The sequence below is a fragment of the Pogonomyrmex barbatus genome, unplaced genomic scaffold (assembly GCF_055798465.1).
Source record: "Pogonomyrmex barbatus isolate J1 unplaced genomic scaffold, ASM5579846v1 scaffold6, whole genome shotgun sequence".
Classification (NCBI taxonomy): Eukaryota; Metazoa; Arthropoda; class Insecta; order Hymenoptera; family Formicidae; genus Pogonomyrmex; species Pogonomyrmex barbatus.
In genome coordinates this window covers 15,583-87,671 of record NW_028297160.1, presented here as the reverse complement: position 1 = coordinate 87,671, position 72,089 = coordinate 15,583, and the positions used below count along the sequence as shown (strand labels likewise).

Here is a 72,089-nt window from a genome sequence, read left to right as displayed (position 1 = left end):
ACGGGATAGGCCCGCGCCATAAATAATGCTAAAGTTTTACGTTACCCTTACTACACAAGCCCGTACCCATCCGAAGGGCGGACACCCGTGCCCCGGGCTAGACGGTGCTGCAATTTACCCTATGCAGCTCCGGGTATGGGAGAATACTGGCCACATAACTCCCCACACACACGCCTTCAGGTCCCCTTCAACCCCGGCATAGGCTCCAGCCACTGGGAGGGGAGCGGCCATCACGACATGGGGGTTCACGGGATCTTTGCCTGCAGTCTCCCTAAGGAGGCTACAGGACTTACGATTACCATTATTACTACTCCAGAGATCACAATGCCAGCCTCCATCTCCCAACCCGGTTGGGGGGCTACTACTCCCCCCTTGGTTAGTCTACCAGGAATATCCAAGGACCCTCCACCGTGTCCCACACGGGCCAAAACCCATTCTCTCTCTCCCATGCACACCACTCGGGTATTCCGGGTTCGCGAAGCCCGTACTGTCTCCCTCAAAGAGGAGACAGCCTCTGGAGGGTTCCTACATAATACTAGAATTATAATTTAAATATTTATTTATATGTTTTTCTATAATGTTTTATCGCGCATAACCCAATCTACATAGTATCAATTTTTCATTATATTATTTTCATTAAATTATTTCTTTGACATCATGACGACAAACAACAGTTTTGACGTCATATTGACATCATTTTGACTGAGTTATTTTCACTGAATAGAGACACTATATTCCGCTTCCCCACGAGGGGGGGCTCTACTATCAAAAAATCTAACCTAACCCAACTCTTATCACAGTGATAAGAATTGGGTTAGATTTTTCGATAATGGAGCTCCCCGTAGGGAAATAGGAAGAGAGGATGTGCGTCACGGCGGGCCCGACCACGAACCAGTCGTGAAAACTCATAATTATTTTGCGAAAAAATACCATCTCAGTCAGAAATTGAACCCGAATTTCCTGTTTATCGGGCAGACATCTTATCCCTTCGATTACCGAGGCATGTGATGATATTTATCGCAAATAATAATGTGTTTAGAATAACACGTCAACAATACAATGATAAACATATATACGTATATTACAATATACATATATACATGTATTCTCTCGAATCTCCACTACCGGTACTCCAGAAAGATGATGGTCCTATTCTCTCGAAACATACTGTCTCCACACATGGAGACATCCGTTTGACCACGTCCCGATTGACCACTAGCCACTTACAGGGGCCGGCGCCTAGAATTTTTCCACTGTTCAAGCGCTGTGAGTAGCTAGTGGTCAATCGGGACGTGATCAAATGGTGTCACCCGTTTTTAGCTGTTTATAATTTATAATTATTTCAAAGTTACTATAGCAAACTTAAATACAGATTTAAAGCATAATATTAAAGATATTAAGAAAATTATATAATTTTAATTTTAAATAAATTATGAACAAATACATAAATATATTAATAATATTATTAATTTTATACATTTTTAGAAATTTTATATCAATTGAATTATTAACAATAATTTATCTCTAATTTGGTTTTAGTTAAAGTAAATTAAACTAATTCCTAAATATTTGTAAGTTAAAAATTTAAATGAAAATTAAATAATAATTTTTTTACATTAAGTATATTAATAATAAGTATTAAATAATTTAATTGTTTTATAAATGTATATACTAAGTTTCAATAAAATCGGCGTATTACAGCTCATATAGTTCTAAATTGTATGTTAGTTTGATTTTAGATAAAATCTTGTCCATATTTATAAAATATTTTAATTTTTATGTAATATCAAATAACTTTCTATTTGATTAATAAAATCCTTTTTATATCTTTATATTTATATAAACTTTAATGTCACTTGTGTAGGTTTATAAATCATCAATAAAAATAAAAATTTTTTAAATGAAAAATTTTAAATTAATATACAAAATTGCATTATTTACAATTCTTCATGTCTATAGATTATTAAAATAAGATTTGAAAATATTTTTGAAATTTCAAGGTCACACCTGTGCCAAAATGTTCAACCTAAATAAATATCGAATATGAAGTCCATACGATTAAAAATAAAAATTTTCAAAATGACGACAGAAAAGTTTTAAAATTAAAGTACAAAATTTTTTAGAATTCTATAAGTCTATAGATTATAAGAATAAAATGAAAAATGACCTTGAAAATAATGTTGGAATTTCAAAGTCACACCTATGCCAAAATCTTAATTTTAAATAAACATATATAAATGTTGAATTTGAAGTTCATACGATTAAAGATAAAAATTTTTTAAATAACAGTAGATAAATTTTAAAGGAAGAGTTGCGGAAGAGGTACAAAGATGTGCGGAAGAATTGTGAAAAAGTTGCAAAATGGTTGCGGAAAGATTGCGGAAGAAATGCAAAGATGTGCGGAAAGATTGTGGAAAAGTTGCAGAATAGTTGCGGAACAGTTGCGAAAGAATTGCGGAATAATTGCGAAATGGTTGCGGAAAGGTTGCGGAAGAGTTGCGAAACAGGTGCTGTGATATGTGGAAAGATTGTGGAAAAGTTGCGGAATAGTTGCAGAAATGTTGCGAAAGTATTGCGGAAGAGGTGCAAAGATATGCGGAAAGATTATGAAATAGTTGCGGAATGGTTGCAAAAGAGTTACGTAAGAAGTGTAAAGATATGCGGAAAGATTGTGAAATAATTTCGGAATGGTTGCGGAAGATTGTGAAAAAGGTGCAAAGATGTGCGGAAAGATTTTGAAATAATTGCGAATGATTATGGAAATGTTGCGGAAGTAGTGCAGAAGAAGTGCAAAGATATGCAAAAAGATTGTGGAAGAGTTGCGGAATGATTGCAAAAAGATTGCAGAAAAAATGCAAAGATGTGCGGAAAGATTGTGGAACAGTTACGGAATAATTGTGAAAATGTTGCGGAAAGGTTGCGAAAAAGTTGCGGAAGAAGTGCAAAAATACGCCGAAAGAATTGCAAAATGGTTGTAGAAAAGTTGCGGAAGAGTTGCGAAAGAGTTGCGGAAAAGGTGCGGAAATGCAAAAAGATTGTAAAAAAGTTGAATGGTTGCGAAATAGTTGCGGAAATGTTGCAGAAGTTTTGCAGAAGAAAGGTGTAAAGATATGCGGAAAGATTGTGAAAGAGTTGCAAAGATGTGCGGAAATATTGTAAAACAATTGAGGAATAGTTACAGAAATGTTGCGGAAGAGGTACATAGATATGTGGAAAGATTATAGGAGAATTGCGGAATGGTTGCGGAAGAGTTACGGAAGAATTGCGGAAGAGTTGCGGAAGAGATGCGGAAGAAGTGCAAAGATATGCAGAAAGATTGTGAAAGAGTTGCGGAATGATTGAGGAATAATTATGGAAATGTTGCGGAAATGTTGCGAAAAAGATGCAAAGATGTGCGGAAAGATTGTAAAACAATTACGAAATAGTTACGGAAATGTTGCGGAAGAGGTACAAAGATATGCGGAAAGATTGTGGGAGAGTTGCGGAATGCTTGCGGAAGAGTTGCGAAGGAGATGCAAAGTTATGCGAAAAGATTATAAGAATTGCAGAATGGTTTCAGAATGATTGCTGAAAGATTGCGAAAGAGGTGCAAAAATACGTGGAAAGGTTGCGGAAAAGTTATGAAAAGATTATGAGAGATTTGTGAAATGGTTACGGAGATGTGCGGAAAGATTGATTGAAAAAGAGTTACAGAATGCGGAATGATCGCGGAAATATGCGGAATAGTTATAGAATAGTTGCAAAAATATACGAAAAGGATACGGAAGAGTTGCGGAATAGTTGTGGAAAGGTTACGGAATAACTGCAAAAATATGCAGGAAAATTATGAAAGAGTTGCAAAATGGTTGCAGAGATATACGGAAATGGTGAGAAAGTTGCAGAATAGTTGCAGAGAGATAGTTGCAGAGTTGCGGAAAGATTGTGAAAATAAATTACGGGAAGGTTGCGAAATAATTGCGGAAATGATTGTGGAATGATTGCGGAAGTATGCGGAAGTATACGGAAAAGTTGCGAAATGGATGCGGAGATATCCAGAGAGGTTGCGAGAAGAGAAAATATATGCAAAGAGACTACGAAATGACTGTAAAATTATATAACATTCATATCTCGCGCTGAGAACTTCATTGCCGCCGCCGCGTAATGGCGAAAATTGCAACCGTAATCCCATATGGAGGGCGACGATAATAATGACGATAATAATGAAGACAATGACGACGTTTTTTAATAGTAAATTTCTAAGTATCGGACTTTGAATCGTAATATCTCCGCTCATACGACACGGAGAGGAAAACTAAAAACACTTTTATTATATAATTCGAACCTAAGCTATCAATTGTGCCTATTCAGAAATTGATCGGTTCAGTCGTTATTGAGATCCGACAATCTTGATGGTCAGCAACTCGTCGGCTCGCGTAAAGAGACACGGCCGGTCTCGCGCTCGTGAAGCGCTGGCGCTCATACTTGGCGACGAGCTACGACCGTATCTCTCGATTCAGTATATTCTGAAAATGGGCTTAAGAATATACGAGAAATGATATATCATCAAGATGTCATATGAATGTTCTCTAGTATATTAGGCAATAGTACATATGACCACAGTATTTTTAATACGAGTATAGAATATTCGAATGATCATGTGCTATTAGGATATGTACTATAGATTTTTAGTATTCGCATTGAATATTGAAACACAGCCTGTAATAATCTATAATAAATTAAACAAGAATGTCGCATTCACTAAGAAACACCAGTTAATCTAATGTTACGTCCGAGGGACTTCACGAATTCTTCTCTTTCGGAAAAAGAAAACGACACCTCGAATGATCTAGAAAGACTCTAAATAAATATTCCAAATTCCTCTCGAGACATGTCTATCTAAAAATAATTTTTTTCTTTTTGCGATAGACAACTTTGTCGGCACCGAAAAATTTATGATATACCAATAAAATTCAAAAATATTAACAAAACCAAATTCTTAATGGATAAGAAACGCGTCGGATCGTTCGAGGGTGACACTCCCCAAATTGATGGGGAACCGCCAATCAAGAAGAAGCGATTAGCCGGCCGTTGACGGGCACACCAATGAATGATTGAGGGTATGGAATGGTGGATAGAATTTTCACTAACAAATTCCATCATTCGCTAGGAAATCCGGAATCGAAAAAAATAACTACAATTCACAAACCACTCCCCTCCTTTCTCTACACTCGCAATTTTTCTAAAATATCATTCGACAAGCCAACGAAAAAATCCATCACGTCCTCAAATATTCCCACCCTTCCGGAACTCCTTATAAACCGCGACTTGGAGCGGATCGCTCTCTTCTCTCTTCTCATCGCTCCACGCCTTCACGGACGGGACCATCCGAGATTGTCGCAAAATTTTTTTTTCTTTTAGTTAGAATCTGTGCGCGATACTTTCATTTTCGTGTGATTCGATCCAGGATCCAGCCTAGGCACCATACCTCTCGTCCATCACCAGCGCTCGCCACAACAAAAGTAAGTCCATTTTTATCACTCTTTCCCCCGGTAGACTGGCTTTTTGGTTCGCGATCTTGACATAATTGTTTCCTTAAAACACTTCAACATTCCAAATTGGCAAGCCGCCGATTAACTCGATGAAGCTGCCTTCCCCGATTTCTTCATATTCCGACTTGGCAAGTCGCCGATTGACTCGGTGAAGTTGCCTCCCCCGTTTCCACAACATTCCAACCTGGCAAGCCGCCGATTGATTCGGTGAAGCTGCCTTATCATGATTCCTCAATTCTTTTATCACTCTTACCTCACACTCTCTCATCTAACTCTTATATTTACATAGTGAACCAAACGAAAACCATCTCGAACAAGCAAACGAAACGGGCATTGCGACACCGTCGGGAGAAGCTAAACAAACGGATTCGTCGCGAAACCGGACACGCCGAGGAACTCGCGGAGCGGTTAATAGAACCGAAATAGAACCGAGACTCTCTAACATCTCTTTACAACAATACGCCACCGCCCTCCGCTCCGCGGCAGATTTCGAGAAACAATCCAGAGAACTTCGACGTGGAGAAGTTCTACGATCGTCCGCCAATGTCCCCGCTCTCCCACCCATCCATCGCCGGGAGCTTTTTACATTAAAAGAAAATTCAAGCCAGACAACCAGTTTTGGGTCAAATTTCAAATCATCAAATCCACGATATAATCCCAATGTTCCCGTGACCCCCTTCCCTACCTTGTCCCTGACAAAAGCTTTCCGTAGCGCTCATCCTAATCCTCCGCCACACCTGCGTCCCGATCCTGTTGCTATGCTCGCAATAACCAACTTTTTGCTCCAATTAGAACAATTGGGAATATAGATATCGGATTTTTCTATTATTTGAAGTTCTATGTGTGAAAATTTTGTAAGCAGAACTTTCATATTCAAATGTACACTGTATTTGCGCCATTTCGTAGGATCGTAGAATTAATATATTGTATTTCCTTTTTTTTATTAAATCATAGTTAACTCGAATTCCTCGTCTCTATTTATTTATTAAAAAAAATTTGACCCTGAACCGTTCACGGCTCCCTGAAGATCGCACGAGATCCATCCTTGGTTAAAGAGATTCGGTTCTCTGATCTAAAACGGATTACCGATAGCGGTGGCGCAGGTAAGGGTTATAACGTCGCCGACGCTGACTCGGTTCCTGTCCTCTTAGGGCGCATTCGACTCGCGGATCGACCCCACGACGTCGATCTGTGAGAGCAACAACAGTTCCGTGCATCCACCCGAGTTCTCCTCCTCCTGATCGAAGGTATTACCTTCCCTTTAGAACCTCGGACGTAACACTAATTTAACTTTAATTACTTACAATAGATTGCGGAATCATAAATATGCAATAAGCAGATATGAATAAATACTACAATATATACATACTAATCTTTTATCCATGTTTCCTGTTTTTGTATATATGTATATTGTGATATATATATATATTAGGTGTACAAAAAAGTTCTGAACTTTTTTTTGTAAAATTCAATCTTTATTCAAAAACAAACAAAAAAATATTAGTCAGCGAAATATTCCCCGTTTGCATCAACGACCTTTTGCCATCTTTCGGGTAGCTTGTGAATTCTTTGACGATAGAAGCTCATCGGCTTCGAAGCGATAGTCATCAATGCATTTTCGTATCTCTTCAAATCTCACGAAATGTGTATCAGCCAAATGATGCTGCAGCGACCGGAATAGGTAGTAATCGGAAGGCGTCACGTCTGGACTATACGCCGCATGCGGGAGAAGTTCCCAGCCTAACGCAAAGATATGGTCCTGAGTCGCTTTTGCAACATGTGGTCGAGCATTGTCATGAAGCAAGATCACTTTACGACGTCCTTGGCCAGTAAATGGCCTCTTTTCTTCTAATGCATCGCTCAAATTAATCAATTGTTGGTAGCGATCTGCCGTGATTGTTTCACCCGGTTGTAACAACTCGTAATACAACACACCTTTCCAATTTCACCAGATACAGAACAAAACCTTTTTGGTGTGGATATTGGGCTTTGGTGTCGATGTCGAAGGTTGACCAAGGTCAACCCATGATTTTCTACGTTTAAGGTTATCATAAAGAATCCACTTTTCATCGCCTGTAATGATTTTGCAGAAAACCTTTTATCCGGAACTTTGAAAGCAAAGTGAGTGCAGTGTCACGCCGATGATTTTTGTTGTCTTCGGACAATTCATGCGGAACCCATCTGCCTTCCTTCTGAACATCGTATGTAAACATACGGAAATGGTTTGCTGCGTAACGCCAAGCTGTTCTGCAAGCTCCTTTTCAGTTTGCGCAGAGTTTATATTTAGCAGTGCTTGCAATTCGTCCGTTTCAATCTTTTGAGGGCGTCCAGCACGCGGTTCATCTTCAAGATTTAAATCTCCTTGGCGAAATTTGTGATACCATCTTTTACGTGTAGTATGACTTACAGCGTTCTCTCCATATGCAACACAAATTGCAGTGGCTTCAGCAGTATTTTTCTTCAGATGAAACGCGAAGTGGATGAAAAATCGAATATACTCTTTTGTTATTGCCATCATGAACACTATTGATTTTTGAGGTTATGTGCATCAAACGCCAAACCGTATGGCATTTTAGAAGGCCAAATGTCAACGTTTTAAAACCGCAAAAGGGCGGGAAGATATATAAAATCTAAATTGTTATTTCGGTTGTATGAAATCTAAAGCTCAGAACTTTTTTGTACACCTAATATAATATCATAATTGAAAACAATTACCAGTGGTTAAAACATTTAACAAAAAGAATAAACTCTCTATATAAAACACAAGATACAAAAACGAAATGAGGGCTGATAGATGGAATAGGAACTATTGCCAAAACATTATTCGGAACAATGGACAATGAGGACAGAAAACTAATCAATGAACAATTAAATATTCTACATAACAAACAACAGAGCATATAATAATAAATAATAAAAAATCAAATTAAAATTATAAACGCGACGATAGCGCATATAAGTAATCACGAAAAAATAATCCAAAATAATGAAAATATTTTAGCTAACGTAATCAAAAAATTAGAAATGGTACTAACAGCGGAAATAAGTAGCGAAAACATAACAGAACACTTTATAATCACCAACGCAATACTTGACGCATTGACACAAAACGCGGAGGACATACTAGAATATCTAACTGCAATAAAAAAATGGAATACTATACCCGCGACTAATACCATTAGAAGAAATAATGGAGAATCTTAAGGAAGCAACCACATGAATATCGCAAGGATCATATTTTCCATTTAAAATAAGGGAAGAAAATTGGCCTACAATAGAAAAAGTAAATGAGCGAAAATGAGCGCACACTGCGACAAAACAAACGTCTATACACACCTACATTTCCCGCTAATTTCACTCCCACTATACGAAATATTCAACATAATACCGTTACCGGTACCACATAAGCAAAACATATTCGCATTAATTGAAACGAACAATTCATTAATAGCTTTAGATACTGATAGACACACGTACGCAAAACTGACTCACGAAAAGTTAAAACAATGCAAGCAAATAAATACAAACTACTTGTGTGAACAAATCTTTCCAATTAGAAATGTAAAAACCGACTCGCTATGCGAAATAGATATATATGTATTATAGTTATGACATGACCCTTTGTTTGTAAATTGTAACATAGTCCATATGTTTTGCGTTTTTTAGAATATATCCTTCTATTTGCTCTGCTCGTTTTTCGATTGGTGAGATATCTATTTTTATAACTATTTTCCAGAATGAATCGATTATGTTTAGTTTTCCTATTTTCTCGAAGTATATTCCGGGGTGGTGTTTGAAGTTCTCTACTTCAAATAGTAGTTTTTCTTCTCCTTCTCCATTGGTTATCCATATCTGTATTCTGCAATGTTAAAATAAAAATTCTTATTTCTCATGAAGAGTTTGCGGTGTTTGAAATCGTTTCTTTTTTATCATATTTCCTGACGTAATATTATTTTATTCTTATTTCGCTATCTTAGTTAAAAAGATTTTCCTGTGAATCTGTTGAGCTTGCTTTTTATAACGTTTATCATTTCTCTTGGTGTCCTTTTTATTATATCAGTGTTAGGTATTCCGTGTGAGTTTTCTAATATTTCATTCTTTGGCGATGAGCCTTTTGATTGCGTCTCATCAATTGTCGAGATCCTTCTCGTATCGACATCATGGGCTCTCGAAGGAATTGTCAGCACGACGCGCCGGTGTTCGACGATAGTGCCGCGGCGGAAACATCGTCTGAGGACGAAGGCTTTGATGTCGAAATAAATGATGGTGACGTCAACGAATTCATGGATAATTCTGCCGCTCAGGTGCATTTTCGCCGCGTGCGTGAGTGGCTATCCATTGTGAATCGTTTTTATGGTGTGTTCCATGTTTGCGAGAACTGCATCTGGTTCGCCACCGATGATGCTTCCGGTAGAGTCGTTGAATTGCCATGGTCCGTGGAACTCTACGAGTTGCTCGTGTCCATGCCTGAGGCCGTTTTGGCTGACGTGGAGATGAATTCGGAAGATAACCCGGATGATCCGTTGGAGGATTTGCCAGCCAACGATGTGGATGGGAACAATGTGAGAGATGACCCGGCAGCCAATCTCGCGGAGGCGAGGGGCTCTCCTGGGACTTAATTTTGTGGATGCTTCGTGTGCTTTATAGTACAGTTTATAGTAGTATTGCTTAGTTACTTGTGTGTAGTTTTTTATGTGCTAGCTATCAGTTTTGGTTTTTTTAGTGGATTGGATTTTTTATTAAGTGAAGATGGATTATTGGCGCTATTCTTTGGATCTGTTGGCTTTCTTCTTCGGTAAGTCCTATTGTTTATTTTTATAATTTTGTATTTTTTATTATGCATTTTTATTTTTTCTCCTTTTAATTGTCGATAAATGCTTTGATTCGGTTCGCGTGTACATTTATTTTTCGGCGTCCCATTTTTATTTTGTAATTTACATCGCCCGTTTTTTTTAAAATTACATAGGATCCAATCCATAACGCGTCTAATTTTTTCGATCGCCTTCGTCGAACTGTTTCGTCGTGTAATAGTACTTTATCTCCTATTTCGAATGTGCTTGTTTTTATTTTTCTGTCGTAGTTTTCCTCTGCTTTTTGTTTTTCCTCTTTGACGCTTTCTTTAGCTATTTGGTTCGCGGCTCGTATCCTTTCGCGAAGTTCTTGTGTATAATCATCGTATGTGTACGATGGTTAAGTGAGTTGGTTAGGGCCGTAGCGGTGCTTGGTGCTCGTAAATCAGTTCGAACGGCGTGAAACCCGTAGCTGTGTGCGGTGTCGTATTATACGCAAACATCGCATACGGTATCCATTCATCTCAGTCTGTCTGGTCGTTGTTAATATAATGTCGTAAATATTCAGTCAATGTTTGATCGCTCTAGTGTTTCATTTGTTTCTGGATGGTAGGCCGTCATTTGTAGTTTTTGTATTTTTAATAATTTACACGTGTTTTTGAATAGCTCGCTTGTAAAATTTGTTCCTTAATCGGTCAGGATTTTATCTGGGATTCCATATTCTAATATAATTTTTGTGACAAATTCTTTCGCTACTGTTGTCGCCTCTTGGTTTTGTATCGGTATTCCTTTGTTAAATTTTGTTAAACTGTCCTGAAATGTCAATACATAATTGTTTTCCATCATCGTTACAGGCAAAGATTCTATGATATCTAACGCATATTTTTCAAATGGTTTCGTTGGCGTATCTATTAGCATTAACGGTGCTTTAGTGCGTCGTCGCAATTTATTTTTCTGACATTGTTCGCATTTTGAGATGTATTGTTCAATATCTCGTTTTAATCCTGGCCAGTTGTGGTGTAATCGCATTCTATTTATCGTTCGTTCAACGCCCCGTCCTCCTATGGGTGCGTTGTGGTATTCGTATAATATTTGTTTCTTTTCTTCTTCTTCATATTGCTTTTCTGACGCGACGTCGTCAGTTTGTTGTTTCTCTACTATTGTTGCCACATTACGACTTAATGCGTCAGCATTAGCGTTCGCTTTTCCAGCTTTATGTATTATTTCGTAATCATATTCTTCTAACTTTAATCTCCATCTGATTAAACGTGAACCGGGATCTGTTACGTTAAATAACCAAATTACGGTTTATAATCAGTAATTATTTTGAATTTTGTCCCGTATAAATAAGGTCTGAAATGTTTTACTGCCCATACTATTGCGAGTAATTCTTTTTCAGTCGTATTATAATTCTGTTCCGCTCGTGATAATACACGGTTGGCATACGCGACGGGTTGGTCTTGACCTACCTCGCCTTGCGATAAGACGGCTCCTATTGCATAGTCCGATGTTAGTCCGTGGTTAGAAGGAATTCTCTTGTAAAGTCTGGATATTTCAATATCGGTGCCATTGTTAATTTATTTTTTAGCGTATCAAATGCATTTTGCTGTTTTTCGGTCCATTCGAATTTCTCTCCCTTTTTTGTGAGTTTTGTTAATAGTTTTGCGATTCGTGAGAAATCTTCGATAAATTTTCTGTAGTATCTGGCTAATCCAATAAATGATTGCTTTTACCTTTTTGGGCGTAGGAAAGTTTTTTACTGCGTGTAATTTTGATTGATCTGACGAAATTCCATTTTCATTTTAATTATGTGTCCTAAATAGACTACTTCTTTTCGTAAAAATTCGCACTTGTCCGGTTGGAGCTTTAGATTGTTCTCTCTTAATTTTTGAAAAACTAATTTTAATCTTTTGTTGTGTATATATCAGTATATATCAGTGTATATCAATATATATAGTATACTGATTGGACATGTATAATTTTGTTCGACTAGGCAGCATCCGATAAAAATTCCGTATCATTTTCTCTGGTTTCGTCAATCCAATTATGTTTTGGCTAGTCGTGACTTGCACGATTGTTTCGCTGCGCGGCCCTAAAGTTACGCGCCTGTAAAGTTTGAATTTCGTATTTTTAAATTGTACTGAATTTGTTTTTGGATTGAACTTAGTTATGTATTTCCAAATGAAATCTGCTAGGATCGCATCGTATTCCATTGGCGCATTATCTCGCACTATATATACGAGGTGTCGTACCTTTTTTCGCGACAGTTGAACCATAATATGTGTCTTGCCCAATGTTATTATTTCATGCCCTGTTATGCCTGGTTTTCTCTTTATAGATTAGGACGTGATCTAATAGACGTTTTAATTTTATTATTATTGTTGCTGATGCGCCCGTATCAAACAGGAAATTTATTTTTCTTCCTGTGGCTTCTGTAATCAGTAATGTGATCGCATTTAGTCCGGTATTAGCGGGCGATGTTCCCTTGACGTATGCCACGCGATACTCTGACGCGGAACGCGGGACGGTCGGTTTACTTTCGCCGGTTTCGTTCTTTTTATTTTTAAAGTTCTTCGCGGGATTTTCTCTTCGCGAATTCGAAAAAATTTTTTCTGAATTTTTCCTACTATTTTCCGGTTTTCCATTCAGTATCCAACATTCGTGGCGCAAATGTCCTATCTTTTTACAACAGCTACACTGTTTTTCGATAGTATTTATTCGTGGTTGACCTTCCGGCCTAGGCAGGGTATATCTATTTGTGAAACGATTAGTTCTGTAATCGTGCCCATAATGACCGATTTTTCCGCATTTATTGCAATGTGGGTTTTGTGATTGCGTTTTAATTATTGGCCGATTTCGATAGGTTAGCGTTCGCGTGCTAGGTCCTCGCGTTTTTTCTTCCGCGTTGCTCGTGCGATCGCTTCCTGTATCGTTTGATATCGCTGCGATCGTACAATCAATTTAATTTTTTCATGTAAACCGTTCTGGTAATTGTAGAGCGCTTGCTCTTTTATATTTTCTAAAATCGCTCGTTACTGCTCGACCGTATGATTTTTTCCTTCTTCCATGGATTCGTATAATTCTATGGCTATATTGTCTGTTCGTCTGCCGAATTCTTGTGTATTCTCGTTTGTTTAAGCGGGTTAAATTCGAGTTGTAAATGTGCGGTACTTCGTTTGCTTAAATATTCCTTTTCTAGTTCTCGTTTTAATTGTTCGAAGTTTATTATATCTCGCGTACGGAAATCCATCATGGCCTTGCCTTTGAATTTAATGCAAAGAATGGCTTCTAATAGAGAATGTTCATCCGCAGGATGTATATTTTTTATCGCGTACGTACTTGTATTTAAAAATTCGTACACGCGTCCTCGTGACGTGCCGTCGATCTCTGGGATCATGTTATGCGCGTCTTTCAATGTGAGAAATGCCAGTGCATTTCCCGGCTGGTTTCGTATATCTTGATACGAACGTCCGTAAGTTAAGTCTAACGGATGTGGCAAAAAATCCTGGGAGATTCTCGTTCGTCCATAGGTAATTGTGTCTGCCGACTTAATCCGTTCACTTGTACGCGAAGTTTGCGTATTTCATCCATTAGTTCACGAAGTATAATGTTTTCGGCTGTGCGTTAATTGTGACGCGACGGTTTGTTCGATTTTCTTGCGGTCCATGTCTATCGACTGAATGCCGTAGTTGCAAAATTTCGTTGTCGATTTCGTTCTGTTGTTCGACGGGTGAGTGGGCCATTTCGTTTATTACTGATTGGTATATGTTAGAAGAGTTAAATATACTTCCGTCTCGTAAATTTGTTCGTGTGTGTGCCTGTACGTATGTGTTAATATGAGAGTCGGTGTCGTTCGATTCGAGCAAGCTATAATCCTTTTCATCGTACGGAAATTCGCGTTCGATTATTATGTGGACGTCTTCGCTTTCATAATTCAATACACGGCGCACGTCGTATCGCGTATTTCTTCTAACCCGTTTCTCGCGGTATTTATCGCGGAGATAGTGTGCCGAAATTCTACGGGGTTGTTTGTTGGCCGCGATTTTGGTCAAGTCGCATTCGCTAGGCTGTCCTTCACTGCGGATTCGCTTTACAAAATATGATATGGTTTTCTCTGTCTTACATTAGAAGACAGATCGAATACGCTCGCATGATCGCTGTTTGTGCTAGCGTGTCAGTTGACTGCGTGTAGTAGCGCGTGTCGGTGAAGCGTCCTCGCTGCCTGGTGTCGATGTACACGGTCGGCGCTGGCTGGCTCTCGGTGCTCGTAGACTCTCTGGTCGTTGCTCCGCTGCCATTGGACTCGTTGTCGTAGGTCGGCACTCTGCTGACTTTACACTACACTGACTCAATTTCGTGGGCGGCTTATTTTTTGACGGGGCTTTTTCCGTCCGCCTGTTTTCTACAGGTCTTGTATTTTTGGCTTGTAGGAAATTTGATTCTTCTGCCTGCAGCTTGTAAACTATTACGGCAGATCTTATTTTGTTTTGCAAGAAAAAATTTTCTCTCACTTCTTCTGCCCGTAACGCTGTGCGTCGGGACTTACTTTTTTGATTCTGCTGGCTTGATCAACGATGATCCTCTCAAGTTGTTATTCTTGGGGATGGTTTTGACCCACCGCTGCCACCAAAATGTTGTACCCCGGATGGGCTACAACGTTAATATTAGGGATAGTCGAGTTCGTTAAGCCTAAGGAGTTGGGACTCCGAGCAGGATCAAAAGAATATAGGGATCTTCTTAAATTCACTAACACACACTTTCTTTATTTTAATTGATTTATTTTAACAAGTGCACAAATGCTTGATATATTAACGATTATATTTTACACACGGTTAAACGTCGGGTGACTCAGTGCGTATCGCGTTACTCTGGCAGCCGACGACCGAGTATGTCACCTGAGATGCTGATAGTACGGCTCGCGTGTACTTCGCTACGAGATTCGGTAATAATATCTCGTGCGATTATTATAAGTTCGACTCCGGACGACACGTAATTTTCGACTCTCGTCTCCGCCTTGTGTAACCGGTTATATAGGCTGATCGATGCCCGATCAGCATTCCGATCGGTTGTGTCGATCGATTGCGTGATATTGATTGATCAATATTACGTTCGGTTTGATCATCAAATTTAGGAATTTGCTGATAGGCTTTTCGCAATGTTTTCGCGTGATGCATTTCTGCGGTCTTTCGAAAGACTGGTCGCAATTTCGGCGGTCACACATTTGTGTCGTCTTTCGAAAGACTTTTTCCGAGATTCATGCGAACTACTTTTGTTGCCATGCGGATTACTTTTATTATTAGTTGTAGGTCTGACTACAACAGATTATTTCTCCGGCAATCCGGAGTAACCGCGCGTCAATACCAAAGTATCCTAACTGATACAATACTCCCAATATTGTATCGGAATATTCGCACGAAAAACGTGTAAAAAGCAGATAGTTAACATCGAGCGAAACGGATATTTGGATATTTTAGTTACAAATTTCTTCGCATTTATACGAATATTCAGCATCTATGCTAACTTTACGCTTCTTCTGATTATTTCACTGCCCATTTTTCGCACCTTTATTCGCACAAACTTTTAAAACTTGCGTGATGAAACCGAAATGAAGCACGAAAGAATTCAATTCAGAAATAGTTTTAGATAGTGCAAGACGCATTATATATAGGGAAAATCCTATCTTTTTCCGTACGGAAAAGAGACTTATAAAAAATTATAGAATTATTCTGTACTTTCAGAGAGAAAAGGGGGTAAGAATGTTATCTCAGCCCAAGTAATAAATCATTTTTTCTTGAAAATTTGTTTTCCTTGTATCTAGATTTGACCTTTTTTCAATTTCACTTTTTTTGTTTGTGTTTACCTTGTTTACTAACGCATAAATGGCGCCAAACATATGTCACGTCCAAATGAATAATTATTTAAATTTGAGGTAAGTTCTCGCTTCTTCAAATTTAACATTTATAAAATATTTCTTACTCATAATTCTATTGTATATTTCGATAATTTCTTCTTCTTGAAATAGTTTTTGTATGATTTTTTCGATGATTTTTTTTAATTTTCTCATTTAATATCGAAGCATGTTCGAACGTGATCGAACATGCAATATTCGCTTTATTCGAGAAAATTTCCTTGTTGAAAAAAGAGCAGCGTCAAATTATAGTTTACTCGAATGTTCAATAATTTATTTATTTAAAAATTTGTCTCATTTAACATCCAAGACACACGCGTGTTCGAATGTGTAATAATTCTGCTATTCGAGAGAAGTTTTTCCTTGAAAAAGAGCAGAGACAAAGCGAAGAGATGCATTTTTTCTAGAACCTTCTTGTTTGATTATTATTTATAAAATGTACTTTTTTTGTTTATTTCGAAGGGAAGGGGAGATGCTATATAAGTAGATATTGCTATACATACCGGTACATTGCTTCACTCGAGTATCGACATTCGAAGATATCCACTTCGAAAATATTCCTCCAAGTTTTTGTTTGTTAAAAGTAAACATTTATTCAAAATTCTCTCGTCAAGTAATATGGCCGGATAACAAAAAATTATACTACGAATCCCGCTAAAATAGAAAATATTCACAAGATATTCAAGAACTCTGTGCAAAATGTGCAACAAAATTTATTGCTTTCTACGACGTACCCTCTCAATACCTCTCATACGAAGAAATTACACATGGGATTACAATTATCTAAAGAGAATATCTTCGAACCTGTCGTCAAATTGAATGGTAATTCTGCAGAAGGAATCAGCTTTGATCCGGACATGTGACAGCAATTTCAAAAGAATATTTGGGACATGAGGGCGTACTTTAATGGAAGCAACAAAAGCAAAGTAAATCCTATCACATTTGCAAACATATTCATCAACTTCACCTCTGTCTACGAAACGAAAGCTGTATTGGTGACGTATAAGGAAAATGAAAATTTTCCTAAAGAAAGTAGTACTGGAAGTACGCAAGCAGACTCGAAAGCGGAGACACAACTACTGTCGAAAAAAAGGAAAACTTATTCTGTCGCAGTTGTAATGCAGCTACTTTTCAAGGAATGAGGAGAATCAAATCATCAAATGTGTCGATGCTCATATAAACTAGCATCTGTCGTCGATACTGTTAACGAGTGTGCACGTTATTTGACCAAGGAGATAGAACTATGTCTACCTAACATTACATCGACGCCGATATCATCAAACTCACTCTCCGAGGCAACCAAAAGGATATCAAACTTGTTGTGAGAACGCAAATAAATAATTTACCATTTTTGCATACATATTTTAATATTGTATTTTTAGAATTAATTACATTAAAATTTAAAGAAATTACTAATATAATTTTAATAAATCGAGAGTTATAATTTTTATATAATAACTGAATTATGTATTTAATTTTGTAACAAAACATATTCATATATATGTGAAAAATGTATAATAAATTTAGCTTATATTTGATAACATAAATTCAAATTTACGTCGTTTCTTTATCTTTCCCTTTATCCTAAATTTTTCACAACTTTTTCCCTTTTTTGAAAGCCATTTACGCGGACCTGCACGAACATGTTTTCCTATTGTCACCAGTATCTCTATGCTTTCCTGACTCACACGTCTCTCTCTCTTTCTTTCTCTCTCTCTCTCCCTTCAGTATTTCTGCAAAGTTATCATTGCGTCGAAAGAAAATTTTTTCAGCCCGCGTATTTGTCATAGGATAAAAACCTTGTATAACTCCAAATTCGTCGTTGTCGTCAGAAACTTCTAGTGCAAACCTATCCGTTCCTGTTTTTCTCCCCCAAATACCATACGACTCGGTAAATAACGGTTATTACACTCCGAAAACCTCTCGTCTTCAAAATGTTTATACATTTCCTCCATACAAAAAATGTCAAACAACTCGAAAAATTTATTTAAATTCGTTAGCTATGAGGCACCGAGAAACCTTCCGTCCTAAGAAAACATGATTCATCATAGCCCATATACACATAATAAAAACCCACAAAAAATCAATTTTCTTCTCCTCGCTCCATCCCTCATGTCATAAAAATTGCATTCCATTCTCGTCAAGTATATTCCCTTCACACACCCGCCATCTTTCTTTTTCGCAGACGTCATTTTGTTTTCGGACCCCGAACGGTCCTAAACACTTTCTCCCCTTCCCCTTCTTTTTCGTCTGGCATTTCGACAACCAATCACACATGGGGCATTATGGGCAGAGCCAATTACGTGCCGAGCAGCTTCAGCTAATCAGAACACCCCCACTAATTACGTAATTATCACCTGCCACGCCCACCGACCAATCAGAACGCTCCATTTCCACGTGACTGACAGTTTTTTGACAGCAGGAGACCACGTCCCTGGCATCAGTGGGAAAGTGATGGGGATTTGTTTTGACGGGTCATGACTACCCACATACTACTTATTACTTTAAAAATTTTTTTAAATTATGTAAAAAAAAGAAATTTAAACAAATAATTTAAATAATTATATTTAATAATATTAAATTACATTACATATAATTATTAATTATTATTATTATTAATTATTATTAATAATTTATTATTATTATTATTATTATATTATTAATTATATTTAATAATTAAAAAAAATTATGTATTAATTTTCTATGTAATCTGTTAGTATATAACAACGGTGCTTTTAACACTCAAAATAAATAATTAATCATTGGCCAATTGAATTGCTAGTAATTAATATCTCAATTTCATATAATTTATCAATATTTTTTTCATATATTACTTAAATTATTTATATATACTTATTCTGACATTGCACAGGCTTTATTTATCTCTTCTACTATTTCCCACTTTACTACTTTAATGTAAGTTTATAATTTTATCATCGATAATTTATTTTCACATTCTTAAACTCATCAAAAAGGATGTTACAAAAAAAAGATTTTATTGGATTTCATTAGATTCATAATCATCGCTTGTGAAACTGGTATCGACTGAATCATCATCTATCTACTCTTTGTACTTTATCGTCGATGCCCAAATAAGAAGGGAGGGTGTGCGTCACGGCGGGGCCCGACCACGAACCAGTCGTGAAAACTCGTAATTATTTTGTGAAAAAATATACCTCAGCCAGGAATCGAACCTGGATCTCCTGCTTACCGGGCAGGCATCTTATCCTTTCGATTACCGAGGCATGTGATGATATTTATCGCAAATAACGTGTTTAGAATAACACGTCAACAATACAATGATACATACATATATATATATATATATATATATATATATATATATTACAATATACACATATACATGTATTCTTTCGAATCCCCACGACCGGTACTCCAGAGAGATGATGGTCCTATTCTCTCGATGGATGCAGGTCGGACTGCAGCGGCGACACCCTCCAACGCCATTGGCAAATATACAAATAATCCTCCTGGAGCGCGACAGGAGAGATTGCATCAAGCATGGCTCGAGCCCCCGATATTAAATAATCCCTTACTTGCTTCATCGATTTTTGTATTTACAGACTGAAGAGGTAATTCCGCACTTTTAAATGTTTTTCGAGTTACAAATTGTGGATTTTCAATGACGCGAACATTATAACTTTTTATTACTTGAGTAGTGCCTCTTCGCCATGGCCATATAGGCTTTTGATTCTGTATTATAACGACGAATATGCAATCTTTGCCTTTTTCATCCCATTTGAATACTCGGGTCTTTTCTCAGCGCAGTTACATGTGATCCGGACGTTTTTAACTTTCCTACGTCCGGTTTCTTTCCAATCCATAATTCTATGGTGTCTTTTTTCCTATTGCTCTTGATGGGCATCTGTTGCACAGGAGTACAGCCGCATTGACAGCTTCAGCCCACAATAATGTCGGCATCCCAAATTGCAATAACATACATCGCACCATTTCTTCGATAGTGCTATTTGTGCGTTCTGCCACGCCATTCTGTTGAGGAGTGTACTCAACAGAAAATTCCCTCTTGATACCTTCGTTTTCGAGAAACTAGTTGAACTTCTTCCATATTCCTTTGCGTTATCAAAACGTATTTTAATTAACTTTTAATTAACTATGTTCTTTTTCTACTCTTGCTAAGTATTTTTTAAATGCAAGGAAGACATCACTTCTTTTCTTTAGCATAATGACTTAATATATCGAATTCTATCATCAATAAAAGTAGCAAAATATCGTGCTCTTCTCATGGATGCAACATTCATCGGTCCACATATGTCTGTATGGCTAGCTCCAACACGTTCTTTGCTCTTGATTCTAAAATACGATGTGGCAGTGCATGTATTTTCACCCGATTACACATGGAAGTTCAGTCATGTTTGACGGAATATCAAGTCCGTTAACCATATTGTTTACCTTCAATTTTCATAGATCCTTGAAGTTTAAATGACTGTACCTCTCGTGTTATAATTTTAATTTTGTCATTGATCCGTCTGCAATCAAAGCGTTGTGGCGTTGCTTTTATTATGTACATTCGATTTTTCTTTGATGCTGTTACAGTTGAATCGTTTCTTCTTGACATGATTGCATTTTCTTTTTCAAATGTCACTGAATAACGACTCATGATAGCCAATACCGATATTATATTATTTCTTAAACTCAAAGTATAAAACCCAGAGAACATTATGACGTCTTAAAGACGTCTAAAAGATGCCTTATAATATTATAATATATAAATATTATAATATAACGATGTCTTATTATAATATAACGATATCTTATATTATAACGATGTCTTTCACACATCTTATTTGGAATTTTTTGGACATTCTATAATGACATAAAAATTAATTATACGGGAAATATTGACAAGAGGAAGAAATACGAGGCAGAATTTGGAATTACTTAATAAATTGGTACATCATTGATACACATCAATAATAGTTACACAACTTTGATTTCTCTATTGTAATCAGAAATCAATTTTGTTATTAGAAATGTGTAGTGTAGATATTAAGTCATTGATATACTGATTTATCAAATAATTTTAGCTTCTGTTTCGTATTCTTCCTCTTGTCAATATGTTTCTAAATAGTTTCATCTTAATTGCGTTCTTGTATATTTGTATATTTATAATAATATAAAATATTGGAGTACTAGATAAACTGATTGCCAATATTTTTATAGGTTACATTATATCGAAATTTTTTTTTTATTGGTCATGTCATTTATTCCAATCAATAAATATATAGTCGCTTCTCGATAAATGTCACAGTTGGTAATGTAAATAATTATGTTTAGAATTGTCATTTAGAACTTTTAGAGGTTATATTGATGACAAATTGAGGGTATGGAACATATGTCTTAGAAAAGATGTCTTTAAAACATCAGAAAGACGTCTTTCTGATATAGTTTTAAAAACGCCTTTAAAAGGATATTTTTAAGACATTTTTCTCATCTTTAAGACATGTCCAAAAGACATATCTATGACGTCTTTTGGTAAAGTTTTAAAGACGTCTTTTAGATGTCTTTTAGACATATGTGCTGTCTGGAAATACATTAGAAAGGACTATTTTGTTTGTAGCATTCTGTAAAGGGACATTGAGACTTATTCTTCCGCTACTATAAGCTGTCACCATAAATTTACTTGCCGTTCGGATGTTACATAGTGGCTCATTCCTTATATTCTCGAATAATCTCTTATTTTTACACATGTGCACTGTTGCACCGCTGTCGATGCATTACTCTTCTTCTGTTATTTCATGTGTGGTCACAACTGTAACTAACAATATATCTTCTGTCCCTATCTTTCTCAGACGCATCAGCAGTATTTGCCTTATTTTGTGATAATTTTGTTTTACATATTAATGTACAATGACTGACTTTGCCACATCTAGGACACTTAAAGGAAAATTTATTTCTATGTGGACCGTTATCTTTTCCGTTGCTTTGCTTTTTGTTTGTGTTTGTGATGCGTGAATATAGCGCCGTACTATTTATACTATTAGTGTTATTGTTATTAGTGTTATTGCGTGAATATAGCGCCGTACTATTTATACTATTAGTGTTATTGTTTCCCCTTCGAGCATCCTCTTGAATCAGCTTAGCTTTAATGACAGATATCTCAGGAATGTCATCGCGAGACTCGATCGCAACTCGGAAATTTTCAAATTCTTCGGGAAGGCAGCATAATCGACAAGAGTTCTTTGGATACAACAATACCTGCATCTGCGAGCATATCAACTCGCTGTTGAAACTCATTTACGAACTGAGACATCGACTTCTTTCTTCTGATCAGGCTTCTTTCTGGATTGGTACAATTCATGATATAGTACTATCTTCCTGATTGGTCCTTGTGATTTATGAAGCTTTTATATCCCATGCTCCTTGAGATGTCGTTTGCTTTCTTATGTAACCAATTTCCATCGTCGAAACGCCGAGAACGATCAACGCTTTTTCATCTTTTGTTATCCATGCTGTCGCTGCTTCTCCGTCTTCCGGTTTCACGATTGTGCCGGAAACATAACTCCATAGATTGTTGTACACGAGTTGTACTTTTCATCTGCATCCTCCTCGTAATTGTCGTCGCATAGCTTTTCAATATTTTGAGTGCCTGCAGCGTGCATCTTTGCGTATCTTTGTATCGTTGTACGCACACTATATCGAGCTATCGTATTCGCTTATTTCTTTTTCATTAATATGAAACTCGTTTTCTTCTTCCTTCGATCTATTCGATTATCTGGGCCTATAACCTGATATGAATAGAATGATGTGAATTGAAATACACAACAGCGTATAACATCTTTTAATATATGTATTTTCTCCGTTCAAAAAAACACAAAACAAAACAAAGTAAAGGCAAGTGCAAAAAGAACCGCGACATAGACCAGAAAATCGATACAAGAAAAAATAAAGATTGTGGCACTAGTTACGTAAAAATCTATCGATATATCGATCGACTTCAAATGTGTGGCGATTTTGAACCGCTCATGCAACAATATTTAAATGATTTATTATAATTATAATAAAGCATTTCAATTACACTTTATTATTTTTGGCTTTTAAGATAATTTTTCTGTATATTATTTTATATGTAGAGCCAGATTCTTTCATTATTTTATTATTATATTATTACTTTTTAAATATTTATATTATTTTGATATTAAATAACTAAAAACTTTAACTTTCATTTTATTTATATAACATTAATATCATTACTTTCAAATTTAATATTCAAAATTTTTTATTTATTTTTCAATAAATGCCGTGATTCTTCTAAGCGATCCTAAATAATTTAAATCTGCAAAGAGTATATTTAAAGAAACAAAGTATTAAAAAAATTGCATCTTAATGATAATTTTTATTTTTATTCATAACATTTTTATTAAGTATTTGAGACGAATTTCAAGATGGATGCTTTTTTGTCACATGTTGGAATGTTTTTATACAAAAATAAAAATTTTTTAATAAATGTTTTATTATTTACAAAATATAGATTATATTATTACTTAAATGTCTGAAATAAATGTAATGTTAATAAATGTAATATTACGTAATAGTTTATTATAATATATTGTTGCGGCCGTGCGGTGTTCCGTTCGGCGCTGCTGAAATTAATCAATATCAATCGATAAGAGTTTGAATAGAGGATCGGCCCTTGGCAACGCGTCGTTCTCCGATTGTTATACAGATTTGACGGCCAGATTCCGCGGTGGCCGGATGCGTTTCTGTACCGTTGTACCGTTTGTTTAATAAAGAGCGAGCTTTTCTTTTAACAGTGTTCTTCCTTTCCGAAAGCGCTCCGCCGAGTATCGCGATCTCGGGAAGTAACGCCGCGAACGCGACAATATTATATTATATAATTAATTTATTTTAAACTAATTATATTACAAATAATATTTACTGATTTATAAAGTTTATAAAGTTATTTCTTTTTAGCTATGAAAATAAAATACTAAAACTAAAGAAGGAATTACAAAACAAAAAAAAAGAAAATTACTTACTTTGCAAAAATATAAGGCGACTGCAAAGGAAAACTAAAGTTACTGTTCATAAAAGAGTTAATGAGATATTACAAAATGTATTTACACGGAAACAAATATATAAAATTATGAATCCTCATATAAAAAAAGTCAACTGGGACATACAAGATTACTTCAGCTATTGCATTAAAAAATGTGAATTTGAAAGCTTATAGATATCTCTAAAAAAATAACTATCTGGATTATTAACACTTCGTAACTGAGCATCTCGTTTAAGCAACCAAATTTAAGCAGCAGTGCTTCTTCAAGTACATTTTTATTATATTTTTTTACTTCAAACTTTCATAATCCTCAAGGAGATGAAAAAACATTTGTTATAGCGGTTACGATTACTAAGAAAAACAGGGTTGTCAAATTTTTATAGCACATTAATTTTGATCTTTTCCAAATAGTTGATAACCATGTACTTGACACACAACTCCGAACTCAGCTTTTAAGCTGTGTATACTTGTGTAATGTTGTGTCCATAGACCTTATAGATATGGACTAACAATTGCTATAGTTTCTGCATAAGAAACAGTGTCTGCGAGAGGTTAGACAGAGAAACTTTTTGATATTTCTTTCTCTTAAGATGTCTGGAAATATGTATTGTGCATGAATTCGAAGCATATGGCGGATTAATATAATAATATGATCGAAAACAATAAATGTTGATGAAGAGTAAAAAATGAAAAACTTCATAATCAAACATATAAAATACAATAAAATAAAAAAAAATATATATAAGAAAAGTGAAAAAATATATCAGATAAAACTTTTAGATTAATTTGTGAAAAAAGTTTTAAAATAAACGATATGTAACTCTATATCGAAGTTTTTATTTTTTATGGTAATTTTGTAAAATAATAAAAAAAGAATAAAATAAGAATTACAATATTTAATGAATCATGCATGACATACTTGCTACATACTTAAATTTTAGTTTTATATATAAAATTTCTAATGTTGTTTTATTTTATATACATGATATACAATACACTCGTTTTTTAAATAATGAAATTATAGAAGAATAATTCTTTTTAAAAATGCGAGTTTTTGAAAAAATATGATAGTTATAATTATTGTTGGTGACTAAATAATAAATTTAATTTGTAACTGTTGCTCCGAATTGTGAGCAAACTCGACATGTATTACTAATCGATATATTTGCGATCGAGATAACAAATGAGAGATCACGACGTGTCATTTGCTTATTAGGTAGGATAATATTTGATATTGTATAAATAGACAAGCGTGCGAAAAGACGAGGAGTCGAGATTGAGTAAGCGAACATCAGATTCCATTTCTAGTTACTTTATGCTGTTTACGCTATTAGGTGCTTTCCATTTAGTGAACACAAATCGACATAAGTATCATTTTGTTCTTGTTAATCATTGTAATGTCCGCAGAAAATTAAAACTTGCGGACATCCGAAATGATGTAGATGCAGTTGAGCGGTACCTTAGGTTAACACATGCGCGATTTTAAATATTAAGACATAACTTTTATCATTTTACAGTTCTATCATTTTATATATATATATATATATATATATATATATTCCTTTTTTTTATATAACTTTTATTATTAATAATAAAGTGAGAACTCATTTCCTTTCGTCTTGCGATAAGATATAATTTTATTTTATTACTATTATTATTGTTTTCTTTTGGATATATATTTGGATATATAATTTGGAAATATAATTTTATAACGTAATTTTCTTTTTCTCGAATCACCTCTTCTTCGGTTCTCGATGTTGCAACTGTAGAAGAGACAAAGGAGCGTTCGACGATCTTAATTTATACTAAAGGAAAGGCTTATCGCACTCAAATATTCCTAATATAAACTTTCCAACGGAGGGCTAGCTCGGAGAGTCTTTCGTTGCGCAACGAAAATTTAACTGATGAAAACGAATTAAATGAATTCTCGTTTTGCAATAATAAGATTTATTAAGTATTAATGATATCTCCAAAAAAATATTAGATTTATTAAAAATGTTAGCTTTATTTTTCTTGTTTTCTTTTCCTTTTATCTTTTCCTATTTTCGCGTAAATAACCGTAGCACGAAATAAAATGCTCAGTCGAGGAGTGCTTTGTTTGTCCCCTTTGCATCGGGTCCTAGAGATACGGCTTGGATGCAGACGCGGTAATCGTTAATGAACCTCGAGAGAGTGTAGTCGTTGAATCATTCCACTGAATCAAATCATCGAATCTTTTACTATTAAGGAAACTATATTAATTATTAAGGAAGGAAAGAAAAGAAAGAGAATTTGCTAGAATTTTAAACTTTTAACCATTTTGAACAATTTAAGGTAATCATTTCTATTATTATTTAGACTATTATTATTACTATTATTATTATTATTATTATTTGATTGATTGATTTCATTATAAATTAAATTCATATCACGTTAAATTTATATCACCTTTTTGTGTAGCTCTTTATAGTAACACTTAAATATTATACTATATTTTTAATTTACATTATATTATTATTATTATTATTATTATTATTATTATTATTATTATTATTATTATTATTATTATTATTATTATTATTATTTGACATCTCCTTTTTATATTGATTGATTAATATATTATAAGTATTAAATGTCAAATTATATACAGTGCTGATACTTTTATCCTTTTATATATAATAATAATAATTTTTGTCGTATACTTTCGAAGTTCTTATACTATATTTTTTAATCATCATTCCCATTCTTATTTGATATTGTCTGATTTGTTTTTGTACTCCGCAATTATGTAATTAGGTCTATATCACAATGTTGTTTTATTCACCATTATGATTCATGATATATTTTCTATTATTATTATTATTGTCACTTTATTAATATTGTTTTTGCATAACTCTTTATTGATATTACTGTTTACGTTTACATTGATCTAGGAAATTATCTTTATTGCGAAATAATCTTAAATTGTAATTTCGCGAACTCTAATCCAAATATAACCATATTTAGTATCCATCATAAAAGTAGAACTCGCCAGAGTTCCTTTTCTCAAACTCATTGTACTGTTCTACGTCATCTCGGGACATAACATCATTGAAAGTCAAGAAAGATAGAACGATACTTGCACTAAATGGAAAGCACCCGTTATTGTTACGCTGGATCTAATTTTTTGCGGAAGAAACACACACACACACACACACACACACACACACACACACACACACACACACACACACACACACACACACACACACACACACAGTGAATAATCAGAATAATCAGAGCTTTTCGGCAAAATAAATAAAAATCAAATCAGAGTAAATTAATTAATTAATATAATAATAATTAATTAAATAGCTTTATATCGAATTAATTAATAATAAATATATATATATATATATTAATTAATTTATAATGTTTTTTAATGCGTGGCCCAACAATATCTAACAACTAATTGAACATTTCTATGGACATTTTACAATAATTATAGAACATTTCGTAATCTTCAAATTCCATTTCTTTGACCAGATTGTCACTGTCACCCTGTAATCTTCGTCTTTCTGCGAATATCGGACGCACCTATTCTATAACGAGCTTTTTTCTGTTGGTATATCATCAGTTTCCATATTCCAAATAATTTTAATATATTATATCGTCTAATTTTATGTTGTTGAGATTATTTCTTCTTTCACTTTTGCCATCGCTTCCATATTATTAATAATAACAGGTCAAGGTCCATGATGACTTCTGAATATGTTCGCACAGATTAGATTCGCATCTACTTGACTTATTCGTACACATGCATATATGTAAAGTCTCGATTCCCCATGAAGCGTACTTTTCCAGATACGCAGATTACAAAAACCAATCACAAATTAGTTTAGTATTTCTGTAGAGAGTACAACAGAAACCTTAATCAGCAATTGGTTGTATTCATTACGCATTTCTTGAAATTACGCTCTATGTGAAAGAAGACTTTCAGAATGGCGTAACATGTTTTAGTAAATCACTAGAATACGCAGATTATGCTTACGCAAGTTACGCCGCATGTGACGACATCCTAATAGAGGTCTAATGGAGATTAGAAAGACAGAATCACAGATGTCTATACTAAACTAGATTGCTAACTAGGACTTTGGACTTTGCGTCACATGCGGTTTCCGGTTGTATACGAGAAAATGGCGGCAGTCCTGTGTACGTGATACTTGTTTGAATTTTACAGCGTCAGTGTGTGTATGGCCATTACATTTCTATAAAAATACCATGTATCTTGTTGCATCAAAAAGTATCATAATCAAAAAAAGATGATGTTAGTCAATTTAAGTAAATTTTACATTTATAATAAATATATAAATGCTTCATGAAACATAAATAGTGGTTAATGCAATTTTATAGATTATGGTGAAAACGAAATTTTTAATATTTTCACTCAGAACTATTTGAAAAAATAAAATGGCTTCAAAATATTGGAATTTTTCCTTTTAACAAAAGATAGCCATACGTAGAGTCTAAAAAGAGGTATATACAATAAAGTTGTTACTAGAATAACAAGAAAATTTCTATTAAATACAAATGTATTTCTATTAAATACTAGATGTTTCGACGAATTAGAAATTGGAACAGATACTCCACACCGTGTTCAACTAACTGCGATATGTAAGCAATATTTAACAATAAGAATGTTTCATACTCGAATAAATTGAATAAAGAAATTACTCCAATTAGTCAATGTTATCGATTGACCAAACTCCTTTTATTTTATAACAATTAACTTTTTAAATTTTTATAATAATTTTTATTTTTATTTTTTTTATTTTGCTTTTTTCTTATTTTCCTTTTTATTATGTTGAACTACATTTTTTTATGTTCTGCAAACTCTTTTATGTTCTGTACTTTTTATGATAATAATCGTTCATAGTTTTATATGTTTTTTTATATTATAAATATATAAATATATATATATATATATATATTTATAATGTTTTATATATATGTATATATATATATATATAACATATTATATATATATATATTTATAATATAAAAAAATATAAAACTATGAACGATTATATATATATATATATATAATATAATGTTAGCGTGATATATAATTTTAATATGTTAAATTTAATGTATGTTTTGTAAATATTATTTATCACAGTTAAATGGGTTTTCTAATTACTCAACAATTAAAATAAATATTATTTTTGTAATTTACACAATTTGAATGAAAGAATAATTATTACAAAACTTTGTTAAATATCACACTCAATAATTATTTTAAATATGGCAGCGGCCATTTTCTCGCATACACCGGAAACCTTGTCAGACGCAAGCGTCACTATCTCGATAAGTGTCGGTTCACAATAGGTGATTTAAACTTTAAGAAGTAAGAAATTGACCAATCATAATCGAATTTGAATAAAATAATTGACTATGATTGGTCAATTTCTTACGGCTTAAAGATTAAATATCTATTGTGGACCAAGATTAAAGGTCTATCTACAATGGAAATACAAGTAATGAGTAAGGAGTAGAATATAGATGTAGAGTTTTACTCCGTTCCTGTCTACAACAGACAGAAAATGTAATAATCAGCCAATCAACGAGTAGACAGTATAAAGAATTATAGTAGAAGACAGTATTTTATTGGTCGTACAATAAGTTCTAAGCATGCTGACATTCGCTGTAAAATAAAGAATTTCTGGAGATTTTAATAAAGTCTGTAGAATCTTTAGAAATTCTGGTGCTGTTATCATTTCAAATGTTTCAATATTGATCATGACTGCGTATTTTGTTGAAGAGAAAGATTATGTTATAACAAGATATCTCATTGCAAAAAAAGAAAATATAATTATACATGTGTAGTTGTACAACATTTAATTTATAATGAGAAATCAGCAATCATTCTTCCGTAGATTGGATTTTCTTGTGCTTAAATGTAAACGAATATTTAATGTACGCAAATAATGCAAAGTAAATTGTTATTAATTATATATCTTTAATATATTTAATTATATATATTTATTATATATTTTTAATTATATATATTTTATTTATAATATCTTTGGCACATATATTTATTTGATCTATATTTGATCTATTTGTACTTTTATTTTTTCAGATATAATAGAAGAACAATCTTTGCTGTTGGTTGACTCATTGTCTGCAAGACCTATTGTGCATTACTTGCTTCTTTTTTTTTATACTTTAATTTTAGCAGTAGAAGGAAATTGCATTTGAGACTTTGTTTGAATTTGCTGCTGAAATCTCTTTGAGATTGAAATGATATATTTGAAGATTCAGAGACAACAGAATCACATGATCATATCATTGTCTGAAAATAAATACATTTATTGTTATTTATATATGAACATATATGAGCATATATGAGCATATTTTTTATATTATTCATCACATAATGCAACACATACTAGATAATGATGCATACAAATCTAGTGCACAGTTAGCACTGGGCGTCTGTGTAGTTGTAATATAATTGTGAGTTTCATAATTTGTGACACAAATATTTGAAATTGTGCGGATGGTTGACTACATTGATTTGATTTTAAAGATGTAGTCTTCATATAATTACTGTTACTTCTGTCAACAATAATATATAATTTATAATATTGCTCTGAATGATAATGTTTTGACATCATACTTGAGATAGATAATCAACATATTTTTGAGATATGATATGATATAATAACTATACGAAAGAAAACTATCACATATTTCAATTGCCATTTAGGAACATATATGGGTTGTGCACCCAGATTTTCCTTTTAAGGATAACTTTAAGGATAACATTTTAAGGTAATAACTTTTCGTCGTTCCTTTCCGTACTTCTGTCGTATCTTATAAAGTTCCTTTTCAGCATCTGGATCTGTAAACATTAACCAGTATTATAACTTCAATTCTTGGTAGATAGATATAGCACATCAAAAATACGATATTATTACCAGACATATCTCCGAGCATTGCAGCCACAGAAGCCCATGCAAGTTTTTTATTAAATTTCTTGCCAGAACATGTCTTTTGTCGTTTGTCTCACGAAGGATTAATTTTAACAATGTCAATAAGTTCTTTTTAATATTTAATTGTAATTTGACTCCAACATCTTCATATTCTTGAATATCATCAATGCCATCGGTTCAATATTCATCATTCATTTATTCATATATCATTTACAAATTATATTGCACAAAATGCACTTGTACAATGTATGTTGACACAGTCATCGGCAAATATATTTTTCGCACGCCTTGTCTTATTACTAGCATCATCTGTGATTGGCTGGAAGTAAAGCAATAAAGTATAGAAAATGGGAATGAGTCATTTTATTTACTTCCAGGGTTACGCCGATAAAACTCTCTTACTTCCTTTTCGTGCAGTCTTACTCCATTGTAGATGGACCTTAATGAGTGCGGTCCACTTAGCGCTACAAATGCTCCGAATTATTTGGAACGTCGTTTTATCCGGTCCACTTGGCACTTCGCGTTCCAATAGTACATATGACGTCATTAATACGTCATAGATTTTCACTTCTAACTCGCTCCCAACGCTACTTGGAGAGATAGTATGATTGAAGCGTACAGTTTGAATGTAAAAAACGCGGGAAAGCTTAACGAATGAAAACGTATATCGTGGTAAATAGTGTGGCGATCTGATTTATTTTTGCGTGTAATGTTTCTATTATTGGAATTTTTCAAAATTATTTTTATTGTATATTATATCTGTATTGGAATTTTTCAAAATTATTTTTATTGTATATTACATCTGTATTGTAATTTTTCAAAATTATTTTTATTGTGTATTGCATCAAATATTTAGAGATAAAATGTCAATCATAAAATTAGGAAGGAGATATAATAAAAGAATAATTTATAACATAGAAGTTTCTGAAGAGAATGCTGTTAAGACTAACCAAAATAATGTTATAATGATCTATAATGATTTACATGTAATTTTATTTTAAATAAGTTAAAAAAAAATAAATGTCTTATTTTTTGAGATATGTGCAATTATTTGTTCTGAAATGTTTTCGTTATCTTCATAATTATAAGATAGTGGTGCTAAAAAAATCTTAACGACATAAGCTAATATAACTTTTATCTCATCAGAATTCATGATTGCAGAATATATGTTTGTAAACACAATTCCGACTATTTTAACACTACAAACCGGTCCACTTCTGTAGTGTTGGCAACATTAGTAGCGCTAATGGGCCATTTTACGAAAGCAAATAAAAGCAAAAGCATCTGAAGTATTTGTAGCACTGAATGAACCGTACTCAATAACATGTTAGCAATCTAGTTTAGTATAGACATCTATGGGCAGAATGGATCTGTAATAAACCTCCATGGTGGACCTCTAATAAACGTCTATTAGAAGTTCTTATTCCGTGGGGAAAGCTTTTATAATGATATTTAAAACATAAAATTACATCACTCACCCATCTTCGAGGAAAAACAATAAGTCGCGGAATACTAGAGAGACTGCCAATGGAGCTGGATAAAACTTTCGGAATAATGGCGTTTTAAATCTATATTTCGATTCAATTTCATGATTCTTAAACATTTAATTATAATTATGTGGATGATTCACAAATCTTTTTAATGACACTTCATACAAGATAATTCTTCATACAAAATACAAACGATTTCATACAAAAATTTTAATTTACGTTTAGCTAATTATTTCGGTCAACGGTATTAAAATAATCAATTATTAAATTTAAAGTTAATTATAATTAACTGAGTAACTCACAAAACTTTTACTCAAATTAAAATAAAAAACTCTAATTAAATACATACGAATATTGTTTCTGTAAAAATTTATTTATTGGTATGATATTAGATATTGAAATACTAGTTAGAATGGATTTCTCGTAAAATAAAAGATTAAATAAAATAAAAGACAAATAAATGACAAAAGTTAAAATAAAAAAACAAAATTTATTCAGCTGTCTTTTATAATTAAGGAGAATGGTTACGGTGATTATATAAGATGTGATCACCATAACCATTTTAAATCAAATGATCTGTGTGTGTGTGTGTGTGTGTGTGTGTGTGTATGTGTGTGTGTGTGTGTGTGTGTGTGTGTGTGTGTGTGTGTGTGTGTGTGTGTGTGTGTGTGTGTGTGTGTGCGTGCGTGCGCGGGCGTGCGTGCGTGCGTTCGTTCAATATAAATTTATATAATTTATTTTTTTTGCATAAAAATTAAATATATATCATTTTTTATCTAAAACATTATTCTTATTTCTTAGTTTAAAAAAAATTGTCAGAAGTGGGATTCGAACCCACGCCCACAGAAGTGGACTGCGACCTGAACGCAGCGCCTTAGACCGCTCGGCCATCCTGACTTCCCATTGCTGACATATTTAGCTCACAGTCAGTTTGTAACGCGACAAAATTACGTGAACAAACGATTCAAGGTTAAATAATTTTTTAATATTTAATATAGATAATAATTAAAAAGTTCTCCTTGATGAAAGGAACATATATAAAATAAAAAAATAATTAAAAGAAATCTGAGCAACTTCTAACCACAATGGAAGATATATAAAATTAATAAAATTTCTAAAGCCAAATTTTTTATGAATATATAAAAGAATAAAAACAATATTTCGTATCAAAAATATAATTGTTACCATAAATAAGCCGAAATTAGTTTCAATGAAATTGTATTGTCTTTAATTATCCCTCAGAATTCAAATATAAATATTAGTGAGAAATTCACTTCGTTTTAATATCGAAATATACGCACGCACGCACGTACGCACGCATAAATACACACACACACACACACACACACACACACACACACACACACACACACACACACACACACACACACACACACACACACACACACACACATACACACACACACACACAAAAGATTGTTTTTCAAAAAAGATACATAGTTGTGTATTACAATCTCATAATTTTTTCGAACTTGCGTTTTCTTTATATGAATTGATTTATCTCATTATTTTGTACATAAAAGTATTAAGATGCAGTTGCCAAAAATGAGTAGTTTAGAGATATTTTATGTCTTATTGACTTTATATCTAATTGTATATTCGATCTTCATAACTCAGAAGATACTTAATGAAAAAATATTTTATTATAGTGTTTTGAAAAACTTTCGAGATAATCTACATATACAATAGAAAATAAGGGTTTTTATTTAAAAAATTAAAGGTAATCTTTATGTGAATAATAAACTTCAAATAATTCTAAGGTTAAACCAATGACATTCTCTTATGTTCCCCTTAATATCATTAAACTTTTGTCTGAAATTTTTTCTAAAATGCAGTATTCAAGAAATATTTGAGATCATCATTTAAAATTTAAAAACAGCTCATTTGGTTTCGATTACAAATACATATAAATGAGTGAAAGTATATAATATATAGTATATAATATAAGTATATAAATGAGTGAGTATTTCTCGAACTTTGAAGCAAAACGCGTATATCAGAATTAGTTCATATTATTTGTGAATATGCATTGAAAATAAACTTCCATCTTCTATTTACAAGACCTTGGATCTCATCGATTATCTCCGGATGATCGTATCTCTGAAACGATTTGTTGAACTAAGACCTTTGTTCTTATTGCTTGAATTTTAAAATGTTTGAATCATGATCTTCGGACTGGTATTAGAGAAGGCATCATCGTGTCTAAGAATTTATCTTTCATAGTATTGCTTTCATGTCTCAAAATTATGATGAGGTTTGGAATTTATAAATTATGATCTTCAAACCGATGTTTAAAAATAGTATGAGAAAAACACATATTTATACATTTATCTTCTATTTTCAGTATCATTTTCGCATCCAGAAAAAATTAGAAAAATTGGAATACTGTATAATATAATAGAATAAATTCAAATCTTTCTTACGAGATATTAAATTCCATCACTGTTCACTGCTCGCCCAAAATACTCTGTGAAAATCGCACACGCGGTCAAGGCATACCTCTATAGAACCACACTCAAGAACGAGATACATATATATATTCGAAGATCACACTTGGCTATATTTGCAACCGTGAACATCGGTGCAAATGATGTAACCCCACAGTGATCTTGAGAGTGTCATGATTGCTTGTTGCTAATCACGACTTCCATCGATATTTGTCATATCACGTTTTCGTGCTCATTTCTTCTTTTTCTCACGGACAATGACCGAACAAGTTTGGGACTATGTTGGGGAGAAATGGGAGCACATTGACCAATCGGTGAGTCGGTCCCTCCCTCCTTTCTCGGCATCCTTGATCCTCGTTGCGTAAGTACTAGTTTTTGTGTAAAACTCTGATTTATTTTTAACATATCCCGTAAAAGAAAAAATGTAATAGATCGATTTTCTTAATAATAAAAAGTATGTAACATGCATACTTTACTTTATAATAATATGAAAAGATATTTGATATCTCATAATGCAAAAGAGATCTATATTTCTAAAATAACTTGCGATAATCATACTATGATTTCTGTTATATTCCGAAAAGTTAGACTCCTGAAAGGAGATTATCGAAACAGATTCCGTTATCTAATTTGTCTCATAAAAACAAGATTATAATCAACATCACATTCATTTCGATAAATTTCGATCTTTATAATCTAAAGTATTTTACATAATATTTTTGTCTTTATTACTTTTAATCTAGACTGCTACATAACGATTCATCATTTATGTTCCCCTTGAATCTACTTTTTTATTTTTAATCTACTTTTTTTATGTTTCCTTGAAATTCTTCAGTTATCTACATATAACAAAAAATTTTAGAGCTAAATAAACTGTCCCATTTTTAAACGCAAATGCTTTATTGCTATAAAGATACGATAATTTATAGAACTATCCAAAGATATGATGTTTTATTAGATAGTTTGTTTTCAATACATGGCGCAAGTCTATATTTTTTCTTTTACTGATCAAGAAAGAAACCAGTTTGTTCTACTTATAATTTCCAGATTCTGCTGTTAAATCGCTTCATAACACGTTTGCATAAACATGAAAATATACATTTTTATCGAAAGTCTTTTAATATCTCTAATATCTTTAACATTATGACAAAAAAATATATAAATTTATTCTAATAATAACGCGAATAGTAGTAATAATGCGAAATGTTTAAATTTCGAGTCAGAAAGTTATGATGAGGGAATATTTACTCAAACGTAAAATAATCTTGCAAGGAACATATGATAGAATATTCGAATTTTCTTAATGAATGCATTATAAAGTCAAATACTTACAACTAGCGAATCTTTTGTTTCTCCAAAAAAACCAATTTCAACAATAAAATTATATTGTAGGCAATTTTCTGAGAAACTTATTATCAGAACTCTTGTCATCAAATACATAACATATTCCTGTTATATCTTATTTTTTCTTATTTTAATTCCCTTTAAATATTTCTACTTTAATTCCATATTACATTAAATTTCTTTCTTGTGCAATCAAGAAGTTTAAAATCTTAGCAATGTAATTGATGTTGAATGATATTGATTTTCGATTTACGTAGTGTATTTCAAAAGATGAACACCTTCAGATGGCGCTAATAACGCGTCGGATAAAATTATTTCACAAGAGTTTGTTCAGGATCAGATACCTCTTGACATTGTTTTCGCACAGTCAATAATCAGACAGTAGTAATTTGCAAGGGCCAGTCGCAAGAGTGCCGTTTTCGTTAAAAAAGTGTAAAAGAAAGATCAAGGTCAAGATAAAAACTAAGGTCAAGGGTAATATCAAGGTGAGCTATCGAAATGAAGACGAAGAATAGATCGTTATTCAGCCGGCTATGCAAGTGTTACAGCAAAAAGGGAACATTGCGGAGATATGAAAACGCAGATTCGTCTTTTCAGGAATCGGAACCATGCCTAAATCCAACAGTTGAGGTAATCTGTACATTTCTAATGTATACAGTCTCATATGAGGAAGGTGCATCATTATTTTATCACAATTCTAGAGATTCTTAGATACATTTAATATAATATACATTTCTTCTTATTAATTATACAAATTAAAAATTAATTGTTAAAATTAATTATTAAAAGAATTAGTATATCGTTAGTTTGTACATACGCATATACTCGTTATTAATTTAGATTTCAGCCTTTTATTGCGTATTTGGATTTCATTATAAATTTAATTTAAAAAATAGTTCTTGTTGATAATTTTAGATTAAATTTTTTTACATAACATAACTAAAAAAATCCATATTCATTATTTGAATATAGATTATATTTGATTTTTATTATATTTACATGATACATAATATAAAGAATTTATTTAAAAAAAATTAATTTAACACATATTTCTCATTAGATTTGCTCAAAAATATATTTTAGTTTGTTTATTTCTGCTTTTTCAAGCATACATATGCACCCACCCACTCACTCCCCCCCCACACACACATACATACACACACCCATCACACACATCACACGCACACGCTCACGTACACACATGCTCACACGCGCGCGCGCGCGCGCGCGCGCGCGTGTGTGTGTGTGTGTGTGTGTGTGGGGGGGGGAGTGAGTGGGTGGGTGCATATGTATGCTTGAAAAAGCAGAAATAAACAAACTAAAATATATTTTTGAGCAAATCTAATGAGAAATATGTGTTAAATTAATTTTTTTTAAATAAATTCTTTATATTATGTATCATGTAAATATAATAAAAATCAAATATAATCTATATTCAAATAATGAATATGGATTTTTTTTAGCTATGCTATGTAACAAATTCAATCTAAAATTATCAACAAGATCTATTTTTTGTCTTTTTATTTTGATTATTTATGAAAATAATACATTTATTTTGAAAATAAGCATAATTCTTAATATTTCATTATAACATTTATATGTCATCGTACAATATATCATTTTTGACATTTCTAAAAAATTACATGTTTTTTTAAAGAAATTATATACATTTGTTTCTCATAAACATAGAACATGGATATATGTACCCGGAGCAACTTCGATAATTTTCGTGTAATCATATCAAGATAATAAAAAAAAGCATTCATAAGCATGAAATGTTATATACAATAATAAAAAATTAAAATTTCACGAATATCAAAAATATATGTATTTGGAAATATCGAGAACACTTGTAATATAATAAAATAATTATAAATGTCATATTTGTAAATAGAAATTATTAGAAATGTATTTGCTTATGAAAAAAATGATTAATTAGCTAATACAATTAGCACAATAATTTCAGCTAATTACGATGCTTATTCGAAGATCTTGTTGCAAAAACAATGAAGCAAAAATGTGCGTTCCAGAGGTGTCTAAACAAGCAATCTTTTTACTTTTACTTTTATATTTTATTGGATTAATTTTTTGGATTAATATAGAATCAAAAAATATAAAATTGATGAGGAATATCATAGAAGAAGAAAAGCAAGAATATTTTCTAAAATATTAGAAAATAATAGATATTAAAGATAATAATACAGAGTGTCTATTCAAATTTTTTCAAAATACCCAAATTTTCCAGATATTTGTGTTCAAAATTTTAAGTAAAACTAGAGAATTTTTAAATAAAATACAATTTTTGAAATAAGTTTATTTTATTGTGTTTCCTATTCACGAAGAAAAATCTCTTAATATTTAGATATTAAGTTTTCAGTTGATCATTCAAGAGAATACAGGATTTTCTATACAAACTGATAATTGCATATAAATGAACGATATACACGGATATATATCGTACTGATTGTTGGTTGATTAATTGATTATCAACAATTTGCATTATAAAAATAAAATTATTAAAGATTTTTTCTGAGAGCAAATATTAAATTTAAAGAAAAAAATTCTCTAAGTTGCAAGAAAAGATTCTGCGTTTCAAAAATAAAAAAAAAATTTTCCGAAACTTGAACTTTCAAAATTTTCATGTTTCTCCAAGAAATAGACAAACATAACAAAACAGAAGATTCACATATATATATATATATATATATATATATATATATATATATATATTCACACACACACACACATTATATATATATGTGTATATGTATATATATGTGTGTGTGTGTGTGTGTGTGTGTGTGTGTGTGTGTGTGTGTGTGTGTGTGTATAAAACGTTATATTATACTTTTATACAATATGATATAAAAATATTTGATTATTTTTTTAAATAAGTTTTTAGTTTAATAAGAATCATTTTAATATAATAAGATAAATATTAAAGTAATTTTTTATTCTGAAAAACATAAAAAAAACGTTGCTTAATATAAAAATTGTAAAGTTCAAGTTAGGATAGGAATATACATATTTAAAAATGATATACTGAATTCATTCTTGGAATAGGTCCCACATATATTATATTACACTTTACAAAGAACATATCAAATTCAATAACTCGTATCGATTTAATGTCTATTTAAAATCTTAGATAAAATATTTAAATTCTTATTTTCCAAGAAATATAACATAGATATACGACAGTGATTCATTAGGAAAAAATTTGTGCTGTTTGTGTGAAAGAGGAACCATACGAGTAAGCTTCTCTTGTTTTTGTTATTGTATACATCTCGATTGATATCGATAAATGAATATCACTTCGATTAATAAATATAAAAAGCGTTTTATATTGCGTTTTATATGTTTACACAATATTTAACAATGCGTAATTTTGAATTGGAAAATACTATTGATGAGTAATAATACATTGTTAAATAATAAAAGAGCGTACTCACATGATATCATCAACGTTGAATATTAATAACACATAATGAATATTATCTCAGTGCATTCAGAGATTAAAGTGAAAAAAATTTTTTGTCACATTATAATATATTGTAACTGTACTGCAATTTATCTCTATCAAATTAGTAAGACCAAATCCGCAAAATCAAGCCGGACCTATTTTCAGTTATTTAGTATATCTATTTTGAATTAATTTGTATTACCAATAAAAATACTATACCTTATTTAGAAAAAAATGGCGTTGCCTAGCTTAATAATTAAGGATTACATAAAAAAAGAAAAGAAGAAAATAAAGGTAGAAATGAAAAAAAACTGAATTTCTACTAATTCGTATATATTATCCAAAAAATTATAAAATATTGATCTATAATATTTCTCTTGAAACAATCCGCAATTGAATTCAAGTCTCAAGCATAAAGCGTACTCTTTACCAAGAGCAAAATCAATCATTACTCCCATACTAATATTGTAATTTATACCGCTAGAATGTAAAGAATTTCAGATTTTGGACAACAGAATTGGATTTGATATCGTGTTCTAGAACTTTTGTACATATGATACGTAGGATACATATTGAACTATGGTCGGATTCAGTAAAGAGCATATGTATACATTTATTATTCATGTAACATAAAAATGTGCACATATGCGCTTTACATAATTCAGCCTAATACCTCCATTAACTCCTAACCTCAAATCTTTAAATTGAAAGGCTTTTGCACATAACAGATTTTTGGTCATAATCATAAGTTTATAAGTGTCGGTCCACAATAAGTATTTAATCTTTACGTCATAAGAAATTGACCAATCATAGTCGATTATTCTTTTCATATTCGATTATAATTAGTCAATTTCTTACTTCTTAAAGCTTAAATCACCTATTGTGAACCGACACTAAGAAAATTAATCAATTGTAGTCGATTACTCTTTGAGGCGAGAATAAGAGAGAATAATTAATTAATTTTCTTTCTACGGATGTAATTTTCTTTCTTATGAGTGATCAATTTTTTCTCATGCATAATATAAATTAATATAAATTCAATTCTTTATATTTCTGTTGTTTTGTTATAATATTTATTAATAGAACGATTATGATTGCACAATAATTTATTGATACACTTTAGGCGAACACATGCGTTACAACCTTTTTTATAATAATAAGGGCGCTTAGACATCTAGCGACGCGCGCAACTCGTGACGCAAAAAGGATGTGACGTATTATAATTTGTCGACCGTGTACATGTAGACAGCAAAGTATAAGAGTTTTCATTGCCTATTCTCAACATTCCCTCTCAATGAGTTTTACTGACTTTTTACATCTTTATCTTAATCTTTTAAATCACTTTTTTATTTTATACTATTAAAATGACATCTTTTTCTTAATCTATCAAAATCACATGTGTTCCTGATCGCACTTTACAATATTTAACAGTTTTCTTAAATATATATAAAACGCTCGCGATGCAATGACTTTTGTTAAGATATCAGCCTTTTGGTTTTCGCTTGATATATATATATATATATATATATACTCTAATTCGAAAAGTTCCCGATCTGAAATTTTCTCTGGCAAAATGGTACTTAACGTCAATGTGTTTTGATCTTTTATGGAACTCGAGATTTTTCAATAATTCTAATAGAGCTCTGATTATCCATATATAATACAGGTTTTTCTTTACAGCTAGTTATGATTTCTTTATGCAACCTATCTAACCATATTAGTTCTTTAATTGCCTGCGCTGCTGCTAAATATTTTGCTTCGGTTGTCGGTTGTCGAAGGCAACCACCTTTTGTTTTTGCGAGCTCCACGCTATTATTGCATCATCTATTGTGAATACGTAATCAGTAGTCGATTTGCGGGTTTGTAAATCATCCGCATAATCTGAATCACTGTAGCCTAACAATCTTAAGTTATTTTCACTTGAAAAATCCATAATCCTTTAATCCGTAATCTACTGCCCTTTAAGTATTTTAAAATTCTTTTTACCGCATTCTAATGTATCTTATACGGATTATTTAGGTACTGACTTATAAGCCCAAATAAGAAGGGAGGGTGTGCGGCGTCACGGGGCCCGACCAGTCGTGAAAACTCGTAATTATTTTGTGAAAAAATACCACCTCAGCCAGGAATCGAACCTGGATCTCCTGCTTACCAGGCAGGCATCTTATCCCTTCGACTACCGAGGCATGTGATGATATTTATCGCAAATAACGTATTTAGAACACATCAACAATACAATGATATACATATATACGTATATTACAATATACATATATACATGTATTCTCTCAAATCTCCACGACCGGTACTTCAGAGAGATGATGGTCCTATTCTCTCGATGGTTCAACGCAAAGGCTATATCAGGGCGTGTTCCTACAACTAGATACATTGAGTTGTCTACGGCTTCTCTGTATGGTACATGACATAGTCGGCAGTTGATCATCCCCATGGATTTGAACACACAGTTCCTGATGCTTGTCTACAGGGACTAAGATTGGATTTGCGTTGGCCATGTCGAATCTTTCCAGTATTTTCCGAGCATACCCTGTTTGGTGCATCAAAAAACTACCGTCTGATATCTATCTGAAATCCTAAAAACAAGATTAAATCGTTTGTGGTAACTTCAAATTCGGTACTACTAGCAAGGTTAGTAATTGTGAGCCATTTCTTCATTCGTAGCTGCGATAAGTCCATCATCAAAGTATATTGCAAGTATCAGTGTGTTAGCCCTTTCGGTCTTGATAAAAACACACGGATTTAATTTGGTAAGCTTCAAGTTATTCTTCTCCAGAAATCGAGTGAAGCTGTGGTTCTAACATCTGGATGCCTGCTTTAGGCCATACAGCCCTTTGTGCCCTTTGCACACTAGTTCCATCGTTGTAGCCCTGGGGTTGCTGCATGTAAATGTCCTCAGTCAGCTCGCTATTTAAGAAGGCAGTCTTGATGTCAAACTGACAAAGTTTCATTTGTTTAGATGCTGCCAAAGCCAAAATAATTCTTATTGAATCAAATTTTACGACGGGGCTAAACGTTTCTTCATAGTCCACACCGTATCTTTGAGTGAAACCTTTTGCCACTAATCTTGCCTTAAATTTTATGACATCGCCGTCTGTTCCCTTTTTTATTTTGTACATCCATCTATTCTCTAAGATTTTCTGATAAGCAGGTAGCTCGATGAATATCCAGGTCTTGTTCTTCATCAAGGAATTTATTTCATCGTCCATTGCCTCAACCCATTTTCTCTTATTTGGGTCAATTCTTACATGCTCGAAGGATTCAGGTTCCTGTAAGATGGTTATCAAAACTGAGTCACGATCATAGTAGTCATCATACCTATTAGGTCTCCTGATATTTTCCCTGGATCTCAGTTGTCGAGCAGGTAGTTCTTCCGCATCGACATAAATCTCGGCTTCTTCCTCTGTATCTTCCGATGAGGTTGAGAGAGGACGTTCCCTCTGCGGATCATTTTCCTGTTGCTCTTGGTTCTGAGCAATTTGTTCATCTAGTTCCAGAATGAGAGGAACATAGATGACGTTTTCTTTTTTAGTATTTTCTTCTTTCCTTTTAGTCTTCTTTTCTTCCTTTCCAGTCTTCTTTTCTTTCTTTTCAATCTTCTTTTTTTCCTTTTCATGTTTCTCAATTATGACAACATCTCGTGCGTATTCGACTTTGTTTAGTCGGGACCAGATTCTATAACTTTTTACGTTCTCACCATAGCCAACAAAAATTCCTTCTTTTGCTTTGCTGTCTAATTTTTTCTTGTCTCTTTCAGTATATGCACAAAAACTTTGGCTCCAAAAGTTATCAGTTTGTTTAGCTCAGGTGTCTTTCCATACCAGAGCTCATATGGAGTTTTATCCGGAACGCTACTTTTGCCCGTGCGATTTAAAATAAAAATTGCAAAATTTACTGCCTCAGCCCAAAGTTCTTTTGGCAAGTTTTTACTGAGCAGTAAAGCACGTGCTGATTCCATAATGGTTTGATTTTCTCTTTCGGACCATTTTGTTCCGGTGTATATACACTGTTCTCTGATGTTTGATCCCATGGTGGCTAATTACCTCCTGAAGTCGGTGATTGGTGTATTCCAAACCATTGTTTGTCCTGAAGGTTTTCATTGGTTTCCCAAATTCATTTTGCATAGCTTTTACGAACTCCTTGAAACATCGTACAATTTTTTCTTTGCTATTGATGAAGAAAACAGTTCTATAATGGAAATAATCGTCTTTAAAAAGTAGATAATATCTCGATCCTTTAATGGACGGTTCCTGTATAGGACCGCATAAATCGGAATGTATTAATTCACCTGGCGAAGTTGTTCTAGGTTCATCATTGACTCGTTTTGGAAAGGATCTGTGCATCTTACCCCAATATATACAACCTTCACAGTACGTATACAACCTTCGCAGGTAAAATCCTTATCTACTTCAACTTCAATTCCTCTAGTCTTCAGATAATCTTGCACGTAAGCCTGATTTTGGTAAACCAATCTCTCATGCCAGATTTTATAACTATCTTGTGTGGCGATGCCAATGATTACATTTTCTTCCTGTCCAGATTTCTTCGACGCTGACAAATTCCTTATCTTGATTTGTACCTCACATAGTTTATGCTTCCGGATATCTATTACTTTTATTTTTCTGTCACGAATGAGTTTGCAACCATCTGAATCCGACAGCTGTTGCATTCCTTTATCTAACGCAGCTCCTGCTGAAAACAAATTAAAATGCAGATTGGGTACTAAGAATACATTAGACAGATATTTTGGTTTCCATTCGCTCTCATTGTACGTTAGTACATTGATTATTCCTTTCCCGATTGCGTAAATCTGTTCGCCATTGCCGATCTTGATCGATATCTGTTTTTCAAAAGCTTGGTATTCATCGAACCATTCCATTTGATTTTTATATGGTCTGTGGCTCCTGAATCTACATATCAAATGTCCTTATGTACTTGATCTGCCTCGGTAAGTATCGCTACCTCTACCGATAAGTACTTTGCCTTTAATTTTACTTATAACCTTTTTTAATTTGTAGCAATCCTGTTTCCAATGACCGAGCTTCTTACAATAGTTGCATATTCCTGACTACTTGGCATCGTTTTCTTGTTTTCTTTCTTCTTATCATCAGTCTTGTTCCAACATCTTACTGCCGCTAATGCCTCATGTTGTTTCTTATTTTGATCTTAAGCTCTAATTTCTTCTGCCAGCAATCTTTCCGTCAAATTTCCTAACGTACGGTCGGCTATCGGAGTGGATTCCCAAATAGTGACGAAGTGATTATAGTTCAAAGGGAGCATCATCAATTTCATCATTTTTGTCATTATCATTGAATCAGACATTATTTCGCCAAGACTCTTGAGTCTGAGCGCTAAATCCTTCATCTTGGCAATATGTGTTGCCATATTATCTGACTCGCTCTTCGATAGATGAAACCACTTTTGTTGCAAAATGTGTATCGCAGTCTGGGATTTTTTTCATACACATGATGTAATTTGTCACATTTCTTGAGAATTATTGCAGTTCATAATGTGGAGTAACTGTGTGTCTTCGACACTCGTGGCCATAATCTTTTGGACATATAGGTCTGCCTTTATCCATGTAGCCCGCTGAGCGGCATGTTGGGCATCATTTGCTGGCTGAGGCAATTCTCCAGTTACTACTTCATATGCATCGTTTACCTTTTTAATATAACTGTGATTTGAAATTTCTAAATAGGTCAATTTTCTGTTCCTTTCAATTTTATGATTTTAATACCGTCTCGTTCCATATTTGATTACCTCTTGCACGCGGCTAGTTAACCTCACTTTTCGACGGAATGATTCTTCAAATTAGAAATCACAAAACACTTCCAATACAAAAATATTGTTAGACACGCGAACCTAGACTTATAATCTGTTGTTTTGTTACAATATTTATTAATAGAACGGTTATGATTGCACAATAATTTATTGATACACTTTAGGCGAACACATGCGTTACAACCTTTTTTATAATAATAAGGGCGCTTAGACATCTAGCGACGCGCGCAACTCGTGACGCAAAAAGGATGTGACGTATTATAATTTGTCGACCGCGTACATGTAGACAGCAAAGTATAAGGGTTCTCATTGCTTATTCTCAACAATTTCTAACTTTGTTTTTTTATTCTCTTTTTATATAGTTCTGCTAGCTTAATATTAAATAGGTTGTTTTTTTTTCCTTCAAAACGATATGAGAATAAAATTTTTATTATGGTGGTACAAATTAGTACAAAATAGATACAAAATACATATAAAAGATAAATAATTAAAAATAAATTTGGTTTAATTTTGCTGATTTGCTCCCGTTAGCTCGATAGAAGTCTTCAATTTTTTCTCTTTATATCAAAAGATTCTATAATTTTCAAAAACATTTTTAAAATTACAAAATATAAAGATTTATACATACTTTTGCATAAAAATTCCTATTTTCTAGTTATTTATAATTTTTATTCTTTTTCGTATTTTAATTATATGCATGAATACAGAGAATAGAAATGCAGAAAAAATGAAGAAAACAGAACATGTTCAAAAACATGATGAATTATGTTATCAATTCATTTTTGAATCATTCGATAGTATTTATAATTGATTAAATAATTTTTTACATATAATGTACTTTCATTCCATTTTTATCTTTCTTCTTTTTCTTTTTTTTTAATATTACTCCTTTTTTTAAATATTTTTTTAATATTATAAGAAAAATGCTAGGGTGTTGGCAAATTGCCAGCAGATTCGATCAGAACATGTCAGCAGATTGGCATAAACTGCGCCTGCATTCAGTTTAGATTCTACCAGCAGACTCTGTAAAATATATTCAAGTAACTGCTTGGCGACAGAAATCAAGCAGATCCTGCTGCCATGATCTGCTGACAAACTAGCAGCAGAAATCGAGCAGGTTCTACACTTTTAATTTATTAAATTATAATGTTATTAATTCTAATCTTGAAAAATGTTTTTCTTTATTTCTTATTTTAAAAGAATAATTTTTAATTGTTTTATTAATAAAAAATAATATATTCTTATATTAAATAAATTATGAAGTTTTTTTAAAAATTTATACTATGGTCCTTAATTTTGTGTCAATGATTATTTTTCAGTATTATATTTATTAACTTTCTTGTTACAAAAACACAATCACGTTTTACATGAAGTGCATACATAAAAGATACATAAATAATAATGCCATATTTAAAATCTATTCATGTGTATCATGTGTGTACAGAAATGTATGTACGTATACATAAATGTATCTATGTATGTTTAGATATGCATATGTGTGAATGATTTCGTCAAAAATTTCATCATGAAACTTTGCTAAGCTAATTTCTCTTACAATTACGAAGGTACTCACAGAGCCAATTTTGCAATTTAGCTCTTAAATAATTAAAATAAATGTAACAAATGTAATCTACTCCTTATTTACAATGCAGATATATTTGCAGATATAGTATATTACCCATATATCATCTCGTAGAAGCAATATTCTGCTAAGATCCTTTTTCTATGTATTTTTTATAAAATTATGACTCTTGCTACAGAGCGGAATTTTGCAATTTGGCTCTTAAAAAAAAATTTACAATAGATGAAAATATTTGCACCTTATTCCTATAGTGCAAATCTATTTAATTTTAGTTTTCACCCCTTGATTATAAAAAAAAGTAAAAGCAAAAAGTAAAAGATTAAAAAAATGAAAAAAATAAAAACAAAAAAGATAAAAAAGATAAGAAAAATAAAAAAGAAGCACAAAAAAGAAAAAAAATCAAGATGTACTATCTCTAATTTTTCAATATCAGCACCTGACGATAACTTTCGCGTGCTCTAGATAGTTAGACTACAAATTTATTACTAATTATCTGCAAGAAAATTAACGAAAATATATGCAATATATGCAATAATAAGCGGAAATTTGAACTTGGACTTTCCTATATTTCATGAAAAAATATATAGATAATATAGCCTATAAACTTCATTTAAAAGTACAACTTATAGTAACAATAAAATGTTCAGTAAAAGTCTGTACAAATTCTTTTGAGAATTCTGAATAGTCTCCGCAGAATTCAATCAAAAATCCTAATGAGAAAATTGTGTTATACCAATATTTTTGAAATTGTGACTATATTTATATATAATATATTTATATATAGTATATTTTTCACTTGGAAATCAATTCAATTCCGATTTTTTTTTACTTTTTCGAACAAAATTATTTCTGAAATATCAAGAATTCTAGAATTATGTGAAATCTATCTAGAACTCTAAGAAGAAACAATTTTTTTCGAAAATGCGGAACTACGTGAAGTTAGCTTTCCATATTTTAAATTTTTATGTTTTTAATAGTCAGTACTATTTCTTAAAACTATCAAGAACTCTAGAACTATCGGAAATCTACACAAAATTCTATAAAAATTAATTTTTTAAATAATGGGGGCTAATTTCACAAAGATCATCTAGCATACACACATTTTGCCAACTTTTTCGCAATCTTGTTCTCAATCACAATCTTGTTCTCAATCACAAAGAATGCAAAAGAATGCAAAAAAAGCATAGAATATAGAAAATTAGATAATATATATAGTATCTTAGATGTTCATATAGCTAACCGAGATATTTTAACTCGACATTGCCATTAACTGCATCGATCATTAGTCACCATATTTCATGTATTATATTATTGAGCATAACTTATAGAAATAATAACTGTAACAATATCCTGTATTGTTATTATATAATTCGCGACGATCTTGTTTCATATGACGTTCAAAGCGTTCGATAAATTCTGTCTCTATTTTTTCTTTAATTATACAATTATAAAATGTATTCTTAGTTGCATTAGGTATGATGCATTTAATTACAAATTTAAATAACTAGAAACTAAAATTAGTTATCTAAAATATAAGTCATTGTATATAAAATGTGGATCTTTAAAAACTTTACGGTACAGTCTCGCAAAGCAAATGTTTTACGATAACCAAATATTATGTGTTAACATGATAATATGATTTTTTTGCAAAACAATTTTTTTGTTTTATTTTTCATGAAATAATATTATGATATTTGCAATTTTTAAAGTTACAATGAATTTGCGAAAATGTGAATGAAAAACAGAAAATTTGTATAGCATTCCTTTTCATGACTTCAGTGGAATAATATTACAAAAATATATAATGTAAAAATATTTCTGATTTTTAAAAGAAAATATCGGAAAGCTCATAATTCAAATTGTTATCATTTTTAGAGCACTTAAAAATTCAAATTTTCTTGATTTTAAAATTATGGATAGAGAATGTACACACTTCAGAGTGCGTACGTGAACATCCAAACGTACGCAGTTTTCTCCATAGCAAAGACAGAGAAAGAAAGAGAAAAAAGGAAAAAAGTATGCTTAAAGTTATTGAATATTCTTTCAACATATTTGCTATATATATCATACATATAGTAGCTAATACAGCGAATATTATCGCAGTTTTTTCGCTCAATGTAGAAATATTTTTGTAACAAAAATGTCAAAAATAATTATTATTTATTATTTTCTTATATTATAGACGAATATATTACGTTACACAGTTAAAAAACGTATCATTACGATAACCCCTATAAAATATCGGAAGCCTAAGACAATCTTATCTAAACACGGACTTCGATCGTGGTCGATAATTAATGCAGAAACAAATATAAAATTTTTATGTGCGAAGTTCATCACACATAAGTTTACACATATGTTATGGCTTTTATCGCGGCAGGAAAAATCTGTCATTTCCATCAAGATATGCAAATCTATTAGATGAACGATTTAATCGAAAATCATTATTTTGTTAACTGCGCAGAGTCATTGATAAAACCAATTATCGATTATAACCGTGATGTTATTATCAACAGATGTATGTCGTTTATTGTAAGAAAAAATTATTTCGTTTTATGTTTGTAGACAAAATTGAATTTTTTCAGACAAAAATTGCTTTTTTTAGTATTTTACGAAAAGTTTAATATTTTACGAATGTTATGTGGAAAATCATATATGTGGAAAAAAATAAAAATAAAATATAATATAAATACATAACAAAAATTCTTTTTCTAAAAGAAAATTTATATATGAGAGAATTTATATATACAAGAAAATTTATATCATTACATATGAAAAATAACTTTTTTTTAAATACTAACGTTATACGTTACGTTAATGTTATACTAACTTTATACGTTTTCTCATTGCATATACAACATATAAATATACACAATGCTCTCAATACAAAACACATTATTCCTGTTAGAAAGAAAATTGTCATCAGAAAATACCTTGAAAAAGATATCGAAAGGTAACGTAGAAAAAAATAAAAGATTTATCAGATGATCGAACGATTTTCCAAATTTTAATGTAACATTTCACAAATATCTAGAACTATACGCACTTTTTCGGACAATATATGTATTCTTTTTGAATCAGAAAAGAACGTAAATATTTTTGACCTTTTCTTTTTTTTTCATAAAAACTTTCTTTTTTGGTGCAATTCAAGCAAATTTGAATGTGTAATGGGATGATATCAAAGGAATACCAATGGGATGATACCAATAATAAATTTATTTTTTGTACTAAGCAGGAACGGCATCAGTTATACTGATTAAACATTAAAGATTAGTAATATTAAATATATATTATTTTATATTTTATTAAATGTTTTAATTATATAAAAAAATAAATATATTATCTGTTTAGTTTTGTGAGATTATCCGCATATTGATAACGTTAAAAAAATTTATTGCAGCAAAAATTCTAATTTTATGCAAAATTTTAATTTTTTATTATAACCTCTTCCTTTCTCCTTTACTGCTTAATTAATCTCTTGTTCTTATTCTATTCGAGTGATCTATAAATATACAAATATATTTCAAAATGCTTTATTTTCTAGTCACTATCAAAGATTTTTATTTTTTATTATTTAGTTTTTTATATAATTTTATAAAATGGAAATCTGTATAAAGTATCTGTATAATGAATAAAAATTATATGGCAATGATACAAATAATATAGCATGTAATTATAATATTTTCTTTTCTTCAAATATTTTTGTATTCCTTATATTTATATGCAAAACAAAATGCTATATTTTCATTTATTCTTCTTGTTTATTATTTAATGCGTGCTTCCATAATTAGATAAGTTTATAAAAAATAGCGAAACAGAATTACATCAATAACCGGCACTTAAGCAAATGCTATCTTATCGATCGTTTTATCAGTCTGGTTTATGTTTATTGACAATTCAGAGAGATATCAAGTTTAATAAGAAGGATCAATGTCTAAGTATGAAATAATCTCTTTCGTAGAATCACAGATAATATAACACTACACGCATTGCCGCACGTCATAGATTCTTAATGACTGAATCACATAATACTTGAAACAAAACACAAAAGAATTTCGAATAATTATAAAATTAAACATTATATTTATAATATTATGCAATTTCATCATTTATTATTTATAAATTACACATGTAATATAATCTTTTATAACGAAAAAAAATGCGGAATAAGAGAATAATTAGGATTAAATTAACAAAATATAAGATATATTAAAGAAAAAGAAGAGAAAAGAAAGAAAACAATCCTTTGAAAGAAAATATAAAAATCGTAATTGAAAAGAACGGAACAATTTGTATATTTATATCTATTTAACTTGGTGACGTTACTAGCGAGGGATTGAACGGGCGAGCCCCCAAGGTTGACCAATCGTAATCCGACTTTCGCGGCCACATGTTCCACCTATTGAAACGTTGCATCACTTTTTAAAAGATTCGTCTCGAGTGATGGATTTCATCATTCGATGACGCAATCTATAATAAATTCTCCATTAATGAATTAATTATGATTAACATAACTCTACTATTTAATAATATTAATTTAAATTTATCTATAGATATTTACTTATTCATGGATTAATTCAAAAGACAGAATTTTTATATAATGATCATATTAAATTATGAACAAAAAAATTTATGCGATATATTTAAGCAATTTATTAGACAAATAATATTCGATTTTAATGATGTTTTGATCTGAACCAAATATTAAGGCATTTTTGTTAATTTTAACAATATTTTATCGAATAATAAATTCAATGATAAATAAGATAATAAGATTTTCGAACTTATTAAATATATAAAGTTAAATATATAAAGTTTGTATATATATATATATATATATGTATTCATATGAAGTTATCTATTGTAGAAAGAAATCTTGTTGAAAATTAAAAATAAAAAGGATGTATTGAAGAATAAACAAGAAATATTTTTATATAATCATATATTTAAATAATTATTACAAAAGTCATATTAAATGCCAGTTGGCTAATCAATTTACATAATAATTATAGGAAATACCCATTTCCAGAAATGTTTGCCTTGAGAGGACGAGACTCCTTAACAGTGTATGCGAGGGGAAGTCATCCCCCTTTCTCCGCTAGCGTTGTCACTCCGCGCAACACTCATCCACCTCTAACCAATTTGCCACAGTGCTGGCTCATTATAATAGAAAGTAAACGACCTCCGTGTTGTCATATTCAAACGTAACAAAAAATTTAATATAATTAAGTAATAAATAGAAAAAATATTTAATTTTTATATCTTAATTTTAACTTAATATTTTTAAATATCTATTTATTAAATTTATTATTAAATTTTAAATTTATTATTAAAAAAAATAAAAAATTTGACATTATTTAATCAAATACTATTATTAAGTTTAGTATTAATTTTTCTATTTAATTTTTAATTAGAATAATTAAAATAAACTAATTAAATAAAATTTTTAATATATTAGAAGAAAATAATTTATTCAATTAAGTCACTTCAAACTACGAACTTGAAAAGTACATCTTTATTTTACTTTCAATAAAATGTTCATGTATGAATAGCAATAAAATATATTTAAAAATATTTATATATGAAAAATTCCAATGATAATCAATCTTTAAACATGTCAATCTTTAATCATGTCTTTAAACATATTAAATACTTAATTATCTCATTAAATTAATTATACAAGTTGTCCATGTTTATAATGTAATATCGCGTAATATTCTTCCATATGGTATCTTCAAAAACAAGAAATACATAAAACATAATAAAGTTACTTATTATCAGTTACTTATTATTGCGTTTTATTTTTTAATAAAACGCAATAATAAGTAACTGAAAAAGATAAGATATGAGATAAAAATTAGGAGATAATTAAATTTGAATTTACACACATGTACACTCTTTATGAGAATGTTATATAAAATTGAATCTTTCGGAATTCAATTTTTTATATGCAATAATCTGATAAAATAAAATATTTTGTTAAATTTCTTCATAAAAAATGAAAAATTTTTGCGAATAGAAACACGGGCGAGTTGAACAAACAAGTTCATCACTGATACTATTGCCTCCTCCATGGCCTCCTTTTGCCCCACCATGAATACAAGTTCCATTCCCTCTATTAGAACTGCTTGTGGGGAATAAACGACAGGCGCCGTCGTGCCAGTTAGTCGTGATACAAAGTTCGAAGAGATGATTTGTAACTCGTGTAATTATCAGTAATCGGAAACTTTACTTCTCAATCAGGCTAAACTAATCTTTCTCTCAACGATATCGACAAAATTAAATACGTCGAAAAAAATCGACATTACGTATAATTTACGTTTTTCTTCCTATCATTGATCGCTCATCGTCAGCAACCACGAAGTTGCTCGAGGGTTGTGTTACCGAGTGTGAGGTTGGGAGGACCATGAAGACGTCCACGTTATCATGCAGTGACTTGATCAAGCAGGAGGTGAGCGAGTGTCGAACAGTGTATGATTAGAAAAAACTTAAAGGGCAAAATGTGTATCTATGTCTCTGTGTATGTCCTACTGTCATATAACTTGGATTAGAAGTTTGAGGAAAATTCAGTAAATTAGAAACAAAGTCGTTTTGAAAAAGTGAATGTATAAAATAATTTTTATAGATTTTATGATTGCAATTGTCTCTTAAATATCAGCATAATGTTATATAGTTATTTTATATTCTTATAATTCTCATAATATTTAAATTAATTCAAAATTGGATTATTTCTTTGAATTGTCTACATTTAAAATATAAAATGAGAATAACTAAACAGAATAACTGAAGATTAGAAATGCCAAAGCAAGCTTGATATATTACCAATAAAATTGGAGCCAAGGTTAGAAAGCAAAATTGAAGAGAACAAGGTTAAAAATTATTGAACAAAAAAAAAGAGGAGAAAAAAGGAAAACGATGACAAAGCAAAAATGACTTATAATTAACATATAAATAGAAATAAAACGAATAACAAGAAATCAAAAGACTGGAAATAAGGTTAGATGGTCATTGAACTAAAAAGCAGAAAGATTATTTTTCCTTCAAGATTTTTAAAAAAATTATCTTGAAAAAATAAAAAAAATAATTTTTAACTGTTATAGTAAAAAATTAAAATTAAGAATGTAAGATAGAGAATAAAGATATTAGAAAGATATTACAAAATAAAGATATTAGAAATATAGAACATTCAAAGGGATGTCAAACGAAAATTAATGGCGAAATGTGTGTAAAAAAATATCTATACATACATATGATCATATATTTTCCAAATTTCAATTATGCAATTTGAAATATTAGGAATGATATTTTTTATTAACAAAACAAGATGAAAGACTAGATAAGAAGAATTAAAAAATAAATAAGAAATAATATGTAAGAATGAATATAAATAGCAAAATTAAAAAATATAGATAATAAGAGATCAAATGAATGATGAATGTTAACTCGTACAATATGTCTTACATGTTTATGTCTTACATGTTTATTTTTAAAAGATTTTATAAAAATTTTTTAAACCAACCATTTCAAATTGTTTTTCTAAAATTTTCTTTTTATATCTTAAAAGATTAAATGAAAAGAAAAATATTTTCGATATCACAAATGACAAATTAAGCAAATTATTCATCATGAAGTAACATCAACTGAATCGTGTGACAGTAGAATACAACTTTGAAATTTGTCAGACTAAATAATAAAAGTTTCAAGTTTATTAAGATACAGTTATGTGCACGAAAAGTTGTTGCGTGAGGGGATTAATTTTATGTGAAAAACCGCTTTTTTCCTAAATGTCAATAATGATGATAATAACAGTACAATACGGAATTATCAGACATTCATGATTTATAAATAATACAGAAATAGATAAATTTATCGACTCTTGATATTATAAAATGCAATAAGCAATAATGCAATAATGCAATAATGCAATAAGCTAACAAAATTTTCTTAAGTGGAAGAAGGAAGATAATAATTAAATGTTAGAAATTATCTATTTGATAAATGATTTAATTAAACTGCACAATATGCAATTTAATGAAAAAGTACTATACAGAAATAAAAATTATAACGAATATCTTTTTTCTTAACTGGTATAATGCGATTTATCACATCACTTTTGGAAAAATAAAACCATGTAGTATACATATTACGAAGTGGGAAATAGTATCTAGACTAGAGAGGTTAGAAGCAAGAATGAAATGCATCAATATATACGTGTTTTAATAGTGTTTAATAAGTTCAGAGTTTAGTTTATTATATTTCATAATTCAATTGTTAATACCAAGACGTTTCATGATATGATTGTTTTCTTCGTTTTTTGCGAGTATTTTAAAAAGCAATTGAATCATGCATACTTGTTCGTTAGCTACGTAAACGAGAATATAAATAAATATTATGGAGAAAAACTTTGACCATTGAGCACAGGTGCAACAGATACCATTAATGCTTTCTTTTATCTTTTTAATTCTATATTTATTTTGATGAAATATACTCAAATTTTATAATGGATTTCAAAATGAATAACATAATTTGATGTAACCTTGTATATATAAATAAGTGTGTGTGTGTGTGTGTGTGTGTGTGTGTGTGTGTGTGTGTGTGTGTGTGTGTGTGTGTGTGGCGTGTGCGTGTGTGTGTGCATGTGCATGTGCATGTGTGAATTGAACATGACATTAGAAATTATCGGATACTTGTATATTCTACAAATGCAATAATGAATTCCACTTTCATTCAAAATTTATGATACTCATATTATGCGATAAGTTGTAAATAAATTTAATTAATTAAATAATATGAATCCGAACTTTTAATACATTTTGCCACGTGTCTTAACCTATGTACGCAATACATACAATATGCTATCGCATATTCTACTATATTATTTGTCCATGATAAATTCTATTGGTCGGCGAACGGGTGTGTCAATGACGTCACAAATCGATATTTCACTCTCAGATGAGAGAAAGAGTATATCAAATTGGCGGGAAATATATCTTTTAATTATTTGAAGAATGTTCTTTTACTATACTTAATTAAATATTTTCTATTTTTATATATGTGCTACTGAATTATAACAAAACAATAAGCAAAGGGAAATCACAATAATATAGAAATCTAAGTTGCTATTTTTCATTTACTTTGCTTAATTATTTTTTAAAAATGTATACTTTAGAACTGTATATGTAAACTGTATATTCTTTTGTTTGTAAATATTTAAATTACTACATTATGTTAAAACTTTTCATATCCAAGATTAACTATATTGAACTATATTCTTTTCATTCAAATATTAAAGAAATTTTATAAGTTCTAATGGAAAATTGATAAGAAACCAAGAACTTAAAGAAACGCCAATATAAAAAATATATGGAAAAATAATAAAATTCTGCTTAAAAAGTGAAAAATCTTTTTTTTTTATATCACAAAATTCAACAAAGTTCAACAAAAAATGATTTTTTTCAAACACTATAAAAATTGAATTGAATTGAAGAGAGAGAGAGAGAGAGAGAGAGAGAGAGAGAGAGAGAGAGTGTGTGTGTGTGGTGTGTGTGTGTGTGTGTGTGTGTGTGTGTGTGGTGTGTGACATTGAATTGTTTAATGTGTTGTTTTAAACACGTTATTGCGATAAATATCATCACATGCTTCTGTGGTCGAAAAGATAAGATGCCTGCCCGGTAAGCAAGAAATCCAGGTTCGATTCTGATTGAGCTGATATTTTTCGCAAAAATAATTGCGAATTTTCATAACTGTTTCGTGGTCGGGCTTTGCCGTGGCGCACACCCTCCCTTCTTATTTATAACGAGATTGATCATTTTCCGTAATTTTTTGGACGTTGAATCCGAATCTGATTGTAAAATTGCTTTATCACATCATAATTTAAAGAAATTTGCAAAGTTGCAAAAAGTGTTATTTTCGCGAATTTTATCATATCATAAGTATGAAGAAGAGAAATGTTCTTGCAATCAAATTGAAGTGTGTTATTGGGACTTCCAATCCTCAAAAGGAATTTTTTGTGTCCGTTGTGATTAAAAAGATATTGTTAAACATGGAGTCTATTGCGGAAATGTGAATTAGACGATTTATTTATTTGCTTATCTAAATTTAAATGTTTTTTTTAATTTCTGAATATAAATCCGATGTCAAAATTGACAAATTTAAATTGGCGAATTCAATATGGCGGATGTCAAAATTTAAAAATGTACGGATTACTGCAAAAATTAATATATAGAGGACATATTGAATCCGCCATGAATTTGTCAATTTTGACATCGAAATTTTATTCAATTTAAAAAATTTAGATTTAGATAAACAAAATTAGGAACTATTTAATAAATCGTCAATAAATTCACACCATTTCCGCAGTAAACCCCATGTTTAACAACAAATAATCATAACGGACACAAAAAAATTCCTTTCGAGGATTCAAAGTTGTAACAACACTTCATTTTCATTGCAAGAATACTTCTTCAGCATGTCGCATTTCATACTCATAATATGACAAAATTAATGAAAATAGTACTTTTTTGCAACTTTTTGCAACTAACTGCAAATTTCTCCAATTGACGTGATAGAGCAATTTTACAATTAAATTCGGATTCAGCGTCCAAAAGAACTATAGGAAATGACTAATCTCGTTTTGGTGTTTTTTTTTTGTTGAACTGTATAATCACTTTTTCTAGATAAAGATATCCTAAGAATTATCCTAAAGAATTGACACGCAATTTAGTACAAGCAAAGAAAAAGAAAATTTGATTTGGAATTGCTAGTAGAATTCATAGACATATTCAAAGACACATTTGAGTGTGTTTAAAAATTGAATTTCTTTCTAGCCTTCAATTGAAGTTACAAATTGATAGGAAAAAAGAATCGATCATCTTTCGCGTTCTTGAAGACTTTCGGTGTTATATGCGTATTACTAAAAGCGTTATGCAATGCTCACGTTCGGCGGCCGCGTTGCACGGCGCGCGTGATATTCAAGGACAATTCAAGGTTACCTAGTGACATCGCCGCGTGGATCGATAACGAATCTCTCATTGTTTATTTCTCTCTTTATAGATACGAGATGCCTGTAAGGACCTTGTCCTATCCGATAACCAGCTCCGACTGGTTATGCAGAAACTCACCGAGGAGATCAATAGGGGTTTGTCGAAGGAAACCCATGATAATGCAATCGTCAAATGCTTTACTACCTACGTGCAGGATCTGCCAAACGGCACTGGTAAATGATAAAGCATGATAATAATTACAAATGGCAATACACACTTCAATCCAATTTTTATAGTCATGAAGACAATAAAATTCGAAATAAAATGCATGAAGTTTATATGAAGAATAGAATGTAATTTGTATTGTTCAAAACTTTCATGTAAAAATTGAATGCTCGCATCTCGTCGACTCGCGTAAAGTCACACGGTAGTGTTCTCAGTGACTTGATACCCGAGACACTACCATGTCTTCTGATATAAAATTTTATCAAGCATGTACGTAATTGCATTTTATATTGGGGAAAAAAATCATTACAAAAAATAGGAAAAAGATATTCTTTGCATGTAAAATAATAATCTTTATTGAAATTATGATGATTATCGATCCGAAACATGATTCTAGAAATATATTTTTATAAATTCAAATCTCTCAAAGAAAAAAGAAAATGAAGAAAAAACTTATTAAAGAAATAGTTATATTATATTCAATACCGATATAGAATAATTCAATCAAAATTACTCAAATCTTGAAAAAAAAGTGTAATTAAATCAGAACATGAAAAAATTTCTAGTTTGATACTGAATTATACCAGATTAATAACTGCAAATCAAATATCTTTCTTTTTAGAAAAGGGCAACTTCTTGGCACTGGATTTAGGCGGTACAAATTTTAGAGTGTTATTAATCACATTGGATGGTCAAAATTTTGATATGAAAAGCAAGATCTATGCTATACCTCAAAGTTTGATGCTAGGAACTGGTATCCAGCTATTCGATCACATCGCCCAATGTTTGGCATTGTTTGTAAAGGAATTAAATTTGCAGAATGAAATATTACCATTAGGCTTCACCTTTAGCTTTCCCCTTACCCAATATGGATTGACGAAGGGTCATCTAGTGAGATGGACCAAGGGCTTCAATTGTAGTGGTGTAATCGGTGAAGATGTCGTTGCTCTTCTTGAAGAAGCAATTGGTAGAAGAAATGTAAGTACAAAATCATTATAAGTAAATACAACATATGAATATTATAATTTTAGGATTATAATTTTATTTTAGGATTTTTATTTTAGGATTATAATTTTTTCTGAAGAAGAGATATAAGAAAAATTGTCATACAAATTACAGTCATTGTAAAGTTGTTGTCATTGTAAAGTTATTGTAAAGTCATTGTAAAGTCATTGTAAATTTGTTTTAAAATTAATTAAAAATGAATGTGATCTCTACAACATCTGTAAAGTGCTTCAAAATAGCGATTTAGTAGAATATTAGTGTTTTCATCTTAAATTGTTAAATTTTTAAATCTACTTATAGATTTTTTTTATTATTCAATTATAATAACACTATTCATACTATAAAAGGAGATATTAAAAAGGAATATAAGCCTGATATAAATATAAGTAATTCATATTTCCTACAGGATGTTAAAATTGATGTATGCGCGATCCTAAATGACACCACTGGCACTTTAATGTCATGTGCTTGGAAAAATCGAAATTGTCGAATTGGTTTAATCGTTGGTACGTATACAAAATTCATTTTTGTAAATAAATTATATTCAAATTTAAAATAAATTTTGCAAATTTTAGCGTTTAAATTCTGCAAATTTAAATGTTAAAACTATATTATTAAATAGCATTACTGAACAAAATTTAATTCTCTTAACAGGAATAATAAATTTTATTTTTATTCCCATCCTAATAATATACCCTATAACAAATTTGATTATTTCTTTGTGAATTTTAAATATATAAAGTTCTCTTACACTTACAGGTACCGGAAGTAATGCTTGCTATGTCGAAAAGACAAAGAACGTACAGTGCGCGATTCCAGGCAATTATGCTGAAAACAAACCTCATATGCTCATCAATACGGAATGGGGCGCATTTGGTGAGGAAGGCATATTAGATTTTGTAATAACCGACTTTGATCGTGCCATAGATGAAAACTCTATTAATCCTACGAAACAGCTGTTTGAGAAAATGATCTCAGGAATGTATATGGGTGAACTAACGAGACTAGTTCTGGAAAAATTGGTCAATGCTGGCCTTCTTTTTGGTGGCAAATGTTCCAACAATCTTAGAAAACGCGGCAAGTTCTTCACGAAGTATGTCTCTGAGATTGAAAAGTAAGTATCAATCAATTCTAATGATATGTAATTAGAAATTTCCTTAAATTTGCTTCTATCCCTTATAGAAAAATACTACTGAGCACTACTAGTGCGCAGTAGTATTTTGAGGCACTACTATACTACTGTACTACTGCACTACTATGCACTACTATACATTACTGCGCGGTACTGCATTATTACGCACTACTGCACTACTACACTATTCCGCTGTAGTGTAGTAATGCAAAAGTATCCAGTAATGTAACCATAAATGAAACTCAAAACACGGGCTAAACACGGTCTACTTTATCGTAACGAACAAAATTTATAAAAATAAAAAAATAAGTTTTTTCAATATACACATACTTATCTATACTTACTTTTGTAACTTTTGTAATTTTTAATAATTATTTGTATTGAAAAGAAAAAATATAAATAACGTAATTACGTCTCGTTTTATTACAATATGTTGTACTAAAGCTTATTTATTGTGTATTACATTTGAAAATAACATTATTTGAGAAATAATTGTTTTTTAAAGATTCTGTATCGATGAAAAATAATAATTTTGGATTATAATAATAGTTGTACCTGGCATTGAGAATAAAACAAGTTTTTTATAACTTTTGAATTGGATAATTTTTGTTTTAATTAAATAAGATCTTAAAATTATTAATACATATATATCAGAAATATGAATGTATGCATTATAGCTATGAAATAAAAAATTAATAAAAGCCATCATGAAAAAATATCAAAAATAAAAATTATATGACATTGAAACAAGAACAACAGTATATTTCATATCTGTCGAATCGTATTATTTTTTATTATTACTGAAAGCTCTATGCTTATGTACACGTAAGTGCGTATTCAGAACGCGCTTATAAATATGTTAGCGCGTATTTTTATCATTCTATCTTTTTCGCCTAATGACTGATAAAGATAGAATGATAAAAACACGCTAACATTTTTATAAACGTGTTCTGAATACGGGCTTACATGTACATAAGCATAGAGCTTTCAGTAATAATAACAAATAATACGATTCGACAGATACAAAATATACTGTTGATCTGGTTTCAATGTCATATAATTTTTATTTTTAATATTTTTTCATGACGGCTTTTATTAATTTTTTATTTCATAGCTTATTTTTATAATGTACACACACACACACACACACACACACACACACACACACACACACACACACACACACACACACACACACATTTCGTATATTACACTGCGGCAGCACTACTTATCCTAGCAGTGACACTATCGTCGCATTAGTAGAGTTGAGTAGTGACATTACGTCACACTAGTAGTGCTTAATAGTGAACACTATAACTACATTTATACATCCCCTTTAATCAAATAACATCCGTAGTTATGAAACTTCACAGTCATTCCATTCTTCAGAGGAATAGTTATGATTGGCCGGTTTTATAATTACGGATGTTATTAAACCTGATTAAAGGAGATCTGTAAATGTAATCTATGCCGCATTAGAAGTGCTAGTAACGACACTACTGCGTACTAGAAGTGTTAAGTAGCGACACTACTGCGCACTAGAAGTATTTAGTAGTGACACTATTGCGCACTAGTAGTGCACAGTAACACTTTTCTACAAGGGTATGAACTAAATTGATTTGTTGGTTGATTAATTGCCATTTGTGTTTAATTTGTTTAATATAATCCCTAAAGACACTACTTATCAATAATTAAGTCTAATAAAATTCTATTGATCAAGACATGATTAATAACAATTAAGATATAAAAAAGCTAAAGACTTAAATGTATATAGATTGAAAACATGTCTGTAAATTTCAGCGATCCTAAGGGAAGATACACGAATTGCCGAGACGTATTGGCTGAACTAGGAATGCCAAATGTGAGTGATCAAGATTGTGAAAATGTGAGATATGTATGCTCAGTAGTGTCGAGGAGAGCAGCGCACTTGGTGAGCGCAGGAATAGCGGCATTGCTGAACAAAATGGGAGAGAATAATGTCACAGTAGGCATCGATGGTTCGGTATATCGATTTCATCCGCACTTTCACGATCTCATGACAGCGAAGATTAGTGAACTTCAAAAATATAAGGTGAGAATGATGAGATAGAAAAAGAAAATTTATTAGTAAGCAAGTTAATGTTTCTGATCTTATAGAATGAAGTAAAACTAGAATGAAGTAAAGCACAAGATCTTTTCCTTATTTAGAAGCTATCAAATAAGCAAAATGCTAGTAGTATCTCGGCAGACTGCTAGCAGATTCGATCAGAAACATATCAGCAAATTGGCATTAACTGCGTTCACATTCAGCTTAAGTTCTATCGGGTAGGCAGAATATATTCAGGCGACAAATTGGCGGAAAAAGTTAAACAGATCTGCCAACAGACTAGTAACAAAAATCGAGCAGATTCTGTTGTCTGTCTAATTATTTAAACTGTGATATTAGTTTTAATCTCGAAAAATAATGTATTACTTCTTTTATTTCTTATTTTATAATTTTTAACAGAATTTTTATTAATAGAAAAATATAATAGAAAAATTAATACAGAATGTTTCAAAAATGGCAATCAATTGCTTGGGAGGTGATTGGGAATCAAAAAATAAGAAAAAAGTTGGTATGAACATAAATCCAGAAATCCTGCGTTATTTTCGAGTTATTTTCGCTATTTTTATGTTGAAATTTTAAATTGCTTTGTTTTCGAATTTTTTTGTCAAAATTGAAAGAAGATAATTTTTATGAGTTTTAACATAATTAAAATTAAATTTGCGAGCTTCAGCTCTACAGGATACATTACATCCCAGATAGTCAAGTATAATACAGCATATTGAGTGAACTAATGCATTGCATGTGTTGCTATATATTTGTCGTATATTTGCTAACATCGAAATAGGACACATAATGAATACAACAATATATCTGCTTATAGATGCAATCAATTGATGAAATTTTAAGAACAAACGATCAGCAATAGTAATATGTTATGTTATCAGCAATATATCAACAACATGTCACTAACAAATGATTAATCGTTTTATCTTGAGCATCATGATGAAAACATGATGGCAACAAAACATATATAATGATTTCCATCCGTTCTCACATATGTCTTTAAACATGAAACTTTTTAATTGTAGTTCAATGCTAACAAAGTGTTGATAATGTGAAATTTCACACGTTTATGGTAACTTTTCAGCAAAAAGACATAGTTTTCGAGATTTATATACAAGTTGTAAATATTTATTTCTATTTACACTTACAAATATACATATATTATCCTAAGCAACTGATGTATGTACATTGCAACTTTATATTAATCATATTACACATAATATAGTAAAATAAAATAAAATAAAATAAAATAAAATAAAATAGAAATATGAATAAAAATTAACAACATTTCTTGATCAATTAATACAATTTTGATTAAATAGTAATATAGTTATATTAGAAGTGTTTTTGAAACAGTTTGTTGTCTTGAAATCTTTAAAAATTTCTTCTAATATAATTTTATTGCCATTTTGTTAAAAAATGCGATATTTCTGGACACACGTTGTTTCAAAAATAATGAGTTTATATATTCTCTATTACCTCTTAAACATTGTTTCGAAATATTTGCACAACTCTGGTAAAAATTATGGACAAAATCGGACAGAAATGGATATGATTTCTATCAGCTGTAAGCTGTTGATTTTATCTGTATACGGACAATTAACAGAAACCGATAAAAATCTTGTCTGTTTCTGTTCGATTCTGTCCGTCATTTTTATCAGAGAAACTGGCACAGAACATTTGGTTGGCATATTATCAGCATATGCAGCATTCATTATTTGACATATGTTGTCATCATGTTGTTGTTAATATGCTGTTGAGTGTGGATAACATACCGATGATGACAAGTTGCTTTCAAGTTGTCGCCAATTTGCTATCAACATGTTGATAATTGCGGATGACAAATTGACAACACGAGTTGTCGTTAAGTTGTGAATAGTAGATTGATGCTGATATATTGCCATCGATTTGTCATTATTAAAATCATTCCATTGAATTCAACGCGACAGACATAATGCTGTCTTACCTTGTCTCGAGTTTGTCTAAATTAGTTGTTGCAACGACTTTCGGTTTAATGACAGCAAATTTGAAATATTTTGCTATCTGGAGTGGAAATATAGCCCGCTTAACATATCTTGGCAGAAATCAAGACACACAAGTGTGTATCCACAAGTGTATATCCTGAGTAATGTTAAAGTAACCCGCAATTTTTATTTGACTTTAATTATGTAAAAACTGTCTTTTCTTTCAATTTTGACGAAAGAATTCAAAGCAATTTTCTAGGGAATATCCTGTATATTCTATAAAACACTGTATATTCTATACACAGATAAATTATAAAATTTTTTTAAGATGTATACTGTGACTCTTAGCTTATATATATATATTGATGATTATTCATGATTACCATGTATTATACTAACTTTTTTGCTACAAAGACATAATCAACTCATATCATATATATAAAAAAATACATAAATAACATATTTAATTTTTAATTTAATTTAATTTTAATTTAATAACAATTGATATAGAAAGCTTGACAAATTTTACAAGAAATAGAACGCAATATAACGACAATCTTACAATCATTTGTGTTCAGTGATCATGCAGATGTGATTTGTTCGGTTTCTGCTATCAATGTTGTCAAATTGCGTTACACAAATCCTGCTCAATTTTTGCCGTAAATTTAATGTCAAATTGCATTGCGCCACAGATCTTGCTCGATTTTTACCACCAAGCTAGCAGATCGTGTCAAAAATCAGTTTGTTCAGTTTCTGCGTATGATATTGCATAACATGTTAGCTGACTTTATCGTATTTCTGACAGTTTAGCGATATTGTCAAATATTACATACTCTGTTTGAAATTTGCTGTCTTTTTGTCATCAGAAATTGATAGCATACTCTGCTTAAAATCTGTTTTTACTAGGTTTGGCTAATCAAGAATCAAATTTGAGGGTACTCAAGAATATATGATACATGACATTGCATTTAACTAAACAAATTTTTTTCTGATATAACAATAAGCAAAATAATTTATAATAAAATAATATGTTCTCCTTTATATATTTATGTTCTCCTTGATTCCACTAACTTCTTTGTTATAGTTTGACTTGATGCTCTCGGAGGATGGTAGCGGTCGAGGTGCCGCTCTGGTTGCCGCAGTGGCGTCGCAGAGGCGGTGAAAACGTGTTTATCGGTAGCGAGCTAGCTGCAATTCAATTATGTATAATATAAAGCTGAACGACGATGAGAGAATTGATCAGAATGAATGATGATCGAATGAGAACAATTGAGTATGGGAAATAAATTAGGGATCTTTTTCTGTGCTCATTTTGACTGCATTTTCACTCCTTTTTCTTATACGGTTCGTTTTTCTTTTTCAAAACCTGAATAATTTATCAATCGGAAAAAGAATTCATAAATGTGAATGTTAAAGAAATTATGAATTTGTTTTCGAAAAAAAATATTTTAAAGTAACATGTATTCATACGAAGGTTATCTTGTTACGAATATAAAATATACAAGAGAGTGCAGTTAAAAAGAAACCGAACTTAAAAATTAAACAGAATTTAAAAATTGCGTGATAAATATTTCTTGTACATAGAGCACAAAAACACAATAAATTAGTGGATTAGTGAATTGTAACTACTTAGTTAAGGTTCTTGCGAAAAACTAGAAAATCAAGGATGTCCTTCCTGACAGACAAGACGACGACAGCTAATTAGCGTTTCGTTAATGATTCGCATATCTCATTAGCATGAGTTAATCATCTCGTAATTCTGCGAGAAAATTACTAAGAAAATAGATATATCTAAACGAAATAGAAGAATCACCGGATATAATCCGGTAAAAAAATGTCAAGTGTCAATTGATAAAAATATTGCTAAATGCAAACAAACTAAATCGATGATATATTAAATTTATTATAGCGATTACCAAAAATGATAAAGAATATCGATAGATTCGAAAATAAAAACAATTTTCCATCGATGTTTGAATATTTGTTTATTAAAACCTTTCATTTTATTGTAATATTGATATCCCTAAATCATTGAACATTTTTTTCACTATAAATTTCTATTAACTTGAAAATATTTATTATAAATAATTATTTTTAAAGGACAATGTAAAAATGCCTTTTTTATTAATTGAAAGTTAAATTTAAAAAAAATGTAAATATTAATCTTTAATTTAATCAAATTTAAATAGAATTTTAAATTTACAAAGATACATAAAATTTGATGTTGAAAAGACTTATTATTAAAAATGTTATTTTTAAAAACTTTAGAAGCAGTTTTATTTAATTTCATGTTAACTTTCTTTTCTTTAATTAATGGTCTACATATAATTCTAATGTTAAGTTTTTAAATATTTTAGATAATTGCATGTTAGATGAAGCATTTCTTTTTTTTCGAAGAATTTTATCAGTTATTAATCGAATATGTCTTCTTATCACTATCGCGATAAGATTTAATAAAATGATAGAATCATTCGCATTGTGAATTGCATTAGTGTGTTTGTTTTCAGTGACACCGTATACATTTAAAAATGTTGAAACCTGAAATTACAGGACACTTGTAAATTTTGTGAATTTTTTCTGTTGCTATGCTGCGACGATTATTTAGATCGATGAGTACTTACACCGGAGCATAATTAAAGTTAAAAGTAAATGAAGCATGATACGAATTAAAGATAATTTTTTTATATAATATTTTCAATCTGTTTCTTTTTTATTTTTAATGATAAATAAAATTGTACATGCGGGTGAGGTTCAATCGGACACATTGCCGGTCGATTAAATAAAAAAATTTTTGATAAGTGGCTCACTAGAAAATTCCTGGCTGATGTGAGTGATGTGTCCGATTGAAAATGTGCGCATTTGGGACACTCCCCGTGTCGTTCATATATTAATGGAGATTTATAGATAATAATATCAAACAAAAAGAATTAATGTATTATTTGTAAAATTGTATTGAGATTTTTAGAAAAAATACTTAAAAGATATGTACTCTTAAAAAGATAAGATTTTTAATAAAAGATATGTACAATATATATAAAACAGTGGAATTTTGAGAGAGAAAGATTTCATTCTACTGCCGTAAGTCCCGGTCTACAATAAATGATTTAAACCTTGAGCCAAGAAATGGATGAACTATAATCAAAGAATACGAGAATAATCGACGATATGACAATTGATATGATTGGTCGATTCAATTTCTTAAGGCTTAAGGCTTAAATCACCTATTGCAGACCAGGATTAAATGCAAAAAATTATAGGTTTGTTTTTTATTCCTGACCTTCCTGAACTAGTACAAGAAGTGTACATTAAAGCGTTTTCTATTCTTGAAATGACGTTAATGATACTGTTCGTTATCTAGTGCAACAGAACTTAGTACACAAGTTTACTGAACTGGCTGCACTGGGTTTAGAATCAGTGCAAGCAGTGCAGAATAAACAAAATTCAATCAGTAGCGGTAATTTTGAACACCATAAGATATTAATCAGTAAGTATGAAAGTAGAAACTTTCTTAAAGTATAAATTTCAGTATCTCATTGATATTGTTTATATATTTTAATACATATTACTTGAGATATGCAAGTTAAAATTATAGATATTTACTGTTTAGAAAATAGTATTTATTAAATATTAAATTTGTAGCAAATTTGTAGGTTAGAAAGTCGGACGCTAATGCACAATAATTAATAATATTATATATAAATATTATATATCTGTTTTTAAATTAATATTTACTATTTAATGTCTTACAAATGCTTGAAATTTTTTTGAAGTTATTTTTCTTTATTACAAAAATTTTATATTATATTAAAATTTGATTTATGTTATGGCGATTATATCGTCATGACTCTCACGACCACATTTTTTTGGCAATATTTGGATTTCGTCGAATTATTTATTCTCAGAGAATCGCAGTATATGCATGCAAATACGAAAACATTGCATGATCAGAAAAAGAAAAATTTCAAATGGCAAACAAGAAATAGCAATTAAAAAAAAAAAAACAGCGCAGGAAACATTTTCGTAAATGAAAATGGATACGTTACATGTATCTCTGAAGGTATTAAAATTACCCATCTAAATTTAGTATTTATATATTTTAGTATTTATATATTTTAGTATTTATAGTCATAACTAAATAATATTTAAACAGTAACTATGTGAAAATAAGAATTTCTCTTGAGAAGACTTCCTTTCTTAAAAGACTTTAATATTTACATTTCAATATATAGCATAAAATGATATAAAAGTAATAATTTAATTTAATAAATAATTTGTAATAAATAATTCGTCTTCATCAGAAGACGAATCTAATATTTCCATACAGATAACATCAGACGCTATTTCTTTCTTGCACTAAATCATTTTTTATTCCCTAACTGCACGCTTACACCATAGACATTTACTATACACTAAACCATTAACTCTTCTATTTACTGAGTCTGAAAGTTGACTCCAAAACTTATGTATTATATAATGTGACGTAAGAAGGACAAATGATTCACGTGATCAAAACGTGGTTATGTGGTCACGCGAATGTAATATGGCTGATGTACTACAAAACATAGACATTTTTAAAGATCTTAAATATTTCCATTCTTCAAATTCTGCTTTAGAAATTTTTTTCATTTTGTATTAAATAAATTTCTTTACCTAAATTTGATTTTATATATATATTTCACATGACCAAATACTTTGTAATATATACATATATATTTCTAAAAACTGTAACAACTTTTTGTTAAAGAAACTTTTTTCTTCAAGAAATGAATAAAAACTACACAAGCTAACAATTATCGAAAAGAATAAAAAAACATTACATATTTGTTATTCAAATATATATAAAATTCGGGAGCGTCCCAGATACGCACATTTTCAATCGGACACACCACTCACAGCCGATGTCTAGGAATTTTCTAATGAGCCATCTATCAAAAATTTTTTTATTTAATCGACCAATCGGCAATGTGTCCGATTGAACCTCATCCTAAAATTCAAGTGACATCCGATTGACCACTAGCCACTCACAGCGCTTGAACAATGGAAAAATTCTAGACACTGGCCCCTGAGTGGCTAGTGGTCAATCGAGACGTGGTCAACGGGTGTCACCCTAAAATTCGTGTGTCGTATATATAGCATATATATATGGGACTTTTATGCGCATGTCCATTTACTTCATACGCATGCGCATGTGTTTTTGTACATGCTTTTCGGGGTCATGTATTTGAACACCGATGAGATATTTTTAAAGACCGACAACCGTGGGTAAATTTTCGTCATCACTAAAGGAGCCTCGGGAGCCCGGGGCTAATTGAAGAACATTGATATTACCGGTTTTGACTGTTCCGTAGATAAATTAATGAAGATATAACTGTGATAAAATGGATATGAAAGATAAAACAGGAATTATCATATGAGTTAAATTAGAAAATATTTTACCTATAAGAAAATATTTTATAATTTCTTTAATATTTAAATTTGTTTATTTAATTAACAATTATATAAAAATGTATACACTGACATATATTAAATAAAATTATGTATGTATTGTATAATTATTATAAAGGTAATAAATTGTTATTTTGATCAAAATATGTGACATTTATAAAAAAAAAAGATTCTATTACTTTCTCCTTGCTGCACTTGTACTCCTTTTATATATACTCTGTCAATATATTATAATACTTATATATTATAATACTATATTACTTTGTCACTCTGGTGCTATATTTTATCTACTTTATTTTGCCACAATTACAATAATGTTATTAATGATTTTATATTTATGATTTTTTAATTATTTTTTTATTCTATTATTATTTTTTTGTAAATAAGTGAAATTATATAATAGGAAAAATATACGTATAAATTATAATATTTTATATACAATTATATGTATATATGTTCTCATTTATATATAAACAATTAATTTTTGCTGGAAAAGTAATAAGTTAAAACATTAAATTATTATTTTTCTAAAGCTTAATGGAAACAGTATTAATTAATTATTACTTATTATTAGTTGGCCGAATCAGTAATCGGTCTTGCCTTATAACTTAACAAATACTTAACAAAAAGTAACTTTATTATAGTGTTTTGGAAAGCTCTCGAGATAAGCTATAAGAATATGTAATAAAAAAATAGGGGTTTCCACTTAAAAAAACATTAATGACCTTGATCTGATTTTGACAAGATCACTCAAAGTCAAGTTCACATTTCCATCATGTGTCCCCCTTCAAGCCATGCAACTTTCGTTCGAAACATTTTTCAATAAAATCATCGATTCGCGAGATAATTGACCATATAATTTAAAATGAAATACCTTGTATATATATATATATATATATATATATCTCAATATACTATTGTATAATTGAAACAAAGATCTTGATTATTAAAACAAAAGCATAACATAGTTGCTGATTTTTTAGGATACTTGAACATTTAATTAACACCTCTTTAATGTGGCAAAATATTTGAAATCGATGGTTTTGTAATTTTATAACAAAAAATAAAATAGTATAGTATTAAAATAAAAAGTTAAAGAATTAATAATAAAGTATTCCTAAAGAATGTATTAATATTTAATGAAAATATATCCAAAGTTTATTTTCTATCTATTAATAAATTATATAATATCTTATATGTTAAATAAAAATTTTTTAATTCTAATTTTTCTTCTCGTATTATTTCTTCTTAATGTTAAGTGTTATTATATATCTTTAACAGCTTGAAGCGTTATGGTAGCTAATCAGTACGGTTGTCCGTAAGAGCGTAAAACTGCCACGATGCTTTTCGCTGCTAATGACATCAATCATTATCGATAGTTACGTACGGAATATGGCCTGAGAAATTAAATGAGACAATTTGTTACAAAACAGATGTTCTAAAACATGTAAATTCTAAATTCTTTCATTAAATTCTTTTTCAAAAGTCCTTCTTTTCTTCTTTTCTTTCTTTCTCCTTTTTCTTATTGTTGTTTTCTTTTAAATAATTGAGCGTAAATTAATTGAGAAAATTTAACGAAGATTTAATAATACATATTTACAGTATGGAAATTTAAGGCTATTTTTATTTACAATGAAAAAATTATGAGATTATCCTAGATCGCATTTAAAAATAATATAAAAAGTTTTGCGGTGGTTTAGAAACTTGAATTTAAAATTACTTAAATATAAAATAAAAATGTGTTTCAATCAAAATGTAATTAAGAAATGATAAAAATTACGACTTGTTTTATATAAATACTTTAAGAATTCAAAAAATTTATGTACTTTCATCGTGATGCGAAAATTAGTTATTCTGCTAACTTAAATTTTTATTAATCTGAGA

At 30.9% G+C, this 72,089-nt stretch overlaps 1 protein-coding gene, 2 long non-coding RNA genes and 2 other non-coding genes across 11 annotated transcripts; 2 read left to right on the top strand and 3 right to left on the bottom strand.

The window, feature by feature from the left end:
* Positions 1-29,866: 29,866 nt before the first annotated feature.
* On the bottom strand, positions 29,867-35,503 carry LOC105428568 (uncharacterized). 5 transcript variants are annotated; one of them, XR_016140752.1, is made up of 5 exons: positions 35,155-35,503; positions 31,623-32,763; positions 31,206-31,539; positions 30,675-31,129; positions 29,867-30,577 (listed from the first exon to the last, which is right to left on the bottom strand). It is a non-coding gene; the product is annotated as an uncharacterized LOC105428568 (long non-coding RNA). The 5 variants fall into 5 exon arrangements; XR_016140751.1 differs by having other exon boundaries at positions 31,623-31,810; positions 35,155-35,496; XR_016140754.1 differs by having other exon boundaries at positions 31,592-31,807; positions 35,155-35,491.
* Positions 33,524-33,607, bottom strand: TRNAL-CAG (transfer RNA leucine (anticodon CAG)). Its single transcript has one exon. It is a non-coding gene; the product is annotated as a tRNA-Leu (tRNA).
* LOC148935030 (uncharacterized) lies at positions 35,437-36,621 on the top strand. Its single transcript, XR_016140755.1, has 2 exons — positions 35,437-35,539; positions 36,226-36,621. It is a non-coding gene; the product is annotated as an uncharacterized LOC148935030 (long non-coding RNA).
* Positions 36,622-36,837: 216 nt separating this feature from the next.
* Positions 36,838-66,730, top strand: Hex-A (Hexokinase A). Of its 3 annotated transcripts, XM_089082884.1 has the most exons (8): positions 36,840-37,007; positions 37,120-37,152; positions 58,416-58,578; positions 59,193-59,548; positions 59,982-60,081; positions 60,335-60,689; positions 62,508-62,778; positions 65,845-66,730. In XM_089082884.1, the coding sequence occupies exons 3-8, from the start codon at positions 58,470-58,472 to the stop codon at positions 65,920-65,922; spliced, it is 1,269 nt and encodes a 422-aa protein (XP_088939010.1). In that variant the 5' UTR covers positions 36,840-37,007; positions 37,120-37,152; positions 58,416-58,469; the 3' UTR covers positions 65,923-66,730. The 3 variants fall into 3 exon arrangements, with proteins under 3 accessions (XP_011639254.1, XP_088939010.1, XP_011639256.1); XM_011640952.2 differs by having other exon boundaries at positions 36,838-37,152; XM_011640954.3 differs by lacking the exons at positions 36,840-37,007; positions 37,120-37,152 and adding an exon at positions 53,255-53,814.
* Positions 42,100-42,171, bottom strand: TRNAT-GGU (transfer RNA threonine (anticodon GGU)). Its single transcript has one exon. It is a non-coding gene; the product is annotated as a tRNA-Thr (tRNA).
* Positions 66,731-72,089: the final 5,359 nt, after the last annotated feature.

Bases quoted from the DNA above. Each gene is read 5' to 3' on its own strand.
- Hex-A (XM_011640952.2), top strand. From the start codon at position 37,021: ATGAAGACGAAGAATAGATCGTTATTCAGCCGGCTATGCAAGTGTTAC. The intron at 37,153-58,415 runs GTAATCTGTACA...CTCTCTTTATAG, and splicing joins GCCTAAATCCAACAGTTGAG to ATACGAGATGCCTGTAAGGA. The intron at 60,082-60,334 runs GTACGTATACAA...TTACACTTACAG, and splicing joins TCGAATTGGTTTAATCGTTG to GTACCGGAAGTAATGCTTGC.